We start from the raw sequence: 72089 nt of genomic DNA on the forward strand, positions 1-72089 counted from the left end.
CACCTTGATAAAATTTATATCCATATACACATGGGGCCCTATTTATAAAACAGGAAATCAGATATTCCCTCAAACATTCCTTTGTGGGAATCTTCCAGGTCCATTTCTTTCAATGGCAGTAAACAATTCCCACCAGTGAATGTTTGAGCGGATGTGAAATTCCCTTTTTTTTTTATAAATCTAGCCAATAGTTTACACTAAAGATTTGTAGAGGTGCCAGATTTTCCTTCCCAGAGCAAACAATCAGGATTGTCTCTAAAATCTAGTGTCTGTACAGCTGGCCCCCCTATCCATATATCCCCTATATAGTTTTTGATCCACCATAAGAGATCTTTAAATAACTTTCACAAACTACCATTGTTATTTTCTAATATGCATGCAGTGCAAGTTTTTGCAGGAGATGTAGTGATGAACGCCATAAGTGGCAGAGGAGAGCGGCAGAACCAAGGCCAAACAGGCAGCTTATGCAGCAGGCTATGTTTGCTCTTTTTTCACAACATGGTTTTCTATAAAGCAAAGTTCCTCCCCGTATACAATTTTTGACACTAGAAGTCCCCACTCATTCATCATTTAACCCGATTCCTCCAAGTCCAGATCATTTTGGACCTCCCCCAGCCTGTGACTGGACAGTGAAAGCAAAAGCTGCACAGTGATAAGCTCAACCCACTGTTAATATGCTTTCACATTCTAATTAGAATTATTTTGTACTGCTTCCTTTTTTACGCTCTTGGACTGCTGAAGGTCAGATTCATACGTAATTTGCATATTAAACAACGTCTAAATTCAGCATAAAAACACTCTCCTATTTACGGTATGTCTTTTACATCTACCTAGAGTTCAGCTTTAAGGGGCTGCTTTGGGTGTACTGCTGATAATAATACCTGATAAAGTATGCTCCCATATGAAACCATCAGCACTTATTTTAGCCTATATTACAGAATATTCCCAACAATTTACTTTTACAGTACGAACACTGTAGTCGGGCTTTTCAAGAACATTTCAACAAAAGGGGCAAGGGCCTGTCCTCCTCCTGTGTCACTGTCTGTATCTGTCTGTCATTTGGAACCCCTATTTAATGTACAGTTCTGTGTAATATGTTTGTGTAATATAAATCTTGTTTATTAATAGAAATAATAATAATAATAAATGGGACGACCATGTGTGAGGTGGCTTTGAGAATATTATGGAGGTATCATTAGTTTAAATCTCATTCAAGTGACCAGATTTACACACAACAGAATATTACACCACATTTGGTCAAGCAACACTATGAATGAAATACCAATATTGGGAAAAATGTTTTATATCCCATTTCCAAATCAAGCACAGTAATAGTGGACTTATAATGTGGCATTATGCTTTTCGACCTGAACATGAACATGCATTCATACATAGGACCATATACCAGCCATTATATTTTTAGCACTTTGACTTACTTGGTCTGCATGGGCGTCTGTGTTAACAGCTGATGCTATAGCATTGTGGAACTATTGCTCCAATATGCAGCAGCTGTCATCGAGGACAATATTAGTGAAATGCAGTACCAAAATGTGTTTATATTATGTATATACGCAAATAGAAACACATCCTATACTCTGTAAGTTATATATACCTGACCCCTACACCCAGTATGTTATGTAATAAGGATCCCTTCATTCAATAAGTTATAAATATACCTGAATCCTGCACTCAATCTATTTCATTCTTTTGACCCCCTGCACTACTCTTGACCCCTGCACCCAAAATATTATAAAATTCTGACCCTCTGAACTGCATGTTACATAAACCTGACCCATGCACTGTACGTTACACACTTGTGATCCTTTGACCCGATGCACATTAGGCTCAGGATTATAAACCTAACCAATGTGTAAATTGGTCATACCCATTACTTGCTGCAGTGCACAGCGTTATTAACCCCTTTGGGATGCCCCAGATCTTTTACAATCCACAGTGAGCCTGAGGAGGAATCCAAAGATTTGCTGGGAGGTCCATTGATTTGTGCTCTGTGTATAAAGCTGAACTTATGGTGAATCAACCGCTGGTTCGACTGCTTCATACCCAAATAATTCAATGACACAAAGGATGTAGCTTGTATGAAAGAGCATCATCACCTAAAAGTGCCTAAGACAGCATGATGTCCAAATACAGCCTTGATCACAATCATTTTCAAGTAAAGCTGTTTAAGCAAATTGAAAGTTATGTCAATTTGACCCATGTAGCTTGGTCCTTTTTTAAAAACTTAATTCTATATTTATTATTTTTGTCAAATACATATTTAAAATAATTAATTATGCAATTTGTACTAATGACATCTGTTTTGTTCCCAGACTTCTGAGTCACTTGTGGGTAAGAGATTGGGAGGAGTTCTGTGTACAGTCCATGTTTGCAAGACATTCTTGATTACTGTGCTATTCACTCCTACACTCAAAGTACAGAGAGAAAAATCCCAAAATAGCACAAAACACCATATGTGTTCAATATAAGTAAAATAGAAAATTCAATGACACTGAAAGTACATGCTGCTAATAATTATAAATCAGGTACTGCTGATTATACAGCTACACAACAAGGCCAAAAAGATCCCCACAGTTTATCCTTAATGCAAAAAGAAAAATATGCTCCAGGAAAGAATATGCCAAACAGCATTACAGAACTTTTGATGCCCATAAACAAGATAAAACCCCATTGAAAGCTATTTGTTTATCACTAGATTTGCTTATACAAGAGCTGTAGGAGATGGTAAACAGCACAGGACGTTCCAAGACATGCAGAAGAACTCTAGAGAACAAACAAGCTGCAGTGCATGCCATTGTCCACAGGATGGCATCTTCCTTCCTATTAAAGTTCACCCCCTCCCCTCCTCCTCCTTCCAATTTCTATACTCCACCTTGTCCTGCAAACAAGAGCCTGTTATAGCAGATAAAAAAATCTTTGTAGTGAAAGGAGAAGAAACAAGACATTGTGTTCTATGAGCGATGCCAAGGTCTATTACATAAAGCCCACATGGCGGGATAAGTCGGCTGCACACTTTTGTTTTCGGTTGATGTGGTTTGCCCTTCTTGCGACAGTTCATGCGTATCATGCCCCTTATATCCATTGAGGCTAAAAACAAAGACATTTTTTTTTAAAGTTAACCTTTTAATTATTTTTATAAGCAGACATGCACTGTTACAAGCAAGACTTATTTATCAAATCCCAATAGTGACCAGTTCTCTTGTAAGTAATTCCTAAAAATTTTATAAATTGGCCAATTTATGCCAAATCAGATAAATGATCAATACCTCCCTGTTTGGATTACTGATGTGCACCACATGGTATTGTTTAGATTTCTTCAGATTGGAACTTGCAAAGGACTAACGGTTCTGTGCATTTTCATGTATGGTGTGCATATACACAAGCTAGTCATTGTTTTCAAAGGTGTTAATTCACATCTGTGCAATGTGCTATCCATTTTTAATGTATTAACATGCAGCCTAATGAGAAAAGCAAAAAAAAAAAATACTACTTGTAGGGCCAATTCACTCTATAATATGCTTTGTTATGTTGCAGTGCCATTTATTGTATATTGCACCCCAACACACCTTAAAAAAGCATAAGCACCACAATACAATACAATACATGGGCTACTGTGGGTTGCATTTCATTTCATACATTTCAGCCTTTACATTTCTAATGGGTTGTTTAAAGCTCTGCAACATGCTTTACCACAAGACAACACGTATGTTGCAGAATTGTGATGTGTACAGGCAAGGGATGGATACAAACAAATACAAATAAACAGAAGAGGGGCACAGAGCCTTTTCCTCTTTTTAACTTTATTAGCTGCATTGTGATTAGATGAAGTTCCAAGTAAATCAAATTACTGAACATTCAAGAGGTGAAAATCTCCCGATGATTGTAATGTTATGTAAGTTTAATCTCTAATTTTAGATATTTTTTCCTCTCCATATACCGGTAAATTGCCATTTAAAGGGGCACACAAATTGGGAGTTCTAATACACCTACTCTGTAGTTTTGGCCATACAAATGAGCCAAAACCTGTCTCTTTATGTTTTACCTTCACCCTGCCCTTCCCCTTACCCTAAACACTATTCTTAATAAAACCTAAGGAGAATATATAGCACTTGTTCATACATTCCTTGCAATATGTAGCTATGTTATATTTATCAGACAGGTGGTAGTACATTTGGCTCTTTTTACAAGCTTTCTGTACATTCTTAGCTTCTATATTGAAAAACAAACCTGCTGTTTATAGAGCTCAGTAGCTCAGTTTGAAATATACAAATGCAAATGGATGTGTCAGTGAAGTGACCTTCCCCTATTCTTCCCTGCCTGTTCAGATGGTTCTGTGCACAATTTCAATTACAATCAGGCTGTATCTTTTACACTTACTGGTGTGTATTGGCATCCTTTTGCAATTCAAAGAGGACTATTGCAATGCATGGCGCAATTCACACCTTTTATATGTCATGTAAATGTCCTAAATAAGTTATTTACTGTTTTTGGGGCCTCTGCAGGTATTCCACCTTTCTGGGTGTAGTAGTGGTTATTCCTGCTGGCTCATACGCCCTCTATAAACCGCAGGAGGAATCATTGCGTGGAACAGGGGTAGCAGTATGCATATTTATGCATGCCAAATTGTGAAATACTGGTCAGGGAACAGAACAAAGTCATCATTTCAAAACAGTGGCTGCCGGAAAGGTAGGTATGATGACTTTGTGTACAATTTTGTTCTTACCATGTTTCTTTTTGGTCTCCAGTTTCCAATCAAAGAAATCCTGACACATTACAGTGAACTTCATAAAAGTTTGCATTTAGCTTGTGAAGCTGGCAACTCTTTATTCATTATGACTACCTATATCCTATTTTTTAATAGCCCCGAATCTAACCTTGTGATAGTGACGGACACGTGTTCCCTGTTTCATGCCTTCTGGAGTTCCTAGAAAGGTAAACAGTAAAGAACAGACTTATATGCAAGGTCAGATTTACCGGCACGTGCCTATAGGAAGCATAGAGGTGTCTTTCCTTGTATACTTGGCCACTAATCTGTATAATTAGTCCCAAGATACAAAAGATGCTACAGCCCTGTCCAGAAATTCCCTGAGAAGACTAGTTCATCTGACTGCATTTTATTTTTTCAAATTTGATTGGCCTTCCTCATCTAGATGCAATGTTCCCTATATAGCATTAGTGGGTTTCCACTTATCAGCACTTGTTCTTTAAATTACTTCGGCAAAAATTAAGTCTAGGATATCTCTGTGTTCCTCTACACTTTTAGTAGCACCTAGTTCGGCACTGGCTGAAATTCTGAAGTTGTAAAAATATTCAGCACCAAATGTAACCAGACAATGCATACTTTATCTTTCTTTAAAGAGATTTCTGGCACTTATGTCAGTCAACAAGAAAGGCCGTGGATGGGATTCACACTGTGTCATATATTAGCCCAGCCTCTTATAGAAACAAAGCTGTGAACAATATTTTTCATTCTCTAGAAGTCAGAAAGCACAGCTTGATTGCATAAAGTATAACTCCAGCCAAACTATTTTTTGCAGTTTTGGACATAACAGGAAGTTTTTTTATTTTTTTTTTTATCTGAGGTTTTAGTGGAGATTTCTGCTCACTTCCTTGAGAGAAGTGGCATCAAATAATATACAGTAGATGCGGGGCAAAAGCAACAAAAAGGTTCCTATACCCACCTCCTTCTTTCTGCCTGGCGGCTGTGTTCACCTGTGGACATTAAGAAAAGGAGCCATGTGTAATGTGGCTCTGGTCTGAGCTTATACAAGGCTACTTTCTTTTCCCCACATTGACAGTACAAGGCAGTGTTGGTAAATGGTAATTGCCCACAACTGCCCACAACACATTGCATTCAACATCACATCATGGGGGGAAATGGAGAAAGTTACATGCTCCCTATACCTTGAATGAATTACTCATTACTCCAGATGGCCAAAAGATGCATTAGGGGAGCAAAGCAAAGGCTGGGTCTTTAAAGGAACATGCTGTGTGCTACATAGAGGCAAACAGCAGGTTCACTTTAAGATGGACATAGATACAGAAGGAGATCCGACTCTTTTAGCATCTGAATCCCCCAGGACTTCCCTAAACACAAACTAATGCAATCTTGGATTAGGTAATAGCTAGAAATGGATGAAGGTATGTTGTAGATGACTATCATACCAACCTAGCATGGAGAGAAAGACAACTTGTGACTAAAAAATGTTTACAACTCTAGAGGCATCAGAGATAGATAAGAGGCAAGATTTATTGCCTAAGGTCATCTTATTAGGGTACCAACAAGATCATTATCAGGACTAAATCCACATGGTAAAATTACCAGCAATCGATCAAAAATATAAAAAGTTTTGTATGGATGTAAACTGTTCAGTAGATAATAAAGTAGACACCTCTGGATATTTTAATGTGTCCCTAGGTTTGCTGCATGGGAGCTTTAACAATTGGGTATGCAAACATCAAGCTGATTGCTCATTTCATGGGGCACCTCTTTTTACTTGTCTTCATAATAGCTAACAATGCCAATCATCACACTTATTAGACAGTAAGAAGGTGGGGGAAACAGGACACAATAGTGCCATTATGAGGGATATGGATGATGTTTCTGGTTATAGAGACTGGGACGTTCATTAAATTATCTAAGCATGACTGCAGTTGGTGATGGATGCCTATTTTATCATTTTTTAGCCCACTTACATTTGTGCCAAGGTCCACAGATTTGCTTTAGAGAAGTACAGTATGATACACCTAAGTAAGGGACTACTATATGTTTTCTAACTAAGGGAAGCTAGTAATATCCAAATGTGTTCGCTTTGCAATGCTGAAGACATTTTACAGCTTATCCAATAAACGTATTTTGTTTCTAATAAATGTGGATAAAATACGCTGTCATTTATGTCAACGCAGGTTACACAATCACTTCAATCCAGCCACGTGGAATATGTCAATGGAGATGGTGGTTGCCCAAAACTAAGACTTTCCCCAATACCCCTTTTAATTAAACCTATTCCAAAGAATATTTCTGTTTTGTCCATTCACCCCTCTAAATTCCACAGAAATTCCGCCATTAAAATGAAGGTGTAGCAGAATTGGGAAATTGTATTTATCCAGTGATCATTATGTTAATTGTTTCATAATGAACCTCAGGTTACATCATACAGATCCCAGGATATATCCTGAAGCACATTTCTGGTCATACAAGGTGAGAAAGATACGCTTCACAGACAAAAGAATGTGTGAAGATGCCAATACACCTCAAGCAATGCCTGTGTTTGGTGTTATTTTTATAAATCTCTGCTTACCAAAGACTAACCTATGATTTTAAACCAATTTGGCTTTGACCAAATTTTAAAATATTTTGTTAAAAGAGCTAAATAGGTTCCACATTTTAAATCTCTGTGTCTGATTCCATTGATTGCCACTGCCAAATTAAGCACTTTTCCTACAGATGAAGATAAATCTTCATACCGTCACATTCTTTGCCAAGGATGCAGGACTAGCCCTGGCCTGTCTGTCTGACAAAAGTTTAGTACATAATTAGTGTGAAGATGAGGTAATTGTTACAGTAGATGTTTAATTCCTAATGTAAATGTTTCACAGTCTTATGAAACCATGAACTAAACAGTTCAATGAATTAATTCCCAGATCTTCTGCAGAATTTGTTCAGCTGAAGGGAAAGCCAATCCAACAGTTATATTTCTAGGATATGGGGGGTCTGCTGGGTTCTGTTACCCTGTGGCCACCAACATCTCCTGAATTGTAGATGCAGCAAGTTCTGTTCACATCTACTTCTATAATAATAAAAGAATGTGGTCACATTGTAATAGCTACAACAGCTGTAAAAAAAAGCCAAAACACAGGAGCATGAATCCTAAATAGTAACTTATTGGGTGGACTAAAGTGTAAGGGTTAGAAACCATTGGCAGTTTATTTATTTCATAGCTGACTCGGAAACTTAGTTACGTTACAGAGGTTGAGGTTGATTTGAATCCTCTCACTATGGCAAGTGAAGGGAATGAACCTCTGACCACTGGCCTGCACTGTAAGATGCATTCTTCTTAATGACTGCCATGTAAATGTACAGTGAGCTTCGGCTTTCGTAATTGTAGCAGGGGTTCCCCAAGACCTCTCCTACCAAACTCTGGAGTTTTATATGTAGAATCATCGTGCAACTTCTTTAATGGAAGATTGAAAGTAAGACTTTTATCAAAGAAGTTGTTTGCACAATGTTGATCATTTTGGGAGACAATCTAGCTGTCCCACTGAGCGGATCAATAAATTAATGAGTGAGGATGATGCAGCAGGATGCACACACTGCATAAACTATCTATCACTTTGCTTTCTTCCACTTTTAGCAACCTTCATGTCAGCACATGAACTGATGTGATCCTGGTCTGGCTAGTCCTAGTCTCACTGGCCAGGTAAGCCCATTGCTCAAATATGGCTTTGTGATCCAAGAGAACTAATGGCCTATGTGCTTAAGGTGAAGCTCATTGCCAAAGGATTATTGGGACTTCAGCATGGTGGAGGGAGGTTAAAGTGCTCATAGGAAATTATAACATTTAAATTTAGTTCTGCTGCAATAAAATAAAATAAATGCATAAACGCATGCTTTTTATGCATCTGAAACTGCACCTGTAATGCTTGATGAGAGGTGTGCCCTTACCTGCAATAACACTGCTCACACTGCAGTATTTGTATTCTTTTTTGGTCCAGTTGGTCCACGTTGTGGTATTGCATAAATTACCACAACACATGAACACAAAGTAACTCTCCTCACTTGTATTGAGTTTCATTTGTGTTGCATTGTCATAGTGCATTTTGGTATCATTTGTTTGAAATGGTAACCCCAGCACATTGAGGAAATGCAATTGAAGCTTTAACATACTGCAGAAAAAATAGGCCCTAAGGAGTCATTCACACCATTCCAGTGCAGTGCATTGGGGGAACACGTGTGTTATGGGGTGTATTACTTCAATGTGTATTACATGAATCAGCCTTGTCACAGTAAACTACAATGCATGGTAACACATCGAAAAGGTTGCATCAAAAAATAAATCTCTTTAAAGTAATGGAAACTCCCCTCTTACACAATATTCACCAGAACAGGGGTTCCCATTAGACAATTCCCCCCATTTTTTCTGGTAAAAATGACATTTTGTACTTCTTTTCATGTTTTGTCCTAATGACAATGGAGGATGAATCTTCACAGTGGTGACACACTAAGCAAAAGAAAAGATCAAACCCACTTTATCCAAAAAGAAACAAAACTGGTTCTGGAAAGTTAATTTGGGCAGATATGGTCTTTAGTAAATAAAAATAAATGTGTTATATGGAGCAAAGATATATTATGGTGCAGCATCATCATGAACTGCCCTGAGGAGGCATCACAATACCACATCCTCAAGCTATCTTCAGGGGGCATTGCCACATTGTATTATGGACCTGTCACTAGCTAGGGGGGCATCACCACATCAATGACCCATTTGAAGGGGACATCACCACACCACGTCATGGACTCATCTTGAGGAGGCATAATGGGGCACATCATCATACGGTATCATGGTCTCATCCTGAGCTGAGGGGGCATCACCACATCATGGACCTGACCTGCAGGGGCTAACCCCATCACCCCTGCATATCATGGATCTGCCCTGAGGCAAGGAGACATTACCTTCCCTGGCGGTATGAATACTAAGTATTTTTAAATGTAAAGAGATAAACATTCATCCTATCTAGACTAGATAAAATATTAGATATATTAAACATGACTTGGTTCGAACAAATATGTGTAAAAAATCCACAAATGAAGGGGATAATTATTGCCTTGGTACAACACCGCACATTAACACTCCCATATATAACCAGGTGGGAAAAAGATCTCAATATATCTCAATCAAAAAGAGTGGGAACAGATATGGCACACAACTGCACACTGCAGCATTAATATGTCAGCAGTAGAAGCTAATTACACTGGGGAACAATTTTGAACAACTTTTTTGTTGACTTGAATTTTTAAGCTTAATTTTAATAAAATAGGTATGCTGATTCTGAAAGTGCAGTTAGTTTTCTTCTATCACGTCAGGATTTTTTCTCTACTGCCTGTAAAAATGCGTTTACTGTAGCGTGGATTTGTATAGGCTAATAATTTACACGCAAGACAGTGTGGTCAGAGGCTGTGCGCTGCTCTGCGCAGTGAATAAGCAAAATTTATTTTTCTACTTACACACATATTTCCTTTCTTTCAGATCATGTCTGGCTCTGCTGTTTCTTGTTGAAAGTGCCTAAACAACCCTGATTCATTTTGTTTTATCTGTGGCAGTTTCACCATTCCCAGTCAAAGGGCGAACATCAGCACATTAGTGGAGCAATCCTATTCGGCATATTTCAAAGTTAAACTTGGTGATCAAGATAAGTCTTGAGCCTCTCATAAAGTGTGCCAATAGTGTGTCGAGGGTTTACGGATGTGGACAAAGGGAACACGTGACAAGATGCCATTTGGTATACCTATGGTTTGGCGAGAGCCAGAAGATCTTTTCAGTGGCTATTACTTTTGTATAGTGAAAACTTCAGGATATAACAAGAAAAATGAATGTAACATAGTATCCTAGGCTACCATCCGCTATAAGCCCAGTGGCTCATTCAGATGAAATCCCAGTACTGGTTTTCATTACACTACCCTCTTTTGAAGAACACGATTATGATGATGAACTAGGTGACAACAGTGATGAGGAGTTTGAAATTGAGGAGGACTCTGTTTGTAAGGGATTTGATCAGCATGAGTTGAGTGATTTGGCACGTGATTTGGGAAGAAGGATTCAGAACTCCTAGCATCAAGACTGCGTGAGAAAAACTTACTTGAAAAAGGAACAAAGGTATTGTACTTTTCAACCAGAGAAATTGCATTTCTGCAGTAACTTAGAACTTACAGTGGCTTTGTGTATTGCCATAACATACCTGGTTTAAAGGAGGAATCGGGAATTCCATTCTATACCTCAACTGAATGGTGAAAATTCATTGATAGCTCAAAGCGAAGTTTAAAGTGTGTCCTCCTTCACAATGTATCCCTGTTATCTGTGCATGTGGGACAGCAGAGCTTGTGAGAGGCATTCGGTGGAAAGGAATTGGCCTCCAAGATCTTCCCTAAAACCAGGTGATCCAAACATTCTACATGAAAGTATATTATATTCTACATTAGCCACTTGTTGATAGAAAGAATATTATATTCCCGTCTTTGCACATGAAACTGGGTCTGATGAAGCCGTTCAATAAACCTTTGCCAACTAAAGGAGACTCTTTCAAGTACCTCATTTTGACATTTCCTAGCCTGTCATTTGAACAATCAAGACCGGTGTGTTTGATGGTCCACAGATTCAGCAGCTCATCAAAGAGGATCATTTCATCGTGACAATGTGAGAAGTCGAAAAGATTGCTTGGTTATCATTCAAAGCCATTGTCAAGGACTTTCTTGAAAACACACGAGCAAATAATTACGCAGAAATTGTCCAGAAACTTTTGGAGAGCTTCAAAATGCTTGGTTGCAATATGAGAATCAAGGTGCATTTTCTGCATAGCCATCTTTCTAAGTTCCCAGAAAACCTTGGTGCAGTCAGTGATGAGCAAGGTGAACGATTCCACCAAGATTTGAATTTGATTTGGCGGGCCTAACACTGAACAATCCAGGAAAAGCTATAAGTGTAAATTTTTACCTTAACCGCTTACCCGATTGATTTTCAAATGTTTTGCTGTAAAAAAAAATGTCATAGAGTAACAAAAAATCCTGTGTATGAACAAAAGAAATGTAAAAAACAATAAATGCGTTCCCCAGTGTTATAAGTTACTACTAAGATGGTACTTAGTAACTACACAATTGGTCAAAATAACATCCACTTTCTCAAGTGACTGTTTTAGAGGTTGCAAAACAGCAGGGCTCTCTATCATATTTGGTGGGAATGCCAAAACTTAAAAATATTGGACAAGTATTTACCAAATGGGTTATACATTGGTGGGTTGCTTCTTCCCCAAAAATCCTAGTTTTTTTAATCTAAAACCATCTATTTGTATTGACACTCAATCCAAACTATTCAAATATTTGTTTACCTCTGCAAAAATGGTACTAGCAAAAAATTGGTGGTCATCTAATCCAACAATAATACAAGTGAAACATAAAATTACCTGGTTTTTAACAAATGAAAAAAATTTTTATTGATCCGCGGCTCTGGCCAGTGCCCCTCCCGAGCAGGGTCAGGAGAAGGACCCCACAGGCAGGGTGCACCCGCCAGAGCCGTGGACCACATCCCATGTACAAAACCCTGGCTCAGGGAAGTGGGTGGCTTGTGTCTACTCAGATCTGCGATGGAAGAGTGGGCAGGGTTATGGCATCATGACGGACTATGGGGGAGAACCCCCGGGGAGAAACCCCGCACATGCGCAGTCCGGAGCCGGTAATTTTACTGTTGGAAAAGGGTTGGTGACCACTGCTCTAGTTTGACTATTTGACCTCATTAGGTCTGATGTGAAACTAAATGCATTATACAATTGGCTCACATGCAACCTAACACTACTCTCACCACATTTTCCTTTTTTGTATCCTTTTCTTAAATGTAAAATCTTTTTATTCAATGATAATTTAGATTGGCAATATCAGATGATATTTATGGAATTTATATGTCGAAAATAGGAAATGAAGGCCACCTAGTATTTTAATAATAATTTTTCGATGATTGCCCATTTTTTTTTTGGTAATGTATTATTTTATAATAATAATCTGGTTACTTTTAAATTTGAGTAACAATTAAGTATACTTTTTTTTTGTTATAATGTTAGGTTACAATATTATCCATTGCATTGTTATTGACAAAACAAATAAAAAAAATTGAAAATAAATTTCCTGTCTGGTCCTGCCGCTCAGCTGCACACTTGCAGGCAGAGTGGCATCTGCTTTCTTTGGCCTTGGGTCCCCAACGTTCACACGCCGGGTTACACAGATCCCTGGCCGGCATCACCAGGGGAAGAAGATGCCGGGCATTGCTGGAGGACGCCGCTGGAACATGGGAACCAGGTAGGACTTTTTAAACATCCTTGCAATTCCACCCCGAGTGTGGCTCAGGGTGACTGCTTTTGGTAAGGAAAATTCACCCTGAGCCGCACTCGGGAATACCACAGGGGGGATTAATATACTGGTTTATGCTCCGGTTTATGCCCCGGTCCTGTGCTGAGGGGGCATCGCCTGGTACTCCCGGTATGGTAACACAGACAGTGGCCCTTATGGTCACATAACCTAGGAATGAGCAAAATAGTCTCTGTACCCGAAACATATATTATTATTATACAGCCTGGGGTCCTTCAGGGGTCTGGAGTTGGGCATTAACCTCCTGGGCTGTACCCCGAGTGTGGCTCGGGGTAAAAAAAAACAGCTGATAGCAGTAACCCTGAGCCAAACTCGGGTTAGCTAAAAAACTAAAGACTTACCTGGTCCCATGGGCACCCTCTAGTGTCCTGCCCGTCTGATCCTGTCCTCGTCTTTCGATCTGTGCGCTGGCGGGTGTACCATTGTTCCCTGGGAGTTCCCAGTGACGTCGGTGCTTGTGGGAGCATGGCGGGAAATTCAAATTATTTTGCATTGGATTCAATACAAAATATCTGTATTCAGTCCAATACAAAATAATCATTATATATTTATATATGTATTATATATGCTACTGTACCCTTGTTTTAAGATTTTTGTGTTTTTTTATTTAAAGTTTATTATTAAATGTATTACATATTTGACATATTTCGGAATATTGGACATATTTCAGGACAATGTAAAATAACTTTTCATGAAAGACAATCTACCGCTTTCAGACATATAAATCCTGACAGAAATGAGGGGCCCAGGTAATGTATTATAAATACAGGGTCACCATGGCAGCCTGAATGTTCATTATTGGTCAGCATGTGCAGCTTCCACCCTTCCTGTGCACACAGGTCTCCTCTATACCACATAGGTGACACCAGCTGCCCCGGTTATGTAATATGTTCTCACACTGCCCATTACCATGACTGAACCCTATTGTTCTCAGACAAGTGTGCCCACATCACATGTGGCATTGTTCGCAGCCCCGTGCACCTGACACCCTGCCCTCCATAATGCGGGGCCCCCAGGGCCCCCTATCTTTGCCCTCTCCCCCGCCTTCTGTTGTTTTTCTCAGTCTGGCTCGGGGAGGTGCGCGGCTCTTTCCCTGGCCTGGGCTGCACCTTCCCGGTGCGCGGCCAATGGCATGGTGCCATGAGGGCGGGGCTAGCGTGGCATGTAGCGATCACGTTTGCCGACAGCCAATAAGTAGCCAGTGGGCGGGCACTGCACTTCTCAATATATGTACTGGGATCACAAACTGACCCCAAACCTGAGAATGGAAGCTTCTATCTAACACTTAGCAACCAGCCTGGCAACATCCGCAGAGCATTGGACTATCAGCAGTGTCATCCCTATCCTCCTCTGATACAGGTAAATAATCCCTGGACATCCTCCATGTGCAGCATCCCTATAGGGGAGAGGGGGCTGTGCACCCAGCGAATGGTCCTTGTGCTATGGACCCTTTTTACATCTCACCTGCTGGGCTATTCCTATAGAAACCTAGATTATTGTATATTTGTATTTATTATTATTATTAATATTATTATATACGCAATGGGCATCAGTGCCTATAGAGGGTTTATAGAACTACAAGTCTCAGCATGCCCAGGGGGTGTGTCACTAGCAGAGATACAGCCTCTGTACCATACACATCCCTCTAACAATAAAAGTGCAATAAAGATTTCCAATATTTAAATAATCAGGAGCAATCAAAGTGACAATACAACACCAATATCTTTTGGTTGTACACTGATCATTATTTATATCATAGCTGACAACATATTGCAATTACCAGGGGACACTGATCCAGGGGACACAGGCTTGACCCGCATCTATCAGATGCCACACAATAGCAGTTCTTTATTATTTCATTTTTCTGCCTTCTAAAGTCCACTGTTTATTAAATATCCAGAGATCCAAGTAAGATATGTTATTAAATACTGGATGCATTAGAAATTCCACAAAATGTGCTTGGAAATTAGAGCTAACCGGGAATGAAACTATAACAATAGATTTTCAATAGTAATCAGTAGTTATTGTATCATAATCAATAGATGTTGTATTGTAATCAGTAGATGTTCTTTCATAATCAGTCTATATTAGTCAATAGAAATTCTGTAACCAGCAGACATTCTTATACAATCAATAGATAGTCTATAACATATAATACATTTTAAATTATAGTCAATAGAGATTCTATTATATCCAGTAGAGATTCTATATAAATCAGTATTTGTTCCATATTAATCAATAGAGATCCTGTAATACCCAATAGCTGTTCTATAGAAAAATGTATTTGTTCTATATTATCCAATAGAGATTCTATATAAATCAGTATATTTTCTATAATAATCATTAGATATTCTGTAATAACCAATAGATATTCTAAAAAATATATTAAATATTCTATTATAAACAATAAATCTAAAATAGTCGATAGAGATTCTAAAGAAATCAGTATTTGTTCTATGATAATCAATAAGTAATCTATAATAATCAATAAATCTTCTGTCATACCTAGTAGATGTTCTATAGAAATGAGTATTTGTTCAGTAATAATCAATAGATATTCTGTATTACCCAATAAATGGTCTATAGAAATACGTATTTGTTCTTTAATAATCAATGTATATTCTAATATAAACAAGACTTCTAAAATAGTCAAAATAGAAATCAGTATTTATTCTATAATAATTAATAAATAATCTATATTAATAAATATCTGTCATACCCAATAGATGTTCTATAGAAATAGGTATTTGTTCGGTAATAATCAATAGATATTCTGTAATACCCAACAGATCTTGCGTACCAATCAATGAATATTCCCCCGGGTATTATGATGCCCAAATAGATGCCACGCTGTACATTCTGGGCAGCGGGGGTGACTGACACCTTCCATCTGTTTTTCTTATTATTGTCCGGCAGCTGCTCCGTTGTGTATCTTTAGTCTATGTCTGTCCCGATTAATCTGTTGTTCCTCATCTATCAGATGCCACACAATAGCAGTTCTTTATTATTTCATTTTTCTGCCTTCTAAAGTCCACTGTTTATTAAATATCCAGAGATCCAAGTAAGATATGTTATTAAATACTGGAAGCATTAGAAATTCCACAAAATGTGTTTGGAAATTAGAGCTAGCCGGGAATGAAACTATAAAAATAGATTTTCAATAGTAATCAGTAGTTATTGTATCATAATCAATAGATGTTGTATTGTAATCAGTAGATGTTCTTTCATAATCAGTCTATATTAGTCAATAGAAATTCTGTAACCAGCAGACATTCTTATACAATCAATAGATAGTCTATAACATATAATACATTTTAAATTATAGTCAATAGAGATTCTATTATATCCAGTAGAGATTCTATATAAATCAGTATTTGTTCCATATTAATCAATAGAGATCCTGTAATACCCAATAGCTGTTCTATAGAAAAATGTATTTGTTCTATATTATCCAATAGAGATTCTATATAAATCAGTATATTTTCTATAATAATCATTAGATATTCTGTAATAACCAATAGATGGTCTAGAAAAATACATATTTGTTCTATAATAATCAATAGATATTCTAAAAAATATATTAAATATTCTATTATAAACAATAAATCTAAAATAGTCGATAGAGATTCTAAAGAAATCAGTATTTGTTCTATGATAATCAATAAGTAATCTATAATAATCAATAAATCTTCTGTCATACCTAGTAGATGTTCTATAGAAATGAGTATTTGTTCAGTAATAATCAATAGATATTCTGTATTACCCAATAAATGGTCTATAGAAATACGTATTTGTTCTTTAATAATCAATGTATATTCTAATATAAACAAGACTTCTAAAATAGTCAAAATAGAAATCAGTATTTATTCTATAATAATTAATAAATAATCTATATTAATAAATATCTGTCATACCCAATAGATGTTCTATAGAAATAGGTATTTGTTCGGTAATAATCAATAGATATTCTGTAATACCCAACAGATCTTGCGTACCAATCAATGAATATTCCCCCGGGTATTATGATGCCCAAATAGATGCCACGCTGTACATTCTGGGCAGCGGGGGTGACTGACACCTTCCATCTGTTTTTCTTATTATTGTCCGGCAGCTGCTCCGTTGTGTATCTTTAGTCTATGTCTGTCCCGATTAATCTGTTGTTCCTGTTTTTGTTGTTGTTTTTTTTTATTATGCTGATACATTAAAAGAGATTTGTTATAATATTTGTGATGGTCACAATAGTGGTGTACAGTAGCTCACTGCAACCAATCAGAAATCAGCACTGATAGCCCAATCTTCTTGCTAGCAATGTACATGTTATCATTGTTCTTCTATCATTATGTCCTCCATACTGCTCTATGATATATATTGGTGACATTAGATCATTCCGGTGTGCCTTGTATATTGGTATTTTCCTGCTTCTCTCCCATGTTATGTAATTTGTTTCTGTGTTGTTTTTATTCTGTATCGTGCCATGATGTATGCTTCTGTTACTATGGAGTGAATCTCCCTATGGAAGGGTACAGCTGCCCGCACGTTATTTATTCTTATGTGCCTGGGGTGGGGGCAGCCATTTTGAGTAATTTTCTAGTAGTTTTTCTAACTTAATTGTAATTCATAGGAAAATTGATTTTTTTCATGTGACTTTTTATGCAATTTATTTACTTTCCCTTGAAGGAATCTTTGAATATCATGGGAATCTTCTTATGGAGATTCATAGTAAACATTCTTATTGGTGTTTCTGAATTGATAGCCCTAATATGTGCTTTAAAGAATGGATTTATTAGTCCCCAGCAGCATGCAGTCATTTTACAAAGATTTAGTATTAGTAGAATCCTGCTCTGTGTTTAAGTGACGGGTTCTCTTTAAAGGGGTGCAGATTTGTCCAAATATGCCTGTGGTATAGGTAGATTTAGTAGCCCCACCGTCTGGTCCCCATGTATTATGCTGGTTCAGGGCATTTAGCTTTGTATGTGACGGCCCTCCTAGTATCACCAATTGGAGGGGGCTGATAATGCTTGCTGCCATGGGGCAATTGTAGCTGCCCCCTAAGGAAGTCTAAAAGTCACATATCTGGCAGTCATTCATAGCGGTGGGCCATGGCAGGTTTGGAAGAGGAAATGTGTATGATACTCATACAGACGGTCGGTGCGTCCATCGCATGGAGGACCCTTGTTAGAGTGGCGTGATCATACAAATTCTTTACGTACGGACCTCCCCGCCCCGGGGATTCGACGTCGGAGTGACTAATCCTGGAGCGTTGAGATTCTGCCGGTCGAGAACCTGCCTCGTTGTATCATTGTTCCTTGCTATGTCTTCAGTAGAGTGTAGAAATATATTGGGAATCTATCCTTTTGGCAACACAGGGTGACATAGAAATGTTTTATGACAAATAGGCCAATGAAGTGCAATACTCTTGCCAGAAGCCAACCAAATTTCCTTTAGTGAACAGAAGGAACCTGTTCAGGTGCCATGCTTGACAGCAAGCCCCAAAACATTGTGTTTAGTTAAAATTTGTTGCAAAAATTTTGCCTTGGCAATGGTTGCTGAGGGTAGCAGCTTCCATACAACTCCTGCTTTTCAATCTGGATTTATCTCTGTAATAATAAAAAGAGCTGGCGCATTATCAGTGATCTCTATCAGATCGTGGCGCTTTAATGAATTCCTCATTGCTTGTTCTGCTCCTTCCCACCATGGAGCTCTCTGGAAAGGCCTGCATTGTTCTTACAGAATCAGAGCTACTCAGACTGGCAGGCAGCTGGAATACTAATACTTAGCTTTCACCAGTGTTAACTACTTGTTTGCTTCTGTTTTTTGTGCAGTATCCGATTAACCCGCAGCCATGGCACTGTCGGTTAGCTCGCACCTATGCAAGGAAGTCAAGAAGATGTACTTGGAGTTGCCGCAAGGAGATAAAGTCCAAGCTATGTACATATGGATAGATGGGACGGGGGAAGGGCTGCGCTGTAAGACCCGGACACTGGACAGCGAACCCAAGTCTGTTGAAGGTGTGTAAAGCTCATGAAATTAATCTTTGTGACCCATAATACTGCAGCATGGAAGTCAACATTTACATGTCATTGCCTGAAATCATTAGGGCATATTCCAGCCATTCCCTGTAAACTGATGGACTTTAATTTTACAAAACCAATAACACCAATGGTAGGATAGACAAAGAGTTGCTACGACCCTGAAATGAGCACCAATAGGAAACCCAGACAAACATGGGATCTACACACAGATCATACCTGTGTTATAAACAGGCACCCAGTGTTGCAGGGCAGTAATGTTAAACATTTAGAACCTATTAGGAGAAATGGTAAAACTACGCTACTGCCACATTGCAAGGAATAAATGCTTGTTTTTGTGTAGGGTACCAGTAAAAAGCACATTTACTGAATTTATCTCTCACCCTGTGCAGCCAATACCTCTTCTCTCTGATATTAAAGGTCGGGGCACTCCAGGTCCTTGCGTACAAAGCAGTATCACTAATTCTGCATTGTATGCAATGGTGTCAGGCCTGCAGTTGACAATACAGAAGAGAAGATGCTGGAAGCTTGAGGTTGCATGTGTAGAGGATTCCTGCAAGGCATAAGGTAAATAGGAGTGCCCTTTGTTGGAACCCTAGGCAAGAACAAGCCAGAGGGCCATGGCTTATACAAGGGAAGTTTTGTCATTTGCCTGAAAATCGTGTCCTTTCCCATGTCTTTAAAACATGGTTCAGCAAATTCTGGAACCCAGCAGGCCAGCTTACAATGTGTCTGCTCTGATGTACAGAAATGATAGCGGCATTTACAAAATCCAGTGGGCAGCTGATTATATCACCCACTGCCTTCTTATATATCACACTGATTCTGGTGGCAACCTACTCTTAGTGTTCCCATTTCTTTTTACTTCTTACAGTTGGTAGTTTTCAGCAAGAAAGAGATTTTATTGTTCTTCTGGGCAGGAGTGATATTAAGAACATTCATGTGTGACTCCCTGTTGCAGAGTTGTTCAGACCTTTACATAATCAGGGTTGAAATAAGAGTTCCACTAGTCATTCAGTAATAAACTGACAACTTGTTTCTCATATGCTCATTAGTTAACTATTAGTTAACTATTACCTATTAGTTAAACTAATATTGGGAAGTGTAGTTAGTTGAATGGGAATATGCAGTTTATCCTATTGTTGGGGTTCATTTACAAAACAAGTAGAACTTTGCAATGTGTTTTTACTTGGCTTACTGAATGGGATGAAGATATTGCAAAGTAAACATGCTCTGTGCCATTAGTGAATGGACCCCATTGTCCGAGAGAAATTGTGCCTATCTATTCAAACAGTAAAACATGCTTAGTAAAAATATGTCTGCTCTTGTTTGCAGAATTGCCAGAATGGAACTTTGATGGCTCTAGCACCTATCAGTCAGAGGGATCAAACAGTGACATGTATCTGATCCCGGTGGCCATGTTCAGAGATCCTTTCAGGAGAGATCCCAACAAACTGGTGTTCTGTGAAGTGCTGAAATACAACAGGAAAACAGCAGGTAAGCTCAAAATTTCTTCCTAAGAATAAACATTTTCACAAATTGTTTCAAACTCTTTAGTAATGGGGTATTTACCCTGATGCTATATAATATTCTTAATGTACAGCTATAGAGTTTTATTATAATGCAGCAGAATAAGTAGATTGAGTGGATGAACCACCAATACTTGACTCTTTTTTTGGTTCTTCTGCATTTGTTACATTCAATATTTTCTCCTCTTCTACATTTTTACCTAAGCCATTCTTTCTAAACCAGGGTGTTGTGGAACCCCTCAATTCCTCCAGAGGTTGCTACGTGTTCCATGAGCAGTGGTTGATTGGCTTCCAGTTTGATGGTTGTAGGGCCATCGCCATTCAGCGAACCTTGCATCTCCACACCCATTTTCTTTTGAACTGTAGTGGAACATTGTGAATACTTCTGTAAAGGTTGCACTTTTCTTACAGTCTACCAATGTGGGGGCATTTTTCAGATTTCCTGGGGGAAAGAATTTGGAGAAAGGTTGATCTAAGCTCTGTTTCAAGCATTTCATTTCTTTACAGTAGATTCTTATTATCCTGGCTTTATCAGTTTTTGGACAGCTGGCGGTCCAGATTGTGTTCTGTGCCACTAACCCATGCGTTGTGTGTTGTCTTCACTGTGCAACAGATGGGCTAAGTAACCACAGAGGTGGAAGAGCATTACAACTCAGAAAATGGATGAGAGCTTTTTTAATAGCCGAGTACAAAGAACATTATTGTGCTGTAATCGCAGACAGCCAATGGGGAATCAACTTTTTTTTATTCCCCAAATTATAAAATAAAATATTGGTTGTGATTGGTTTCTACAGATCCACACAACTGCTTTTGCACTCTTGTCAAATAATTCCATCGGAGCAAAATGTCTTAAAAGATACAAGCTGTCTTGACTAACCTTTCCGTTAATAGTCTGTATCTGGGTCATTCCTGATTTTCAGTCTTAACAGGTATTATCATATACTAAAAACACAAATTAGAGGGCCAAGTTCAAAGTACAGCTGAATTCTGCAACAAAGTTTGCCTGTATGTATGGTCACACTAAAGGCAGACGTTAGAGGATGGTCAGGTGTGATCTGACCATAGTTGGATCTTCATGCGTTTTCCAAAACATTGCATTGTGCATCGAATGAGGTAGGTGAGGTGTCCTGTAGTCATCTCCAATGCCATCTAATCATTGGGAAAGGATGGCAATTAGACAAGTTTTTTTTTTTTTTCTCATACCTTGGCTGGTAGGGTGTGCTGGTGGCCCATAGACAATATATCATGCAATGTGTTTGTTTTAGATAACATATCTTGCCGGTGATAGTCACTACTGCACAGGATAGTACAAATAATTCTTGCAAAGAGTATGTCAATACAGCTTCCTTCAGCAAATGGTTTTATGTTATCTACACAAAGGAACATAATTTATTAAAAGGCAGAGCTTTAATCATGTGACTTGTGATACAGATTTACCAAAGTGCAACGATTCATTGAATTAAATGTACATTGAAAAATTCTGGCAGAAGGATCAACAAGTTAAATTCATTCACATTTTGAATAATTCTTTCTTTATTCTTTGAAAAAAAAAGGTTTTGTCTTCTTCCAGCGATTGGGACAAATCTGCATACCCAGACATTGTCCTTCAGGCTAGCAGTGACATTAATGTTTAAGGGGTAAACTAAAAAGTCATTCATTAGTACACATAAATGTTAACTAAAACATGTGAATGATATTCATGCTGTGCACAGTACAGTCTCATGCATTGTGGAATGAACTGACCATATAACTGGCTGCCTTTTTTTTTTTTTTTTTGCCATATTGTTTGCACTGACCTAGATATTGGAGCCTTAGGTCAAATAGGTCCTATGTGTGCAGTGCTGAGTGGTTAGCATTTCTGCCCTACAGCACAGGGATCCTGGGCTCGACTCCCAACACACGACCTGCATGGTGGTTGGACAGATTCTCAGTTTCTACTTTGGTATCCTTAAGTGCTCCAGTTTTTCCAGCTGTAGGCATGGAGAAATGATTTTAAACTCCTACAGGATAAAGACTAGATAGAGCTGATAATAAATAACAAACATCATACTGCATATATAAATAAAAAAAACAAATTTTACCTCCACTTCATTTAACATTCTAACTTGGCATTTACTTTATCCTGCTGGACAAAAAATGCTGGATTTTGTTCTCCTGATCACAACACTTTTTAGGAACTGTGAAGTCTCTGAGCATGCCTCTCTCATATGATGGCTTTACCAAAGAACACTGTGATTTTGTTTGTTTTTTATTTTTAGCTAGCAAACCCTTAGTAATTTGTGACACCTCTCTCCTTAGAAACAAATCTGCGCAACACATGTAAGAAGATTATGGATATGGTGGCTGATGAACATCCTTGGTTTGGCATGGAACAAGAATACACTTTGCTTGGAGTAGATGGACACCCCTTTGGCTGGCCTTCTAATGGGTTTCCAGGACCTCAAGGTAAGGTGTTGTCTTTTTTTACTTTATGTCCTCTCCATGCTTTAAAGTCATTGGCAGCCAGTGGAATTTATCCTGTCCGTATTATGCCCAACACTGCCAGTGTTGCTGAGATGGAGTGGCCAATGGTTTTATCATGTATTCCTAACTGCTAGGAACACAAGAAACGCCATTAGATGGTTTCATTTTCCCATCAAATTTAATTTAGGTCATGCAGTTTGCCTTTTAGATATAAATGTAACAGCAATTTTGTTTGTGGTGTCGATTGGTGATTAAAAATAATATAATTGAAATAAGACTTATTACTGCTGTCAGATTTTAGAGCTAGTTTTGAGTGTTCAGTGGATTCCTCACTGGTTCCTGTCATTGGGATTTGAAATACTGGGCTTTGGTTTTTGAAGCTAAGAGCAATATTGAAATCCTAAGAAATCAATGATCTTTTATTGTCCTCATTGTTTTGGGTGGTATAGTTTACTGCATATTGATGCTTTTTGCATTGCCTTAATATAGAGGCATGAAAATAGCATTGAAAAGAACATTCTACATTCCAATTTGTGAAATGTGGAAAAACACTACTTATACAACCCACTGATTTCCTAGTATTTCGGATATGTGATAAATGCTTTTGGCAATCTCTGTCCTTGGGTTTTTCTTCTCACACACTGATCTCTATGTCTGACTATACAGTAATGACACTTTGAAACACAGACGTTGGCCCTTGCTAGGCACATTGAGGGTATTCAAACATGGTCATTCTAATGGTAACATATTCTATTGTACCCATGGCATTACAAATTCTGTCATAAAACAGAACCTTGCTCACAGATGGTCCTTTTTACATGACAATGTATATAATATGATCATACCAAAGAAATGGCTGAAGCTATCTTTGCATCAAATTGCATTGTCTGCAGGAAGACTCTTAGCTTGAAGATGACACTTGAGACCTTTTCAGATTTTGTACCATTTCAGTTAGATTGCTGTTGACATTTGCTCAAATAATAGCTTTGTTGCCAGTATATTTTTAAAAATGAACTGAACACAAAATAACTACATTTTGAGGCTAATTATTTTGTTCAGCTACAGTTTTAAAATTATACTGTCAGATACATTTTGTACATCCTGACTTATATCCCTTAATGAGGGTATATTTTCATAAAATTCTGCATTTAAAGTGTTTGTAAGCAAGTAGTTATGTAATCTTGTAATGCATAATTATCATTTGCAGCTGTCTGGAAAAAAAATTTCCACTACTCTGTCAGGATGATTCAGTTCAATGAGCTATTTGATGGGTTTCTTTGTATGCAGACTGACTTTGCTTTATTAAACAAGCCTGTGTAATTCCTGACCTCAATTCATTCCACTTTTCTCCAGGTCCATATTACTGTGGCGTTGGGGCAGACAAAGCCTATGGCCGGGATATTGTGGAGGCTCATTACCGGGCATGTCTGTATGCAGGCGTGAAGATTGCAGGAACAAATGCTGAAGTGATGCCAGCACAGGTGAGACCATTGAAAAGTTTGGACTCGAACATTGTGTTTCCTGTTTTGGCGGTTTAGAGTCTCAAATCTTTTCACAACGCCTTTACTGTTTAATACAGCACTGGCACATTTCTGGTTAAAGTTGATAGGATAGCTAAACATGTTACCATATGCATGTTTAAAAAAACATTAAGTTTAGGTTTTAATTGAAGATCCAGATTTGCATAGCAAGCCTATTTAATTTGAAAGCTACAACCCTATTTTCATTATTAAACAGGATATATATAGCACTAACATACTATACAGAGCTGTACAATAAATAGGGGTTGCAAATGACAGATAGATACATACAGTGACACAGGATGAGGAGAGGACCCTGCCCGGAAGAGCTTACAATCTAAGAGGTGGGGGAAGTATCATACAATAGGAGGGGCGATATGGAGTGGTGGAAAGTACTGAGGGTTTTAGGAGACCGAATAAGACTGGTAGGCAAGTTTAAAAAAAGTGGGTTTTGAGTGCTCTTTTAAATGAGCAGAAAGAAGGAGCAAGGCGAATAGGACGAGGAAGACCATTTCAGAAAGTCGGGCAGCTGTAGAAAAGTCTTGGAGCCGTGCTTGCGCTGAGGCTGAGTGAGGAAGTCACCTATCCAATGTCCTGTTTAATTCATTGGGGTTAAATAACTTTAGGAATATAGGTCCTTCACCTAGCAAAGTAAGTTGTTTCCTTGCTAGGGATAATTCACTTCGCTCAGTAAATGAGATGGAGCTCTAAACTCTAGCTAACTCTTTACCAAGCTGAGTGCAATTATTAAGCTCTAACATTGTTACTGTTTTTCAAAAAATTGGCCAGCTCAGATACCTTTTATTAATGTTATAGACTTTAACAGTGGAAGACAAATACTGGCATGCATAGATACTTGCTTAACAAGGCTTAGTTCCTTTCTCAAAGTGGAATGTTTAATATGCCTAGGTAGGTACGGAAAATATCCTAATTAAGACATAACAGATTAGATTCTTCGGCAAAGAAAAAAGCACTTATTTAATTATCCTATGATTTGTTCGTTCATTGAACTTGATGTACTATGAAAAAAATTGGATAAAGTGGAAGGACTTTTGGTATTAGAATTTTTAACCTTAAGAGCTACTAGTTATATAAGACTCTTTATCTTTTGTACATCATTGTCTACTGTTATCTGTGTCACCGCAGCTAAAAAACACAGTATTGGTAATAGAACTAAAGGAAATAGGGAACTAAACTTTATTTAAAGTCTCTATTAAGCAGAAAGAGACACTTGGTAAGGAAATGTCACAGAGCTTCTGAGAGATAAAAAAAACTAATTTTCCTAATTGCTGATACTCATGGCCTCATTCACCATATTTTAGACCGCAAACCCAAGGAAATAATATTAGTTCAACTTTTTTTGCAATGTGTGTAATCTCTAAAGCTTGATTTCCTTACATCATCCACAGAATCATAATATCATATCCTATAAAAGTAAAAATAAAAACTTTTATTTGTTTATAGTGGGAGTTCCAGGTCGGGCCATGTGAAGGAATCGATATGGGAGACCATCTGTGGATTTCCCGCTTTATTCTGCATCGAGTCTGTGAAGATTTTGGAATTGTGGTTTCTTTTGACCCTAAACCCATCACAGGAAACTGGAATGGAGCTGGCTGCCATACCAACTACAGTACAAAGAAAATGCGAGATGAAGGAGGCCTCAAGTAAGTGAAGCCATTGTAAATGGGCAAATATAAGTGAATAAGCTGATGAAGTGCTACTAACATGAAAATTGGAGGTGTTATTTTATAAAGAAGTTATCAGTAAAGCTTGTTTACAAGTAGACATGAAACTGCATCAAGCAAATTATATTGGTATTCCCACCTATAGTAGCCAGGTGGCTGTTAGATTTTATTGTTCTAGCCAGCACTATGATATTTTGATTGCCTTAAGAAGCACTGCTAAAGAATATAGGACATTGGCTTACCCAAGTGAACTATTCTCTTGCAAGGGATAATTTGCTTACCTTAATAAATGAGCTGTGCTGATTTGATCCACTTGGTCATGTGCAACAAAAGACGCTGTTGGGTTTTTTTTCCCTTGTATAGTGTTAGCATTTCTTTGCAAAGTGAATGTTTACCACATTCCTTGCAAGGAAATATTGCTAGAGGATAGCTAAACTTATCACTGTTAGGTGAACAGCCTGCAATTCCTTCATTAAATAGCTTAATGAAAATGCAGCTATATGCAAAGCATAGTTCACCGAGGCAGTCAGTTTAAATTATCTAAACACACCATCCCAGAGGAAGTTATTGCACTTAATCTTTGTTCTTTGAGCCATTTTTTTAAATGGGTCTATATATTTAATATAAAGCATTTATAATGATATCTCACCACCATTGCTGCTTCATTGTAGCCATGATGCAGATTTTTCATTGCGGCTCAAAGTGCACATCAACAGGCGTGATGATAGGTATATACAATTTTTTTTTTTAATAAATAGATATGCAAAACATGGTGATGAAAGGAAATCAGGCATAACTGTCATACAGCCTTTTTTCTTGTAAAACCATTTGTTGTAAACAAGCAACATGTCATGTATGAACTATTATCCTGTATTAGTGTTTGTGTTGACAGGCTTGGGCTTCAGTTAATGGCATCCGTTTGAGATGATTCTGAGTTGATTTAGAATGTATTTATACAGGTGCATCTGATCTGCAGTTGACCTACTTTAGATCCGCATTTCCCTTGCTTTAAGCAGGTTTTGCATTCCTGTAGATCTGTATAAGAATGCAAACTGTCCTGATGTAAACAAGTTACAGGCTTGCATGATGTCTGTGTAATACAAAGTTACCAGTAAGATTACATGTCATGTTTAGACATCAGGTTCATAGAACTGTTATCCTAGCCCATAAATCTTCAAAGCCCCAAAGCTATCTGGCCATTTGACTAAAATCACTTAGAGTTTAGGGGCAGTACATGAATGTAACTGAAATTTTAGACTCCCGCTGTTTAGTATGTTAGAAATAAAGGAAAAGTCCTAATTTGTTTTGCCTCTCTTATAGGTATATAGAAGAGGCGATTGAACGCCTTGGTAAGCGCCATGAATACCACATCCGAATCTATGACCCCAAAGGAGGATCAGACAATGCACGCCGCTTAACAGGCCACCACGAGACTTCCAATATCCACGAGTTCTCCGCTGGAGTGGCAAACCGTTCTGCAAGTATCCGTATTCCACGTATGGTCGGGCAAGAACAGAAGGGATACTTAGAGGATCGTCGTCCATCAGCCAACTGTGACCCCTACGCTGTGACAGAAGCCTTGATTCGGACCACCATTCTACAAGAAACTGGAGATGAGCCTGTGGACTATAAAAACTAAAAGAAGACATAGACAATGATCAAAGCTCTTTAATTAGCCAGTTCTGTTTCTGTTCTCTACACCTAGTCCTAAGTCATGTTTAACTCCACATCCTGTGATCATCTAGACCTATTTAGTAATGGGAGTGGAGTAGTATTTAGGATCAATTCTTTATAGTCTGATTCTTACATGAACAACTTTAGTTCATTCTTAAAATCCTAATCTTGTGAAAAATATTAAAAAAAAATGTGTATGTAGACTGGAAAACAGCCTACTAGGTACTTATGCCTAAAATACCTCCTGCCTTTTTGCTCCCTTCAAAGTTGAATGAATCAGACATAAGAAACAGGACTGGCATTATATTTCTTTTTCCTGCAAGTGGGGCCATGAATTTTCAGTACAAAACAGTGTGCAGACGCCACTAGCTGGAAAAGGATCAGCTATCAAGTTTGATCCCACTTACCTTTTGAAAAAATGACTGAAGACAAATTATAGATAAAAAAACAACTCTTGTCTTACAACTTCATTTAGTAAAGCAATCCTAAGTATTTTGTTCAAAGTTCAGTAACCTATAGGTACCAGTTGGATTTCAGTGTTCCGTTATCAGACCAGTAAAAATGAGTCTGATTGGTTGTTATGAGTCAATGCTCATTATTGCTTTACTGAATGCAAGACCTAGACATTATTAACAGCCAATAAGACTTCCAAATACTGTGTTCATATTAGTAAAAAGACAACTTCTGACTGGTTGTTATAAGTCACTGAACTTTGCACATCATGATAATACACTAAGATGTTTCCATAAAGAAAAAAGAGATAGAGGTGGGTGATCAGCTAGACTTTGCTTCACCACACCCCATGATAACCACTGATTATAAGAGGGGAATTTTTACCCTTAAACTGCAACCAGGTACTCAATCATTTGACATGTTTGGGTGTATCCTGTTAACCTGTGTAATAAATAGGATACAGCCTGATCCCTCAAATGACCCCAGGGTCATCATATCTGTCTAGTTGTCTTTTTCAGGCTGTTTTTACATGGATGTCTCTGATCTTAGTAATGTTTTCATTTGGGTCCATTGGTGTAGTATTTTTCTATTTACATGTAATTTTAATCTACAGAGATGGAGGGAGGATGATCAAGAGATAGTATCTATCGAGGTGTTTGAAATTATAATATAGTAATAATATAAAAAAACTGTCAAGGTTTATGTCGGTGCTAAATAAAATTGTGGTGAAGAGTGATACAAATATTAAAGCACTATAATTATAGAGCATGTCAGTGGGAAGTAGAGGGTGGTCTTCTGTAAACCTTGATAGAATAGTGTTCCGGAATTATCGCTGGACTAACTCATGAAGAGTCCCGCTGTAATTAACTTGAAGACTGCATTAACATGGGTCATGTCTAAAAGACTGCTTGAATCTTTTGTCTAGTGGCATTCAGAATAGAAACAGGACATCAGCGTCAACCTGTGATGTTTGCAACCCTGTTTTGTGTATCTTTGTCAACTGAACTTTTATTGTCCTGTTTCTTTCATATAAGGGATCTAACTTTTTTGGAATTTGTGATAAATTGTATGTCAGGTTCACATTGTACAATAATGGATCATGTTTCGATGTACTGAGAAACACATCCAAAGGTTTTAGAGTGGTAAGAGCTGGGCTAATATTTAATCTTTGCTCTTAAGTTATGTATAGTAGGTCGCTACCTAATGTGCACTGATAACCTCTGTACCAGCTAATAATTATACGCAGTGCTCAGTGAAGAAAAAGAGTTTTATTTTTCTCCCCATGAATCTCAGAATTTCTATAATTTTTACGCACACACAGAAGAAACCACTTTCTCATCATTTGTGAATGGGTCTCGGGTGTTAATGGCAGGGTAGGATTTACTGCTTCTGACTCGCATCTCATTCTGACATAGTCTGGTTTTTAAAATAGATTTTGTTTTTTCTTTTTGTAATAAAAAAACTAAATCTGAAAATGTATTTTGTGTATTTATTGGTTGATTTCTTTCATTCTTTTCCTAACAAGAAAGGTAAAGTGAAAATATGTTATAGAATAAATACTGTATATGGGCTCTATTTTTGCATGCTGAAGGAGATATATTTCTCTCTATTTAGTCTTGGAAATTACACAGCTTAGCTCACAGCACAGTCCTGTCTGTCAGGTTGAAAGACCTCATTTTACATTGCTCTAGTTAAGTAATATCCACTGGTATTTTCTCTCCAATATCTTGTGACTGGACAGAGAAAGAGAAAGTAGCAGACTAGTGATTTCATCTCTCTTCTGCTTTCTATTACTGTTACTTGGCACATGAGCAATGCAACATTCTGATTGTCTCCTAGTGCTGTCCTCTACCGCTCAGCATGATATCTGCTGTATAGGAGATTGCAAAAGGTTGATGCTGAGCCTAATTTAGGCACACCACTTACACTTAAAAATATATTGTATTGTAGGATACAGTTTCTTCCTATGTTACATTATCTATAGATACAAAAAATTGTTTTTTTTTTTTCCATCTTTAAGACCTCTATTCATTCCATCTATTATAATAATATGTACTAGTAAGTGTCATTGGAAGTAAAACATGCTGCACTAAAATAGACATGTTTAATTACAACCCCCATAGCAGCCCACATGTCTACTATAAGCAAGGGGATTGCTTGTGCTTAACCGGAGCGTCTATTTAGGACTGGGCCAGGAACACTTGCATGCTTTGATGGTTTACATAGTAAGCTTGAAAAAAGATACAAGTCCACTAGGAAAATAAACATATTCCTGAAAACAAAACCATGTAGTCGATCCAGAAGAAGGTAAAAAAAACCCTGGTGCAATTTGCTTCAACAGGGGAATACATTTTCCTCCAGATCCAGTGAGGCAATTGGATGTTCCTTGGATCAACAGTCTGTTATCTTTACTTTAAAACTTTAACCCAGTTATATTCTGTGCATCCAGAAAACAATTCAGCTATTTATTAAAGCAATCAATAGTACTTGCATTGGCCCCTTCCTCTCCATATTGTCCAAAATGCCTCTGGTCACCTGGACCATGGAGGAGATAGATTGAAGCAACCACTGCTTCCATATGTTTCTTATTAGCTTTAGATATTTTACATCCATTCCCTTACTCTGATATAAACATTCTTCTAACCCTTAAATGTGTGGTCACACCATACATCTTTTTTCATCCATGCAAGTGAGACATTTACAGAATGCAGCATTGTAATTGATACTTATAATGACAGGTGTAGTTCAGTACACTGAACATCAACACAAGCGCAACTTGGTTAAACACCTAAACAGATGAAATCCATATATGAGAGCAGTTTTACCTGCCAAAGGTTATAACTTTCTGTTCATTCACCCACCAGCCCACCAAGAAGTCTTATCCTTTGCCCAACCATTTAACTAGACACAAAAAGGAGATTCAGCAGATGGAAAACCTGTTACACCTCCAAACAACTTTTCAGCTCCCACAGTAACTAAAATATTACTTGCAAATGAGTTAAGCCTAAAAAGTACTAAACAAACCTGCACTGAGGCTTTGATAGCAGTTTTCAGCAGTTGTATAGGATTTTGACAAAAGAATTCCAGTCTATTGAAAATGTAGCATTCTGCTTTTTTTGCAATAGGAAAGCACCTATTATAACAGTGTGTGGCTGACATGAAATAATAAATACCACTTTCCTGGCTGCTGGTAACCCCACTTGTTTTTTCCTAATATACACTTGCTTTGACATAGGTGTGGACCACATTTACAACAATTGTATTGTTTTCATTCTGCTGTGGTGGTAAAGACTCAATGGGAACTCAGCGTCTTGGGACACCCACATCACTTTAGGCTGTTCCTTCTATGCAGGAGTGCAGAAGTTAGTTTAGGTGACACCAATGATTTTATTGGCTATCTGTAAGGGTGACATTCTTTCCACTGACCAGCACTGTAGGAGGCATTCTCCCCACTGACAGCATTAATGCACTGTGAGCTGCGGATATAGTAACTATAATGGGTTCCCTGAAGATCTGAAAGTTATTTCAAGGGTTCACCCATGTTAAAAAGGTTGAAAAAATCTAATTTAACATATTTGGAAACATTTTTGATTAAACATTTTCATTTTCTTGTGCTTTCCCACATTTTTTTAAGATGGTGGCAGGGTTTGATAAGGGAACAAATCTATTTTTTACATTAAAAAGTACATAGCATCATTAAAACTTCTGTCTTACATAAGACCAGTTTTCCTGATCAGTTTCTTCAAACTAGAGAGACACAGTGAAAGCTTTTAATGTTTGCTAATTGGGTCAATTTATAAAGCAATTGATCTGACATTCACCAAACATTCTTTGGTGGAGGAACTTCCAAGTTCATGTGTTTTTATTGGCAGTAATTGATTCTTCCCAAAAGAATGTTTGGTGAACATTGGTATCATTTATTATAAATGTAAGTCTGTAACAAATATTTTACCTTTAAAACAAAGCTTTCAAAACCCACTTAATTAATTTTTTAATTGCTTAAGATAGGTGAGAACCTTTGTCAATTTGTTATTGTTTCTTCATACTTTCATACTTGACCGGTATCAAACAGAACAGGAATTAACCCCCTAACTACTAACCCCGTAATTTTTCATCTTAAAAAAAAATGCTATTTGGGATAAGCCCGTATTTTTTCGACTTACCTTTAAATCCCACTTACCGGTGCTCATCCAGCGTCGGGTCCGTATTCCCCCGGCCAGCATCCCGCGTTCCGCCGGCCAAGGTCCCGCTGATCGTCCCACGTCGCTCTCCGTCCAGCGTGGGGTGCTTCTAACACAAGAAGCCGGTCAGCGGAGAAAAAAAAAGCCGACCGGCTTCTTGTGCGTGCGTGATGACGTCGGCGCGTGTGCGGGAAATTCAAATTCAAACTCATTCATTCATTTTGTATTGGATTGAATACAAACTCCTGTATCCAATCCAATACAAAATAATTTCAAATAATTACAAAGTATATACCTGGTAAATTCAAACTGTCATTTTGTATTGGATTGAATACAAACTCCTGTATCCAATCCAATACAAAATAATAAAAAAAAATAAAAGTAAATAACTTGGAAATTCAAATTTATATTTTGTATTTGATTGGATACAAACTTGCGTATCCAATCCAATACAAAGTAATATAAAATGAATACAAAGTACATAACTGGTAAATTCAAACGCTCTATCCAATCCAATACAAAAAAATAAAAAAAAAATAAAATAAAAGTAAATAACTTGGAAATTCAAATTCTTATTTTGTATTGGATTGGATACAAACTTGCGTATCCAATCAAATACAAAATAATTCAAAACAAACCCCAATAAATACACAGTCAAAGTTTTAAAAATTGCCACTTATTCCCTGGATGGCTAGTGTGTAACACTGTGTCTTATCTTACCTTTGCTGATCTTCGCCTAATTTCAGTATTTTCAGTATTTTTGATTTGTTTACATGTCATGTTTAGGCTGATTTTTGTGTTTTTCCTTTAATTTTATTAAAAGTAATTTTTTTTTTACATGATTGTGTGTTTCAAACATTTTTTATATTCATTATTTTTACTAGAACCCTGTTCGAACATATTTCTGTAAGTTACAGGTCTACAATTTAAAAAACAATTCATAAAAACCTGTGACGCTTTTGGTACAGAAATCTAGACATCAGTGTAACGCCCAGGTGGTTAAGGGGAAATCTTTATATAGGCACATATAACCTGCAATAGGTTTCCCAATCTCAGGTCTGTGCAAGACTAAAAAAAGGTTTTGGTTAGAGTTAAATCTTAATTAGCTGATTTTTTTCTCTAAATACATTTCTGGGAAATGATGTAAGGATGTTCCCTAATTCTAAGCCAGCTCAGTGTGTTTAGGCTCTTACACTCATCTGTAATCAGAAACGTCTTCTGAATCATAACTAACAGGCCAGACAGTGAAAACAACATCAGATACGTAGCAGAGATCTTGTGAAACAGTCTTTAGGAAAGATGTTTTCGATTCTAGAATTACATCCACATTGCTTAGTAACAGGACTTGTGTTAGTCAACGTCACTTCTAAGTGCACAAACAACTGCAGTAGGGAAGTACAGAGTTTCCAAATCCTCCTACACATCTGTGAATACAAATTAAAATGCAATAGTTTGCATATCAGTAAACTCTCCTAGTCTTCAAAAAAAAAAAAAAAACCTTCAGCACTTTCATTTTGTTCCTTAATTGAACACTTAAAGTGGAACTAAAGTCCCATTTTACAAAATAAAAAATCTGGTAGGTGCTATTTGCAGTAAGGGCCTTCCATTGCGTGTGTCGGGGATGAATGAACTCTTATGCACTTGCGGGGGAGTAATGTCATCTTGGCACCGCCAAACAAGATGGGCGAAGGGGAAGAAGAAGGAAGAAGAAAAAAGGAACATGGCGACTTATACAATGGAACGTGGATCCAAAATCGAACAAGGCAAATTCTTAAAGCTATTATGTTGATTACTGAAAATTATAAATACTACTTAGGCTTACCCCCTACTTCCTGTGGCTGCAGATCCTGCCTTCTCATGTAAGCGGGCGGTTTCCATTGTAATACAGGGATGCTGATAAATGTTGACAAGCATTTATTATTCTACCTACTTTGGGCACCACAAGGTCACTTTCAGTTGACCCTACCCTAAGAGAAGAGAGGAATTGTGGTCTTTAAACACATGTAACCCATAAAAAAGATTTTCTGTCCATCACTTTTCATCTACAAACTGTTTCTATTTATTTAACAATATTTAACAATGATTACCTACTGGTCCTGTTCATTTGCACTATGAGTAGTTCCTTGTTTTAGTCCAAGCAGTACTGATACAGAATGTTTGAGCCAATGTTTTGTTCTACCTGTGTATCATTACTGCTTTGATCTTATTCCTAGTCTTTTGGGCAGATGTGAACCTTTACATTTTGGTGGGTTCAATTACCCTTTAGCAGCATTCCCATATTTTTGTCCTAATAATTCAGCTTTTAAAGGCTTCATTTTTTCCATTTCTTTGGCTTTCTGTCAATTGTGCCACTGTTAATCCCTTCTGTCCAATGTCCAGTCTTCTCGACACACCTGTATAATTTGAGGAATGATCACATTTGCTGTTCTATCACATTTTTCCTGTTCTATGGCAGCCGTCAGCAAAGTAAGCACACAAGAATTGCATTTAAAAAAATTATATTGTGCACAGAGACATACATGCAGAAAAAAAGTTGTATAAGAGTACAAATATATACAAATAGCACTGAATAATACAATATTACAGGCAGGGCTTAAGGTGTATGATACAGACAATGGCTACCATCCTCATGCTCCTTGCTCCTGTGGCCAACACCCTTCTCCTGGCCCAAGGGTCCCTCCTGGGTTTTTCTCCTCTCTTGGTCTCCTCCTCCCATTTCTTTAGCACTTTTAGCACTTTTTAATCTCCCTTTTGCCAAACCAATAGTCCTTCTCGGTCCTACATATTTAGCAATGTAATAAAAGTATTCTGCTTTGAGGTTTGTTTTATTTGCATAGATTTCATAGTGTCATCAACAAGGAGTTCCTGTTCTGCGTGTTAATTTAATTATGAACAATTCTCATAAAAATAACTTACAAGAATCTGAATAAGATTCGGCATTCAGCTTTACAAGTTGCTGATTTTATCATATCATATGCAAATATTTTAAATATATGCACCAATATTCTCTTAATGATATGCACTAGCTTGACCTTAATCAAAATGACAGTCATCAAAGAGAGAGCGTGCAGGAATTTGGTGTGTCTACGACTTTGGTGAAAATGCTTGTTTTGATGCAAATTCTCAAACAGCTATACACTCCCTCCAACACAAAAGATAATTTAATTTCTAACCCAAGTATACAAATATAATGTGTATATACTGTATACTGTAACATTAAAAGATACAAATTTTAAATAATATTTTTTTTAACCAAAAATCTCACAGTGGGAGATGGATCAGTGTGTTATCCAATAACTCAAAGTGCCCAACAAAGACAAGCCACCAAGTCAGATTATCATGTTAAAGCTTTTGCAAGATTTTAGTAGTTGGATTTAAATCCACTGTAAATACTATACTGGAGTTCTTTTAATTGCAATGTTGGGATACATTCTCTTATGTGTCCTGTCTGTGCGCACATGGCTTCATATTATAGGCTATAATTTTTAGCTTTTTGAAGTGTAATAGGCAGTTGTTGCTGATAAGCTACTCAAGAGCTTCCTTATTTTGCCATACCTAATTGTATCCTTTAAAAAGAAATTGCAGAAACAATTTGTGCCAAAAACACCCAAAACCTAAGTGCACCATAAACCTGTGCCAGCTGCATTCCCATTTACCCCCCAGAAAATTATTCAATTTGTGATTAGGCAGATGTTTATAATAGAAAGGGTCAGGCAATGTCTCTTCTGCAATAAATGTTCTCACCTGCCTGATCACCACCCAGCTGTCAATTTTCAGTTTGTTGCTTCAGCTTCCCATACACGTGCCAGGAAATCAATGAACTTCCGTGTGCCTGCGCAGGAATTTAGTCATCCCGGCCAATCAAGATGGCCAAAGATCTGAATGCAAAAGAGAAGAAGATGGCGATGTCTGCGACCAGTGAGCAATGATGGGTTTAGATTTGCCTTAAAGTTTTTTTAAAAGTTAGATTCTCATTTACGTTTCTCCACCTACTGCACTGAAGGTGCTCTCAAGCAGCAAGGCATGCTGCATCTTCATGGTATTGGGTGACCTCCAGCCATTGGTACATCTTTGGCATCCAGTAGTCCTCTGGTATGTGATGCTTGAATATGGTTTTGCTGGTGCTGTCCACAAACTGTTCAGTAACACCCCAAGTGTTAGGGCAACCTGTAAGCATGTAATTTAGGTTGATGTTTTTTGGATGTCCTATTTAAAGTTGCATGAAAAGAATCTCTCTCTTCAGCCTTTTTTTTTACATTTTAGTGCCTAGGCACCCATTGTCAGTACTCAGTTGTCTATACAGTTTTTGATAACAGCTTGCCTATTATCCTTAAAAAACAGAATTTACAATCAAGATTCTTTCTTTTTCCCCCTGTAAGAGGTTTGGAGCTAAGTTCGAGTTTCACAGACTTTACACAGGATTCAACAAACCCCAACAAATCAAACTTCACATTCACTCTGTAACTAACAAGTTCCAGTTAATACCAGAAAGAAGTTACCAGCATAATTACATAAATAGTAACAATATAGTGAGACAAACAGCTCTGTCATTTGCAACATTTATATCATTTAAACACATGCCAGCCCATTTCCCTTACAGAAGCAAATCTCTTTTAAAATTTACTTCCTCAATCTTCCCAACCGACTAATCACACAGTGTACAAAAAAATCAAATTAAATGAGTTAACGGCAGGCCTAATTAATTATAACGCTTCCTGTATTCCAGGCTGAAGTCATGACAAATAGATATAGTATACCTCCTGTATCACTGTCTGTATTAGTCTGTCATTTGCAATCCCTATTTAATGTACAGCGCCGCGTAATATGTTGGAGCTATATAAATCCTGTTTAATATTAATAATAAAAAACCCAATGAACTTCTATGAGCTTCCCTTTGGTCAGTTTATTGTAACAGTATCATAAAAACACTATATAGTATAGTAACCAGTGTTAATATATTGAGTCAAAAAAAAGAAGAAACCAGAAGCAGAGATGAGAGCACTTGAGAGAGGAGAGGAGAGGAAAGGAGTGGAAAGTAGAGAAGAGAGTAGAGAAGAGGAGAGGAGAGAGAATGCAGAAAATGAGTGGAGGGGGAGGAGTGAAAAGAAGAGGGGAGGAAAGGAGTGAAGAGGAGAAAAAGGAGAAGGAAAACAAAAATGAGAGGAGAGAGTACAAGAAAGAGAAGAGAACAGAAGAGCATAGAAAAGAAGAGGGAAGGATAGGATAGGAGAACAGAGGAGAGGAGAAAAAAAAGAAAGAAAAGCTGAAATGAGAGGAGAGAAAAAACAAGAGATCCTGCTAACAACTCAATGCGCTATTCTCATTTTTTCTGTTTAAAGTTATCAATTAGAATTGTTTTCAGTTATGTCCATGGAGTAAAAAAACTGTCCCTTTTATGTTATATAGAGACAGAATGAGATGGGTGTTTTGTAGTCCTGTCCTAAGGTGACAACTGTTCTTCCATGGGCATAGTACATTGAGTGAGTGCTTTCACCCTATTTGGGAAATTGAGCCTCAAAGCAAAAAAAAAGAAAGCACAGTTTAGAACAGGAAAAACCTGTCATAGCAAATAAATTCTGTTTTTAGGAATGTCACCTAATTCTGACAACATACTACATGTTCTAGACAGCAGCTACTGAATGACTCAATAATTAGAAAATTAGCCTAGCTGTAATTAGAAAATAATGGAAAGTAATAAGTCACCTTCAGTGTTGTTTCAATATAAAAAATAAATCACATGTAAATGCCAAAAAGCCAAGTTGTATATTCATTTTAGTTACCATTAAAGGTATTATATATATTGTGTTTCAACTCTGTTTTTACTAGAAATTACAGTGAAGCACTTTTCATATGTAATCTATGTGCTCCAAAAGCCTTTCATATTCTCAGTAGTTGGATTGCAATACAGTTTTCTACAACATCTAATTATTGCATTTAACTGTCTCAGATCATGTGATATATGTGATATCTCACATATAATATTGGTCTGCATATATAGCAGTTATGTAATGAGGCAAGGGGATGTCACTTTAACTGTGGCAAAATACAACTACATGTACCAAAATAACAAGTTAATTGAGTAGGGCAGTACACTGGGGTTCCGGGTATTCGCATACTGCTGTTTTGATTCCTGTGGTAGTTTCACATTTGAAAGCATATTCCATAGCTTGTTTAATCATTACTATAAAGTAAATACATTTTGAACAATTCCATGAGTCAACTAGCCCACTGAAGACAAGGTATCAGTAATGATCCCCTGGCCTCCATGTAACAGAGGTACAGAAATGAAGCAGAGCTTAAAAAGTGGAGACAAGAAGAAGGATTTTTATGGTATCAATGATTTAAAACCAAACTCTACATAATATTTGCATGATAGCATATAGACAAAGATCACAAATTATATTTATTTGCAAATTCATCCTCCTGTTACTGACTATAATCATAAGATGTTTGCTTAACGCGCTCCGTGCATCAGGGGTACTTGTCCAACATCCTATTGATTCTACATATATATATAACACATTCATGTATGTTTTGTATGTTCAAATGTGTTAATTATTTTATAGAGCATTGTTTCCTCCATAGCGTAGTTTAATATATAATATATTATAGTTAAATATAAGTAATATATAATATATTATAAAGTTTAATATAAGTACTTCTGAGTATGCAGATCATTATTCTGCAAAAGGCATAGAACTTACACTTTATGAATATAGTCAAAAAAAGAGAATTTGTAGACCATGTAAATGTATTTGTAGACCAAAATCATTTGTGGTCTTGGATGTGTTGTCATGAAATATTTTTGTAGAGGTGTCCAAAATATTAATTTCCTTGGTCATTTGAATTTTATGTAAGTGGTAATAGACTGTTGGTATATCAATTATTTATAAAATGATGCAATAAAAATCCTACTTTCTTTTATCAACATTATTTAGGCCATTTGGACCCCTAAAACTCGAATCAGGTAACCAGCCTGGTCACATGTCTTAATTATTCGTGTGTAATTTTCAGAGGTCAAGTCTGCAGGGCCATGTAATTGCATTTGTAACATTGGCTGCTTATTGACCTATTGAAAAGAATTTTCCATCATTGGGTCCCCCCCAGAGTCCAGCAGACTTCAAGTGTAACCTCATGATGTGGAATGGACAAACGACAGTGGGCTGAGCAGTGCAGAACACAAAATCTTTGCTGCTACCAGAAGATTCACCATGTAGGATCACATGGAAGCAGATTCAGATACGTTTTTTCTGGCTTTCAGAGGCCTTTAAAAAACACACACACAGAGATTAGACTTGAGTTACCAGATTATACTTTAATAAAGCTCACCTTGAAATTGTGAATTCAGCAACCTATACTGTATAATTAACACACTGCATACCCTATCAACTTTTGTGCCATGATTTTTTTTTCCAACCAGCTATTATGTAAAAGCGGGTAATGTTTCTGGTCATGATCTTCAGTTTACAAATAGGTGCCAGACAGAAGTGTTTTATCATATGATTTAAAACTTGTTTTCGAATGCAAATACCTTTACAGCTACAATTATCCTGCCTTTTCTGAGAACTGCACCCTACATTATCCATAAATAAAAGGCTAGGGAGCCAAAAGCTGGGTGCAACAACAGTAAAATGCTGTGGGATTAAAGGAAGAGAGCTTTCTACAAATACAGTTCTCATCCGATAGCTCACTTTTCTAGTTGGAAAAACAAGATACCTTTTAATTAGTGAAAGTTATAAAACATAAAAAAAAATATATTTTATGCCAGATTGTAAACAAGCATATGCTTCAAGACAAACTGCAACCATATTTTATATTTTAGTTTTTGTCTGGCACTTGTGGGCTGAAACACAAGTTTCATACATTTTCCCTGTGCTCCATTGACTTGCAGCTGGGTTACATATTATTTGTTTATTCTATCAATTAAAAATACATCAGGGTACTATGACACAATGATTATATGATAGAGTTAGAGGGATGGGAGAATTTCGGAATGGATGACCCAACATTGTTGGTGCACTGCGCCTAATTTAACTTGGCTGCTATAATTTTTGATATATCAAAAACGAACAAAAACTAAATTAGTATTTAAAATATTATAAAACACCATGGTATGTATTTATAAAGCCCTAATCAAACTAATGCATTGTGGTAACATGCAATAAAGCACATTTTTTTAATATACATTACTAATGTGCAATTTATTGAATGGCTGGCAGTGCAGTGCCAATTCGCTTTTTCAGGGCATTTCAGAGCCCCTGTGTTTTAGTACATTTCAATGCACAATCTGTGAACTGTGGTGTTCCATCAGCCAATTTGAAAAAACACACCACTTCAATGCATATGCATTAATACAATGTACTGTATGAAAGGGTGTGCAATGTTTTTTTTTATATGTAGTTAATGTTTAAGAATTTGATTCTTTATTAGCCTCCTGCTATCCCCCACACAGTAGAACCCAAAGCGATGACTTCTTTAGTTTGTTGCTGCTCCCTGCTTGTCCATTCTGAGGTTGGAGAGAGGGGACTGCAGCACAGTACAGAAAATCAAGTCACTAATATTGATTTGCTGGATAGAAGGGCTGGGGAGATCTCAGAAATAGAAAAACAGAAATACAAATCCATTGGCAGGCAAAAAAGCTCCCATTGGTATATTGCATGCACTTAGTTGTTTGCCCAGCGTTCAGCTTTACAACACTATAAACCAGCAATTACACTAGTGGGACATTGCAGTGGAAGATGCATTTTCAGTTTAGAATTTTGGAATGTAACACTTATGTGTTTTACACTGGAAATTCCCAAAGTGTATAACATGCAGCATCATCAGAAGCTATGAAAAACTCATTTAAAGTTACGGTTTTCAAACATTATGTATCACTGGTAGTAAATCCAGACTGAATGTCCTTTAAGGCAGCGGTCCCCAACCTTTTTTGCCCCAGGGACCGGTTTCACGGAAGGAAATTTCTCTGAGGACCGGGGGGGGGGGTGCACAGAGAGAAAAGAGAAGACATACTCTGGCGTCTTCTCTTTTCTCTCTGTGCACCTCTGCTGCTTCAAAGCGATCACATGACATCTGACAGCCAATCGAGCTGCATGTCATGTGCTCGCATTGCTTGTACACAGTCTACTGTGTACATTTACCGGCATCTCATACAAACACCGCTGCGGACCACTTCCGGTCCGCGGATGGTGGTTGGGTGCCGCTTCGTTTTCAATAATGGATCATGTACTCGCGGCCCACTGAAAACACCGCCGCGGACCGGTAGTGGGCCGCGGCCCGGTGGTTGGGGACCGCTGCTTTAAGGGAATATGATATTTCTATTAAAATCTTCCTTCCCCCATTAAGTACATGAGAGAACATACAAATAACAACTCAAGTCCTAATGCTCCTTACAGTACTTTAATCTCTTCAACAATAAAAAAAGGTGACTACCTTGACATCTCTATTCAAGCTCTCCCTAAGTTCTTCATTGAGCCAAACTCCTCCCCTTGCTTTCCTGGCTATGCAAATATTACTAAGGGGTTTTCCTCATGTATTTACTTTTTAGTTCACATGATCCACTTCCTCTAATAGGTGTACGATTTAAAAAAAGAAACTGCTCCTATGTGCACAATAAAATAAATTTTAATATATTAAAAATCTACTCAAGAGTATTCTCATGGACCTGGCACTTTTAGATCTTTTTCTGTTCTATAAATGCAGATCCATAAAGAAGTGACTCATTGTGTAATGGTCTAAAGGTGTGATGGTCAGAACATTTGGCCAAATAGTATTTTTAATACATTACTTCTGTAAAATCACAATTTTCTAAACTCTGAATAAGGAATTACAGCGAAACTAAACTTAAGAACGAATTGTGAGCAGGCACTGGATATAAACTGAAAAAAAGTCACTTCCCTTTACCTTTGCAGATCCATCAATCCATTTGGTGGTTTCCTGGATCGAGTCCCATGTCATCCTGGTATCCTCCTTCGGCCCATCATCATCTTCATACGTCACCCCATCTTGCACAGTGCAGGCACGAGATTGAGTGATGTAGATGGACAAAAAAAAAAGAGTGTCAATCTCACTGTGGATGCATTGCATTGCACACGTGCATTGAATAAAAGGCTCCTTCTTCGCATCAGGCATGTGCAGAAGGAGCATGCAGAAGCCTTCCAGGATGTGTGATGTATGTATCCCAGGAAGCTATGCACTCCCATTCAGTTAGAAAGGGGAGGGGTGTTACCTTTTTTTTTTTTTTTTTTTTTTAGAACATTTGGCCAAATAGTATTTTTAATACATTACTTCTGTAAAATCACAATTTTCTAAACTCTGAATAAGGAATTACAGCGAAACTAAACTTAGGAACGAATTGTGAGCAGGCACTGGAAGTAAACTGAAAAAAAGTCACTTCCCTTTGCCTTTGCAGATCCATCAATCCATTTGGTGGTTTCCTGGATCGAGTCCCATGTCATCCTGGTATCCTCCTTCGGCCCATCATCTTCTTCATACGTCACCCGATCTTGCACAGTGCAGGCACGAGATTGAGTGATGTAGATGGACAAAAAAGAGTGTCAATCTCACTGTGGATGCATTGCATTGCACACGTGCATTGAATAAAAAGCTCCTTCTTCGCATCAGGCATGTGCAGAAGGAGCATGCAGAAGCCTCCCAGGATGTGTGATGTATGTATCCCAGGAAGCTATGCACTCCCATTCACTTAGAAAGGGGAGGGGTGTTCCCTTTTTAAAAAAAAAAAAAAAAAAAAAAAAAAAAGGTTTTAAAACCCCCTCCCAAAAAATAAGGTGATTTTTACCTTATATGAAAGGGTTTTCTTATAATGTAAGTTAAAAATTTGAGTTTAGGTCCGCTTTAAGGAAAGGCTAGGTGATGTCCCTTCAAAAAAATAAACTTACCTGCCTGTTCTCAACCTTATCTTCAATTCAAGCGCATGTGCAGCTCAGTGTACAATCTTGGTGTAACTGGCTGCCAGAAATAAACTCCTGTGAGCATGCGGATTTACATCATCCTGGCCAGGCCAATCAAGATGGCCAAAGTTCTGAAACCTGGAAAAGTGGCAAGGTGTAATTAAAAAATTGCATTCAGGCATGGTAAATTTATTTTAGTGAAAAAGGCACAGGTGATGATCCCACCTTCTTGCAATTTTTTTTACTATTTACATTTAGCTCCCCTCTAAACAGATTGAACTCCTAAAGGAAAAGAGGCTTTTCCTTATTTATTTTTTGAACTTTAAGTTAGCTTAGAAAGCATTGCAAAGCTGTATTCAATGACCTAAAACAGTGCAGTGTTTCTTTAAACTTTCTTATGATTTGGTAATCACCGGTAACACAGCTTTAATGTATGTTCAGACTGGCAGTGAGTTTAAGGTGCGGATAATGCTTCCTTGGGTGAGACACTACATCTCACCTATGGCAGTTCATAAAGAATGAATGGGATGGCTGTGAGCGGTCAGTGCTGTCTGTGGTCCACAGTAAAATGTGCAAACTTAGGATGCCTGACAACTTTTTTATTGCCCCACAACCCTCTAGCCCCATGTCCTAATAATGTATCACAGGGAGCATTGGAAAATCTTTTGTGTGGGTTCATAAACAAAAATAAAATCCTGACAGGTGATTTTCATCTTGTGTTCTAATTATTATTTGTTCTTCATCAAGGCTTATTGTGATTTTGTCTGTACCCTCTCTGGCTGTATCCCTGCCATCTTCTCTATGCAAATAGTTCCCATGAATTGCTCATTGTATTTCCCATCTGCAGGCTTCAGCTCATAGCAGCATGTGATCGGTGTGTCAGGCCTTCAGATTCCAGGCTGCCTATAACCTGAACTACATTTAGATAATCCATTCCTATTCCTGCATGTGCAGGGGAGCGCTCCTAATGTGAGCTGTCACCATGGTAACCATGCACCTTATGATTTCTAAAGAATGTTTACATAGCTTTAGGTCTCTTATCACTAATGTTTGCATCTATAAGTGAATATCATGATGTATCCTACTTGCTATTTGTAGAAATTGAGACACAGGAAAAATAAATAATGTCACTGTAGTATATTTAGTGGACAATATATTGTTCAAAATGCTACCTATGGACTAAGAGCAAGTAGTCGATATGATGGTCTTTTCTCTTGTTATGCACCTAAAACTTTCCTGTTCCCATAGCTTACAATGAGGGTATGATAATTATCAAAAATGACAGATATGATGTAGCAGTTTTTCCTTTTTTATCCCAACTCCAGGAAGAAGATTGGGTGAAGATGACAGCTCCCATGCCAAGGCAAGGACAGGTGAGTGCCAGTTAAAAATTGTAATAAGGCAGGTAAGGTAATTTTATTGCAGATGGGACATTATCTGTTCCTTTTGCAACAAAGGATCTGCTTGGTTCTTTTTTTTAATTTGAAGGTTTAATTATGATTTCAGGTAGCAACTCTGCTCCAAGCAATAGAGCCACTTTGGTGAGCTGGGCATCAAGGAAAATGATGTGTCTCTGGCTTCTTCTAGACTAGTTGGATATATCTTAGTAATCCTGACACTGGGTACAGTATTTGGATTTCAGAACTCAAAATACACTGGTGGACATGTGTCCAAGCATAAAGTATTAGAAACACAGTTAGTCTAACCCTGCATTGATTGTTGATTTCTATTTTTTTAATTTATTCAACATAAATGTTTAATGCTGATTGGAAATTCATGTATTATACTCTCACACAATATAAATTTTTTTGTAATTATACGAAATACAAAACAGTGAGTACGTTTTCACCCACTCAATGATGAATGAATGTACAAAAGCTACAAAATTTGGTAAAATGGAAAAGAAAATTAAATCTATAAAAAAGTTTCCATGATAACTTTGTATGTCTGTGAAAGTTTCATTTATCCAGGTCATTGTTTTGCTGCCTTACAAGTTTTTTTGCTTCATCATAAACATGAAGAGTACAGGATGATAATAAAGACATTATTCAAAAACTGCCTGGGGGAAAAAGTCACACATTCAGTTTTCACGGAAGAAAAAAGAACACATTTTATGCAGCATTATAAAAGGTCAAATGTTTCTTAGATATGTTGATTGTGACTAATATGGTCAGTTTATATAATAGTAGTTCATCATTTTCAAACATACTTGTTTTTGCAATCTTAAAGATGGTTCAGAGCTTTCTAAAAAACGTCATTAGGACTGATGATGAATTGATAAATGTCACACTTACCTCTTCCTCACTAAAGCGCAGATGCCTCTCTTCAGCGCATGCGGGCAGTTCTGAAGCTGGGCATGCCTCTGTTTCCAAGCTTTATCAGGCCCTGGCTATTTAGCTAGCTTACAGACTGCACTTAGTGTTTGTGAAACATGTCTTCCATGTGCTTTACCCCTAATTCTGTTGATCTACTTCCTGGTCACCTGGTGCTTAATTCAGTGTTTCCTCTGTCCAGCTCCTGCATTAACCCCTCGTTGCCCAATCTGTTTGTTCCCAGCCAACTTCCCTGTGCTGTTCTAGTGTTCCTGTCTGTCTGTGGATGTCCCTGGGCCACCCTTACCTCCAGTTGCTTCCAGTGTCTCCTGCGTTCCCTATGCCCGCAGTGGCCTCTGTGTCACTGGTGTCTGTCTCCTGGATCCCTGGCAACTGACCCCTGGAGTGTGACCTGACCTCTCTTGATTGTTGCCTGCCTCAACCCCTGCCTTCCTTGACTATCCTTCTGCTTTGTGATTTGGTACTGTGTTTTGCCCACCTTGGTGTGCGCAAGGACCACAACCTGGCAGTAACCAGCAACATCCCCACCATCAGAGGCTCTGGAGAAGACCTGGTTACTGCTTAGACATCTGTGCCTTCAACTTTTTCAACTTTAACAAGTCTAGTTGAATGCTAGTAATTACTACTTGTTATTTAAACTCTACATAAATTCAGAAACAGATTTGATTGATGGTTGATTCTATGTACTGTTCAAGTAGACTGCTCTCTGCTCCATGATCAGGAAAACTGACCCATTTATACCAGCCTTAGATGCAAAGCAGGCTTCCTCTCATTCAAACAAGTCTCTATAACAAGTAGTTATAAGTTTAAGTAGTTAAACACTGTAGTATTTTCTATTCATCATATTTAAAAAAATTGTGATCAGGTAGATAATGGTATTTTATTGCAGGAGGGACATCACCTGTCCATTCTGCAATAAAGGACCTGCCTGTTCACAGTTTCTAGGTGTAAAGGTTTAGTTCCACTTGTGACACTAGTGTGTTGTTCAATGTTCTACTTGACAGAGAGGAATCTGTAACTGAGAACCTGCAAACAAGCATCTCCCTGTTTCTGCATCTCTTCTATTGCTTTATAAATATGACTCCTCCTGGCATCAGATCACTAATTATAAGGGGGTCAAATCTGACATAGGAAAGCAAAGATGTACCTGTCCACCATGGCATGGTAAGACAATAATGGGAAAACATACTTGCAAGTAGTCCTCCATCACTTGCCCTCTGTCTTTACAGCTTCCACAGTTCAGTTCACTGTAACATAAAACAAAAATAATCTATGAGCTAGAAATAATTCATATTTTATATTTCTATATAATATATATATATATATATATATATATATATAATTATTTTTTATATTGTATTTCTACTACTGCCTAATTATTATTTTGCCATTGTCTTGTACACTTGTACATGGCACACTTTAAAAAAGGCAGTTGATACACAATAACAACATTTTCTTAATCTAAATAATTCCCAGAAAATCATTTTGTATTTAAGAACAATCATTCCATACATGGATCATAGTACATGCTTTCTGTCTACATTCTAAGCTCAAGGACAGCCTGTGCTGCTGTATTTATCTCAGCCAGACTGGTAACAAATTAGGAATAGGCACTTGAACAACAGATTAAATTAGAACAGTTCACGCATTTTCTAAATACTTTACAAAGAGTCCTAAGAGATAGCTTTTCATTAACTGAGCGATCAGCGAATATATGCGAAAAGTCAGAGTAAGCATTGTCCTCCTTGGACATGTGTCTATGATATATTTATTCACAGGACATTTAAACCAGAAGGATTATAATTTTGGATTTTAAAAGAAAATCTTGAGCAAAATAGTTGGTTTAAGTGTTTGGGTTTAGGCTTTCAAGTATTAATGTATTACAATATAGTATGTGTATCACAAGGTATAGATTAATATTATTTTGTATTTATATAGTGCCAACATAATATGCAGCTCTTTCCAAAGTCCATAGTCATGTCACAGTGTGTAAAAGAGAGATATGAGGTACTTTTTGTATTGAAGATACCTGGGGCATTATAAGAAAAAGGTATGAGAAGTTACATGGAATACAGGTGTATGTGGCAATGAGGTCTGACATTGCATGTACCAGAAAGGCATGAGACACTACATATAAAGGAGAGATATCAGGCACTAAATAAACCAGAGAAGCATGAGGCACTCTGTGTAATAAAAAATGCAGGACTCCTGAACTGCCAGAGACACAATGATGATGGTGCTAGAGAGAAAAATTAGTTGACAAACGTTTTTATGCTGCAAACCTATAAAAATATTGTGCCATAAAGTTACATAAAGTACCACAACCACAAAGTTTTTCTAGGATGTGGAATAAATGACATCAGGGTGACATCACTCCTCCATAATGTAGGACATAGTTTATTGTAGAATGAAGAGGATAGAATCTCAATGGTATCATGAAGAAAGAGCTGTGTGTGCCAAAGTACAGATATTATTTGTCTCTCTACCTGCATAATAACTTTGATGTGTGCTGGAAATCAGTGACTTCTGAAAATGTAACTCTAATGGATTATCTAGATAATATTTTACTGGTATAAAATTTACAATTTTACAATATTTACAATTTGTATATTTTTGTATATATTTGTCACATAAATGCTACTTCAGCTTTTATTTATCAATATGCCCAGAAAGGAAACTAGTGTCCTGAAATCTTGTGTTTTGCAGTTTCTCACTAAATGTTCTGGCTTTGGTTTTATCTTTAACACCTATGTATTTTTTTCCAGAGTGTCACAATACAATATTTTTGCCAGAGAAGATTATCAAACTAATATAATAATTGTGTGTTGTTGCACATAATGATACCACACATTCCACCCACCCTTGTGTGAATCAGCTGCTCAATGTGCTATGATAGTGGTGTTCCCTCTCAGCATTGGAACAAAGTAGACAGTCAGTATTCTCAGTGTGAAGTCCCCCTATCATTTTCAAAGCAGATTGCAGTGACCTCCACTTGGTGCCATTCCTGGCGGCACTGTGCTGGAGTCTCAGTTGGGTGTGATGAGGACACAGGCACAGGAGGAGCATGATTAAAGAACCAAGGGCACATCTTGTGCATGTCTGCAATTGTAAGGCGGAAACTAAACAATCCCAGCTTATTTCTGACCCAGTTTTGCAATCCATAAAATGAAGGAAAGCAGGGAAAGTACTTAGTTTAATAACAACATTTACCGTGACCTTTAATTGTAATGACTGCAGTTGTTTTCGTTTCTACCAAAATCTTTTTCATAAATATGTGTTATTTAAAGTGCATGTGCATGGTAGAGCAACAGGTTTATTGCAATTTCTGTTCCTCCTGCAGAACATGTTCACATAGAAATGACTTGTTACATGACCTGGTACACGTGACTCACTCCATGACAGTGCTGGTACCTAGTGAATGGCTCAGATTGGTCCAGTGGTGTCACAAAGGTTGCCTTAACACACAATTGGGTCCTGGTCAAATAGGTCTACTAGATTGTAAGCTCTTCGGGGCAGGGTCCTCTCCTCCTGTATCACTGTCTGTATTAGTCTGTCATTTGCAATCCTTATTTAATGTACAGCGCTGCATAATATGTTGGCGCTATATAAATCCTGTTTATTAATAATAATAATAATAATAATAATAATAGGACATGGGGCCAAACATGCACCGCATTCCAGCTCCCTGCATCCCCATCATTCTGTCAGCTGGAGCTCTGGAAAAGGAAGGGTTCCTATCGAGTGCTGTCACAAAGAACATCAAAAAGCAAAATGGAGCTCTGTTCCAACACTAAGTGGGGGGGGTGGGGGGCAAAATACAAACCAATCTAGCCCCCTGAATCCCTTGCCATTCTGTCAACTGGGGTCCTGGAGAAGGTGCATGCCCTAGACATACTCATAGAGAAATTATCAACTATTTCCAGGCATGTGAGTCACTCCAGTGCTGATGTCTGGTGATTGTCCCAAATTGCTGTCACAAGGAATGTTTTAACACCTGGTCAAATAGGAAGTGAGGTCCAACAACCACAAAATTTCTGCTCCCTGCACCCCCGTCAATCTGCCTCCTGAGAAGCAGGGCCCTTGCCATTTGCAGTTTCCCACCCCTAAAACTGGCCTTGGCTGTCACATAGGCTGTCACTTGTGCTTTAACCTAAAATATGAGTAAAGAATCTTTCTTGACCTCCATGCTGATATGGAACAATGAAAAGGGAATAGGTAAGTACATGGTGCTGTAGATAGGGTCAACATGGTAGGCCTACTGACAAAGTTGTCTACAAATGAATTCATGTTGTGCAAACTTGTTCTATTATTCTAACTAATGATGTAATAATTATTTGCATCTGACCAAATAAAATGAATTTTTAATGATAAGGGTGTGTTCACACACAGACATTTATTGGCTCCTTAGGCTGGTACCGAAGACAAATATTTTGGTTTCCTTGTTTGGTGCAAAAGGTAATTTGCATACTTACAATTTTTCTTAAACTGAAGACAAATTTGTAATTTTATGCTTATAATTTTAATGTGCATGAAAAGTAATATTTCACACTAGAGTTCTCAATAAATGTATTTTTGGTTATTACTTACAAAAAACATGAGGGCTGCCGTTCCTGTCTTTTTTTTATTTGCTAGTTATTTGGTATTGTCTGGTTTTAATTCTTTTGAGTTACTGAATTTCAATGGAGAATATACAGAGGGACATGTGGCCACATATAAGTTTTCTGAGATCAACTATGCAGCCACAACAAGGAAAAGGAACAATTCGACTGGAAGTCCCTAAAGATTGTTGAAGGTTCTTTGTTTCAGGCAAGTATACATTTGATGTGGGGAGGTTGGTTATTTTATTTTATTGTATTGTGGAAGGCAAAACACAATACCTGTACTTCTTGTAGTTATCTTTTAAAGAACATCATTGTGTAATATTTAAAATTATGTAACTAATAGGTAATTAATTTGAAATATATAGTAAATAATAAAAGTGGCAAGCTTGCTTTTGCAGCACTAGCCTCCCAGATTTGAATCTTGGCCAGGACATTTGCATGCAGGTTTATGTTCATCCCTTGTTTGTGTAAGATTTCTCCAGGTACCACATTTTTCCTCCACATCTCAAAAACATGCAGTTCAGTAAACTGACTTCCCCCCTAGAAATTGGCCCGGATTGGTTTCATGATATATGACCACGGTATGGATATTAGATTGTGACTATGGACTGTAAAGCATTGTATAATATGTTGACGCTCAAGATAATAATTTATATAAAATAACAATAATTTTATAAATAAATAACAATATTTTGTGTTTCATTACTACTAAAGCAATACTAATTAGACCTAAATGCAGTACTAGGCATGTCTCTAACCCAAAAACTTTTTTATTAGTCCTATTCAGAATTTTTCCCATTTACCCAGAAATAATTTTATGTATTGTGGCATATTTTCCACCCTCATATATCCTCTTTTCCCTATAGGCAAGGTGCAGGCTTTGATGACATCCTATACTACCTCTTTTGTCAGCGGTCTCTGCCCAATCTTCTGGCCAACTGAAGATGATGATATCACGATTGAGCCATAGGGAAAACTAATGTGATGGGCTGACAACACTGCAGATGCCAGGACAGGAAATTAAGATCCCATAGGAAGACTGGCAGGAAGGGGGGACATAAAATGATAGATAAAGCAACTGTATCACAATAGTTTCTACTTTGGGTAAATGTTGTACTTATCAGGAGTTCCACTTTAATATATTAGTTTTCTTTGCAGATGCACTGGTTTGATTGGTATAGGGGTTCTGATGTCACCATGTTATTCTCAGTTGACATGTTACAGGCAAGTAGTACCAGCTCAGAGTAGAGCTTATCTCAGAGTGGGTGGTGCAGAGGGTGAGCAGCTGGGTGAGAAACAAGATCTTCTTGTTCCCAACTGCGGATTTAAAGGGAAGAGCACAAAGAAAGCTTGGAATTAGAACAAATTCCAGTGAGTAGAAAAAAAATGTTTATTGTTCTGTAAGAACTCCCTGTACAGCTCATGTTTGTGACCTGATTGTTATATTATTCTTACTCGGCTTCCCTTTTATTTTGTTTTCATCTTTTTTCACCAACTTTTGTCAACCTTGATCTCCTCATATCACCTGATGTTCTTAGAAAATGTGCTGACCTTCTTTCTTGTTTTTTCATGTGATGGATATTTTACAAACATACTTTGTATCACTGAAAAAACACTTTGAGCTCCAATTAAACAACTTGTTAATGGTGAAATAATGTCATCTGTCTTCTACAGTCATTTCTTTTCTTCCTAATACCATTGGTATAGCTTTGTTTTAGGTCAGAAGGTAAAAATCTGCAGCAGGGGCTGATTTCTGTCGAGAACTATTTAGCCAACTGGGGAGCAGTTGACTAGCACGAGCACTTAAATCTTTTTAATGCAGACTATAAAAATTATGAGAAAGAAAGCTGACAAATTATCAAAGAGATAGGAAATAAAAGATGACACAAGATGAACAAGATTATAGGGAGTATTTAGTAAATCTGACATTCAGCAAAAATTGTTTGGTGGAGAATATTCATTAAAGAACATGAACCTGCAAGATTCTCTGTCCCAAAATATTTGGTGAAAGTCAGATATACTGCATTATAATTAGACAGTTAAAAGATAGGAAATAGAAAGAAGGAAAAACTGCAAAGCAATATGGAGAAGATATGGACGAGAAAAGTAGACTGAACAGCCAAAATAGTCTTACTAAACATTTGTTAATCACAAATGTAATTAAAGAGAGATCACATGACTGTTCTCAGTTTAACAAACCCTTGTTTGACTTTCAAGACAGAACAGAATTTGTTTACACAAGGTTTATACAATGAACTGAATTGTCTGCAGCTACTAATCTGGTTTAGACATTTACTTTTTAATAACTTGATTCTTAAAGTTACGGTTTATTTGGTGACAATGGACAGTAAAGATATCTCTTATATAAAGTGTACCTGTAATAGAGGAGCAAACAACATGATGCAATGGTAAGAGAAGAAAGCAGGGAGGGTAAGCAGGGAAGAGACAAGGTAGTAAATGTTTTCCCAGTTATGGAGTTTTGTAATATTTTTAAGAATACTAATGTTAGGCCCCACATCCTACAATTTTTAAACCTCTTATCATGTGTCATTAAGCTCTGAACTTGCTACTTTAAAGTATTGGTCTTATGTTGATTGGCAGACTGTAACACCAGGCTCTTCTATTATTTAATCCTGGGGTTGCCAGTGCTCCACGTTTGCAACTCCAGAGCAGCAAATGGAGAAAGGTCGGAGAAAATTGAGTCAGCAACAGAAAATCGAGAACCTAAATGAACCCTGGGAATCAGCAAACACTACACTGATCACTGATCACATCTGAAGGAAGCTTTATGCAAGTTCTGGCCAATTAGTGGTCAAGGTACAGGACCAAGTGGAGTTAAACAGCCCACTGAGCAGATAAAAAAAAGAGCTTTACTGAATGGTAGGTAAGTCACTGTAAGTGGCTGCTAACAGTGGCTGCAGCGTGCAGTAAAAAAAATGGTCATGGCATCAATGGCACAGTTATTTGCACAGTTACATACCAAGATAATAGGCTGTCATATGCCCCCACATTCATTTTTCTATTTCATGTGGAAGGGGGCAAGCCAGGAACTTCTCAGCACCCCCTCGTATAGCACAGCATACTGGGTGCAGTGGGCAAAAACTAAAAACATAATGCACCTTGAAATTGCTGGGCAACTGGAATTAAAAATGCCCTTGTGCTGGTGGCCAGTTAAAAAAAACATCAAAATGTGCTACAGTGAGTGGGTGCAGAAAATACCTGGATGTTGGGGATCAATGGGAAAAGAAAGTGTTCCACCTTTAGTGATCACCGTCAGTAGAAGGTAGAAGAGGTCAGAGGTCAGTGAGAGTAGAAATGCTCCTCCATTTGTGTTCAAAAAAAGAAAGAATGTGCCAGTACTGGTCATCAGTGTAAGGACTCTAATTGTCCTAGAGTCGGGGGGAAGTAAAAGTATCCTGGATTTGGTTGTCAGTATGAGGGATAAATTACTTAATGTCAGTGGTGAGAACATTCTAAACAATTTTAACTGCTACTAATACAGATCATGTACTTGGACAAATAAAATTCATATTTAATACAGGGACTGTAGAAAACAATCAAAAAAAGCTGAAACTCACAAGGAATTAAATCTAGTTTGCCACTGTATATTTATATGGTATCTATGGTTTTCTACATAAAGTGAACTGGGTGATAGCGAATAAAGCAAAAAGAAAGAGGTTTTAGGCCTAGGTTTTATTGCAAGTAGCTGATCGCTGGATCAGAAGATTGTAGCTGTGCAGCCAAAGAGGCTGTGTATGTTTGAGACCCGCCTGGATAACGTGGAGGAGTTATATTAGAAAATTAGTAAATATATTTTTAGGCAATAATACAATATCTAGGGATATAAGTGCAAGTTCTTACCCAGGAGGTATAAAAAACTTTGAGTCACGTACAGTTGTGCAAGGTGTAGCTGATTTCTGTGTTTGGCGAAATGCGTCGGGACATTCATAACCCACATAGGTCCTATTCTTTGTACCTATGATATACTGTATGGTGCTAGTACATCTATGTTTAGGATGAGTATCCCAACCTTGTGACAGTTAACAAGAGCTGGGATACATTTGAAACAATTGTATGTAATAATTATGTATGGATCAACAATGTACAAATACATAAATACTATTTTGCACTAAAACCTGGGCCTAAAACCTCTTTCTTTCTGCTTTATTCGCTATCACCCAGTTCACTACTAAATATACTAGAGATGGCTCAGCCTATTTGTTCAGGGAGGGGAGAACCAACCTCCATTTCAGTTATGTTTTCTACATAAACCCTAATTCAACAGGTAGAAAGATTTGAAGGAATTATTGTTCAGGTGAGAAGAGTGGGCATACACAGGGGACCTTAAACAGAATAACCAGAAGACTGGAACACTGGACTGACTTCTATTTTGTCCTAGAAGTCATTTGATTGCTTACTTGTTTAATAAAACAATACATTATTATTAGTGCTGAATCAAATTCTAAAAAATTAGACCAAGTGCTCACCCTCAACCTTTTAAAAAATTAATCAATGTCATGCCAAAATTAGACAGTTGAAATATATGTTTGTTTGTTTATTAGCATTATCAGGTAAATTATCTTTTATTTTACTATGTAATCACCTCTGTAGTACCTGTACTGGTTAAAAAGGGCCTCCAGGACAAGATTTCAGCTCTCTTCTACAGTGCCAAGAGAAGAGAGAGTGCTATGGCCATTACATACGTTAAGTTATACTCCCCGAGTGTTGTCATATTAGAAAGTAAAACCTAAAAGGTGTAAGAACAGAAAAAGGCGTAAGATCAGAAAAAACGGAAATGGCCTAGTTTCTCAGCATTTAAACACATATTTAAATACCCATTGAAATATTTGAGCATTTAAACACCCATTAGTTCCAGTCCACCCCCAACGTTTTCTTGATGGTATGTAAGGAAAACGCATCCTGCTGTGTTTGGAAAGTGTTAGAACACCCACGAACACTCCAAAACACCCCACAGACCCCTAAAAATACTTGTAAATGTCTATAAACGCTCATAAATGTTCAAAACGCCCCCAGTGAAATAAATATAGTATTTTTAGCCATTTTTTTTTTACCTCTTTTGAGTGTTTATGGGTGTTTCCTCCTATTCTAAGTTTTATCCTTGGTTTAAAACACCTTTATAAATGCTTAAAACTCATTCAAAAGCTTCATAGGCATGTATAGTGTTTAAACGTCAATGTAGATTTAGCCTAAAGAACACCTGAACGTTGTAAAAAAAAGTAAATAGAGCCACCTTCCAAATATTGCCAACCATTGAAGAAACAGCTGGGTCCACCAACTTCCTTTCTTCTTTATTGGTTGGTGGGCAAAGTTACTATAAATTATGGAAGCTTTCCACCATACCAGTTAAATACATCTGCAGTATTTTTAATTGAAACATATGGTCCATATGTTCCCCATCTGACCTACTGAAATTTTCCTGTTCTATTAGCAGATCTGCAGTTTCAGTCTGTTTTTAATGTTGCTAAACAATGATAACTATTTTTTGTATAAACCTTTTTTATACCCTATAATAAGCCTATACCGCTATTTCAGATGTTTTCATTCACACTAAAGAGAATCATGCCTTTGTATTAAGCGCTCCTTGTTTTTCTTTTTATTGTTTTTGTTATTTTAATATCTTACACACCATGTAACTTCAAGCGTCTTATGACGTACATTCAGGCCTGTGATCTGACCCCAGCATTTGAACACCCTGCTTGTTCTGAACACTTAACCCTTTTGGTTTTGGTAGCCTCTATAAAAACACTGGACAATGGATAGAAAATATTTGTTGTTGAATCTTTTGGTGGTGAGAACAACAACTGTGAGACGGATGACTTGAACGACACGAATGCACAAATATTAATCACTCAGCTGAAAGTGTTCAAGGGAGGTAAAACCCCCATTCAGGACAAGGCCATTCTGTACAACATATAAAAATATTTGTCAAGGACAGCTGGTGTAACTCATTCATCTCCACTTTCTGAAGTCTGCATTTCAATATTATATATTAGAACATCATAGGTTCAAAATGTATGATAGCTTTGTTTTTTTGCCTGAGCAATTAGTAGGATTCTTCTTTTTTGTTATACTGCCTTATAAAATGAATGCTGGGGTATGGTTGCATGCCATAAGCTACAGGATATACCATATGGTAAGGCTGATACATGAAGAATGTGCTTACAATAAATGTATTGGTGCCCATGGCTCTCTTAGATTGTAAGTTCTATTAAACAGGGTCCTCTTCTCTTCTGGTCTCGTTGTACTTTTCAAGTATGCAGGTTTGACCTCTGCAGCACTTTTTTTCTTTTTTTTTTAGAAATATTTTTTTATTGAGGGGTAATTAAAATGTACTAACAGAGTACAAGAGTACAAGGGATTCACAGGCGTACAAGACATAATATATGTGATGAAGGCAGTCAGCGGTACATCAGTGGCAAATAAACAGTGTAACATAAAAGAACATTAGTATTGCAAACAAACAACATATACCATTTGATATAAAGATATATATATATATATATATATATATATATATATATATACACATATATATAGTTTTTCTGTGTGTGAAAAGAGAAATGTTAAAAGGTATAAAGATTCTTGCATAAAATATGTAATAAACCTCTTGTACAACCACTAAGAAAACAAATAGCCTCATGTTTTTACATTTATAAAAGGGGAGAGGGTAGCATTAAGGTAAAGTTTACGGGTAGGGATGAGCGAGCGAGAATATTAAGTTTGATCTGGCAGCAGATCGGGCCTTTCTCGCTTACCGGCAATGTAACCGAGAACGGCCTTCTGATTCGCTGAGAGGTCGAGCTCTCCCCAAACAGAAGGATTTCCAGGGTCCTGGGGATCGCAAACAGGGGGATTTCCTCTTCTGATGGTTTCGCGAAACTGGTTCGCCGAAATTTCGCTAAATCATTGGAAGCTCGAGGCATTCTCGCTCATCCCTAGTTACAGTTGGGGGTGTAAGTAGACATGGATAGAGGGAATGAAATATAGGGAATGCAGTCCCTTTTTATTGTACAGCACTGTGTAATATGTTGCTAAATAAAGGTTAAACATAATAGCAATCTAACAGAATACTTGTATCATTATCTGGTCTTCAGAAATGGAAGCTTATTGGTGCTATGGACAACAGCACAGATATCACACATTTTCACCAGTATGAGTATAATGTCCCTCACTTAATAAATTCCAAAGTCTGATGTCATGCAGTCTTAAGATCCAAGGTACTACATCCTCTAATTTTACAAAAATTCCTACAATGTCATCTTAATGGCTGTACATTTTTCTAGAAGAACAGTTGGTCCCTCATTTTTGTTATTAGGCTGACAGGTAAAAAATTGTTCTTGTATTTTTTGTTGTATGACAGCTTTTTTCAGCCTCAATTCTCTGCGCTGATTTTAGTAAAATAAATAACACCTAAAAGGTAAACCTGCATTATCATAACAGTTCCTGAATATGGCCTGAGTTTCAGATTCTTAAATTAGTTATCAGTTCTCTTTACATTCCCACAATTCAGAACTATAAAACTGTGGTCTATATTCTAAAAAATAATATCACAGTCAACACATTAATTGTTTGTGTAAACCTCCCCAACTTTGTTCTTACCTCACCAGCACTCCCTGACCAATCCTTTTTTAGAGGCCACCAATTCAAAACCACCTCTGCAACCAGTAGACCCAAGTACTGTCATAGGACATAAGAGTGATATTTCTCCGTGACCTGCTTGTTCACAGCTTGCATTTTCTTTTTGAATTTTGGGTACATTAATTGTTTAAAAGGACAATACACCATTGTATCCCCAAATAGGTCGTGCCATTTTCTCTTTTGAAAGCAGTTAATAAAAACCTAACAGCTTGCTTTAAATACTTTGCACATATTGCTGGCACTTTGCAGTATAATATCAAAAAAACCTATTAGTCATAACTGATAAAACTTTTTGGCTCTTTCTAATCCTTTTCTGCGGAGGTCAGGTGGAAATGCTTGCCTTTCTTGACGTCTAATTCATTGAGGGAACAAGTCCAGAAAAACATGTGGTCTGTTCTCGGCAGGCTGAACATTTCTAACAAAGTTCCTCAGCTGGATCCTGGGCACCGCGCCATGCACACAGTTTATTCAGCAGCAGTCATTGCTTCATATTTTTAGCCCTTTCCCCAAAGTGGCAGTAATCAGTGCTATATTAAAAACTGCACATTGAAAAATCACTGGTACTGAAAAGACAAAGCTGTTCTGAAAGGTTCACTAATTAATCCTGCTATTGGCACAAGAACAAATATAAGCAAGATTTTGTTTTTAGGTTCAACATACAGATTTATATATATACAGAAACATAGCATGTATTATTTGGGATTAGGCTACTCTGACCTGGAACATCAAATGCACAGTTTATATTTTAATAGATAACTTATGGAGTTTGTTTGAAGTGACCAAAATTAATATGAATATGACTTGTATGTAAAGACAATTCTGCTTTCTTGGAAACAAGCTATAAACCTCATTATCTGTGGAGACAGATGCAGTGCCTCAAACATCAAAGGATTGCTTAACAGAGATAATGATTGATCTTCCATGTGTGGAGGCCTGAGGATCATTACCACCTTGGCCAGTTTGACCACCTGGTTGTAGTACCTGCCCAAACCAGTTCACTATAACTTCAGTCTTCCTGGAGGGGGCAGGGGTATATGACAACAATCCCAAGCCTGGGACAAGGACAATCTGTGTGACCTCTTAATCAAGACTTCACCAAGGATGAATGAACAATGTGATTCGCTCTGGACCTGCACCAGGGTGTGGTTCAAGGAGAGAAAACCCTGGTGGGTATGGTTGTGTGAGAGATTGACCATGTGCTAGAGATAGAGCTAGACCCCTTTCCTTCCCCTTTCCTATATACCCTTTACCTTCTTCCCTTTTGTCTTGAAAATCATATGTAAATATTATCCTAAGCTGTAAATAAACCTTTCCCTTTTGTAAGATTGTAAGCTCTTCTGGGCAGTGTTCTCTCCTCCTGTATCACTGTCTTTATTAGTCTGTCATCTGCAATCCCTATTTAATGTACAGCACTGCGTAATATGTTGGCGCTATATAAATCCTGTTTAATAATAATAATAATAATAATATCTTTTGGTCCTCCTTTAAAAACAAGGCACCCCAAACAGAGCAGATTCTACATACTCATAACAGATATCCCAACAGATTTTCAGTCCTTACATCCTTTAACGAATATATTGCATAAAGCCAAAGGTTATAACAATCTGTAAGAACTCTATGTCCAGAACAAAAATCACCAACCCACTTATTACTTTGCTATGTATATAACCCAAGCAGTCTCTATCTTTATCAGCACTAGGTCCCATTTTCGAACCTTAGTCAGGGCACTATCTGCATGGCGTTTGCAGGTTCTTCCTGTGTTTGTGTAGGCTTCTCCCCAAAATTGACCCTAGACTGTTAATGAATTATGACCATGGACCGGACATTAGATTATTAGCCTCTTTGAGGGACAGCTAGGAACATGACTATGAACTTTGTAAAGCCCTGCTCAATATGTCAGCGCTATATAAATACTGTGTAATAATAATAATCAGCATTATTATTATTACACAGTCCCATCTGCACCTCATCCATCAAAGTCTTTTATAGTGCCTATTGGCAGTAGGGAGGTTCATGCTAATGGCTGGTATGTAGCTACCCTTATTATAACAATATTAACCTTAGTATATGTTCTAAGATCAGTTCTCTGTGTGACGGTTGGCTACCTTCTGTCACAGGGAAGGACAGGAAGGTGTTAGTAAAGTTGCAGCCAGTCCCTGCCCTGGTGCATTATCTATTAAGCCCATTCTTTGGTGCCTTTTTGGGAGAGATCTGAAACAGGGTATATGTGTGGGGAACTGAGCCTAGGGGGACCACACTGATCACGGAAAGAAGCTAGGGAAGTCATGACCCCCTGGTTAGAGGACATGTCTGGCCTACAGACTATTAGCAGGTAATACTACATACAAGTATTTCTCTCCATGGAACCCTAGGGTTCCTCCAGAAGTTGCTAGGGGTTCCTTGAGCAATGATCAACTTGCTCAGGTCAGTTTAACTGATACTAGTGATATTTTTGGCTATCTGTAGGGTGACATTCTTCCCACTGACCACCACACTAATATACTGTGTGCTGTGGATATAATAATTATAGTAGAAGTTCCCTGAAGACATGAACGTTATTTTAAGGGTTCCCTCATAGTAAAAAGTTTGAGAAACACTGCTCCCTACCATATATATTGTATTACAGACCTCAAATTATTTTTGCACAAATGTACAAAGAGTTCACAAACAAGGTGTTAATTATATCCCCTGGCAGAAATCCTTCTTATGCCAGGTGTGAAATAAAATGGCACGCCCCATAGAAACAGGATTCTGCAGCATCTCATCACATACTGTCCTATTTTACCTGGTGAGGTGCGTAAACAATTATTGTGTGCTAATAAGTGTTCAGCCCACATTTGCAGATAAATTCGTTAAGGTACAGGATACAAAAATGTTGACAGCCAGGGGACATTGACAACAATTGTTTCATCGATAAAATAGATGTTTGATACACTAGGATAATTCACTAAAGGAATTTTGACTGTTTACTTAGCAAAGCAAATCATCTCCTTGCAAGGACACTTCACTTAAGTAAAAGTGGTGTAGAAGTTCTGCTACCTTCAATTATTCAGTCATCTGCAAGCATTTTTTTAATACACATGATTGGGTATTCTATGCAAACAGAATTTTCTCCACATTCATTAAGCTGAGTGAAATATCCCTTGCAAGAATATTATACAAGCAGCGGTGTAGTGGGGCGGGCACGGGAGGGAACACCGTGCCCTCACTTTTTTCAGGCATGCCCACTCTTATTTTGCAAAGTATTCTTTGGTGGTCCGTGGCTCTGGCCGGTACACCCCCCTCCCCTTGCAGGGTCAGGAGAAGGACCCCGCTAGGGGGGGCACACAACCACATCTCCCGGAATTGCAGGCTCAGGGCGGTGGGCAGGTTGGCTCTCTGAACACAACCCGCCCACTTTCCCATCGCAGGCTCAGACCTGCATTGAGAGAGTTGGGCAGGTTCTGGTGTCATAAAGTCACTCTGGGGGAAGTTTCTTCCCCTTTGAGTGACACATATACGCAGGGGTGTAGTGAGGCAGCCATGTTTACCATGCCCCCTCTTCTTTTTTTTTTATGACTACACCCCTGTATACAAGACTTTTAACTATTTCTTGACTGCTGAAGAGACAGACAGGACCGTGCTGTGTGAAAGAGCTGTGTAAATGTCAGAAAGGGATAAACAGAAATAGAGTTTTGTTTTTTAAGCTGCCCTATACTCTACGTATTTCATTTGTGTAATAATGGTTTGCATACGGCTAATAAGTGTTTCATGCTTCTAGTGTCCTATATGGGAAGAAAAAAACAACTTTTTTGTTTTTCCTAGTAACTGGGACCGAAAATGAAGGTAAATGCAAGATATACTGAAGAACAGGTATAGAGGCCATATTTTTTAACTGGGGACAACTGTCTAGCCAAAAGAATTTCTCTCACTTCCTCTTAATTTTTTGTATTGTCTGCAGAACAGGAAGTAAAAGCAAAAAACTCTGCCAAAAGAAACAGAATGCAAAAAAAGAACCGACAGGGGTTTCCTATGCTGTTCAAAACAGTTTCACATTTGTAAAGGTTTTTTAAATGTTTTAGGCTTTATAGCTCCTGTTGGGGAATACTTGTGTTTTAAGCTACACATGAATATACACATTAGGAACCCAGACAATTGTATATGATTGTATAGAGCATATGATAAAACAAAATAAATAAATGATAAGTCTTGGTAAAACTGCATGTCCAGATAATCAGCAGTATCAGAGATATAGGCAGCATTAGATATATGCAAAGCTCAACTTTTTCTGCAAAAATTCACACTTGGCCCTCCCCCTTTTCACCTTCCAAGCCTCCCCAGTGGCCAATGAAGTCATCTATTGCTTGAAAGTGGAACTAAATTTATAGGAAAAAAATGTGAGCAGGTGGCTTTATTATTGTAGAAGGGGACCAGTGATGTCCAATCTGCTATAAAATAAATTTGCCTGCCTCTTCACAATCTTTTGTTCAATGTTCACTGAGCTGTGCAGCTCAGTTTACAATGCCCGGGATGCTGGCTTACCAGGAAGGAATAAACCCCAATGCGCATGCACAGTAGTTACATCATTCTGTCCTGGCCAATCATTATGGCCAAAGATCCAAAACCCAGAACTGAATCGGGCCAAGATAATATCTAGACATAGGCTATCTCCGGTCTCTTCTCCAATAAACATCCTACCTACTCAATCTTTTACTAGTTAAATTATTTAGTTATTTAGTTCTTGGGTCAGTGGTCAGGGGTCTCAGGAATTGAGGTGGGGGAAGATTAGCTTCACAATAATAACTGGCCTTTGCATATAATTTCATCTGGCCATATCTCTGGAATGGCAATTTTGTTTATGTATTTGTACATCATATTCTCTGTTTGAATAGTCCAAATTTGTAATGGGCCTTCCTTCAGATAAGGAATCCCCATCTAATCCATTCTGTGCTGTAGTACTCGTGTAATGCATGTCTGTAATTTTAGACTTCTACACATTAGAAAGTTTTATAAAAACATCTCCACTACACAGTATACAAACATTTAATATTTGTATGTCACTTTGCATGCATCACCAGAATCATCTTTCCATTTTAGTAAACATTTTCTTCTCAATCTGACACTTTTATAACCCTATCACAGAAACAAAGTTTTGTTTAAACTGCTCAGTAAGAACAGCTACTTGTCAGAACCTGAACAAAGTTGTTCATTTAACCTTATTTTTACAGTCAAAAAGACACCTGTGATTGGAAGTGATGCACAAAACAGACTGACAGCAATATTTTCAAGGCCAATAGTAAGAAAAAATAAATAGAAAAAATACATTTCTTCTAGAATTCATACTGCAGTCTGACATTGATGCTTACGGGTAGGGTTGAGCGAGAAAGCCTCTGACATTCTTGTGAAAATTTCCTCGAACTTCTGATGGGTCTGCAAAATTTAGGCGAACCCATTTCGCTGACCCATCAGAAGATCAAGGAAATCATTACAGGAATATTCCCCCTCATTTAACCTCTAGTGCCCGGGGATCGCACACAGGAGGATTCCCACGGCTGGATTCATGAATGCAGCCGCAGTACTCCTCCTGTCAGTGCTCATCAATGAATGCCGCCGTGGGAATCATCACAGGATAATTCCCATGGCTGCATTCATTTATGATGAGCACAGCCACAGTACTCCTGTGTTCTTGGATATAGAATCCCTATCCAGGAACACATACTACAGGACTGCAAGAGAAATCAGGGGAGCAGAGCTATCAGCTCTGCTCTCCTGATTGCTCTTGCAGGTTCCAAAAAATTTGATGTGGACGGCCGAATTTACACAGGCCATTCCCGCTTACATTTTTGGTAAGCGAGAACAGCCTGATTCGCAGCGAGATCGAATTTTAAAATTATCCCTACTTGCGGGTTCTATGACCCTCCATTGATTTAGGCTGGTCCCCACGGTCATATAACTCACTGAGAATGATGGGGAACTGGACATCCGACTACCTTCACACCAGCTGGGATCTGCCACTCTGTAGCTTACAATTTAGTAGTTCAATAAATCAAGCTATTAAGTCACCCAGAACCTGACTGAGTGTGGGCATCCTTATTGTAAATACTATAATTACCTGTAAATAACTTCTTCTGTCTTCTGTTCTTCTTCTTTCTTCTCTTGCCCTTCACTCTGTCCGTTGTTTTTGTCCCCTGTTTATTACTGTGTGGAGGTCAGCAATTAAAAGGGTGTCCTACTGCTCCACTTGAAGCTAAAATCCATATGACATTGTGGTGGTGCCCAGATCAAATAACCTGCCAAATGCTAACAGATAATATAGAACGACAATGGGTAATCCTGTCCAAATTTGTCAAAACAAATGTAGTATAGTAAGTGTACGTATTCTTTAAAGCTGCCAATCCACGAACTTCATGGAAAGCTAAGTGTGGCATTCATAAATGATCTATATGAATAGGTCATACACTGTTACCAAAATAAGACTACTGATCCTCCATGGTTTTATGTTATTAGAATGCTAAAGTTACCTGATCCACTTTTGTTTTTTTTAAGACAACTTTCTTTCAAGTTATACCATGGATCGGTAGATACTATTGATGTTGATGGGTCATGAGATATATGTCCATTGATTGCAGCAGAGGGACCTTCGGTTATTTCTCATACTACTCATCCTACAACAAGAAGTAGAAAGAAGAAAGTACAATTATATGCCAATGCTTTAATTTAGGACCCATTCACACCACATGCAGTGTGCTGAAGCAGACACGTTTGTCACTAAAAGTATATAGAGCGCTACACTCCTCAACACAAAGCAGCAGTAACTAATATTCATACATAAATCAACTAAGATATTTGTATGGGCCAACTACCTATCTACCTCTCGGCCCCAAAATTACCTTTGGTAGAATGGAGGATAAAGAATCATACTAGTGGATGTGATTAGATTTAGAAAACATTTCCTATTATCAGCTGCATAAAAAGTGTTGGATAACCACCCCATCACCTCTATACTCACATATGTTAGAATTCTGCATCACCTAGATGGTCAAAATCTTTTGCATCACATACCCGCTGCCAAGAAGGAGAACCTATATAGGAAGATCTGTATCTTTATGGGCACCTAATTAATGTTCATCCAGACAGATTTACCTTGAGGGAATTTCAAGTTTCTGTTTGCTACATATTACTGCAGTCAGTTTACACAACCATCTGGTTAGTACTGGATTGGATGAGCTTTCACATCACTAAATTCACGTGTCACTACTATTAAAACACTAATAATAGGTCACTAGAAGGATATAACAAAAATTAGATAAATCATGTTCAAAAACACATACAAATCAAGTATTTTAAATACCCGCTTTCAGTATTTTCTGTTTCATAAATATTATTTCATTCACTCAAGATGTGACTTTGAAATTTCTAGAAGATTTGATTAGTTAATTCCCTTGCATACCCCCCTCATTTCTTGTATACTATATTCCTTTCCTCTTCTGGAAGCGCTATTTGCTGTCTGTGCTGACCCCGGTCCTCTAGCATTCCTTTTACCTCCCTACTTATCCCACAAATGCATTGAAATGAAATGGCATTCGAAAGGGTCTTTTTAGGAGATGTTTTTGTTACGATAAAGGTGTTCTAGGAGAATGTATCTCTAAAATACATGTATTATACTTATCAGTAATGTCTCCAGTGAATCTAGTCCTCATCTTCTTGCAAGCTTCTCTTGCTGCCTCTGTATTAGTACTGTGTCCTTCTTTAGCATAACCTTTGGGAAGGTATTATTCATAAACAGAAAATTGACGGTACTCTGGGCAAGCCAGAATTTAAATGCTCAAGATACAGCAATTTCCTGTTTGTAGACTTTGGTATGGGAAGAATGGGCTCCTTCTGTACTCACAATGGCACCCAACAACCGGGAACAAAAGCCAATTGTAGAGGTTTGGAAATGGTGATAGTGCTGGGCTCTTTTTAATCAAAAAAGTCATGATTGTTTAGAGATCTAAACAAGTAACACACACTGTAACATGGGAGGGAGAGAAGCATTCAGAACCCTTTGCAATTAAAAACTTTTAGAAAGTCACTGTCTGCAAATTACATTTTTCAGGCCTCAGTGTTTCTGTTACAAGGTTATTGATCAGTGGTCTCCAACCTTTTCCACATCGCGGACCACTAAATGCATAGACTCTCGACCATGCATGCGCGTTGAGCCGTGAGTCACTCAAAGGGAAAGAAACTTTCCCCAGAGTGACGTCATGATGCCAGAACCCACCCACTCTCCCATCGCGGGTGGACACAACCCGCCCACTGCTCTGAGCCTGCGATATCTCAGGGAGACGTGGTCTGCGGCTCTGGCCGGTGTGCCCCTCCCCCCCAAGCGGGGTCCTTCTCTTGACCCAGCTAGTGGATAAACCTGCCAGAGCCGCGGCCCACCTGTCAGACGGCTGCAGCCCACTAGTTGTTTTCTACACAAGTACAGGTATATCCATATTTGTTACAACATTACAACTTTCAACACTTATTACAATTATCTCATTAAAAAAGTTATCTCAATAAAAAAAACCTGAATATTTTATTCACCTAACATTTTTTATGAATGGTAATGAACCCAGTCAGGTAACAATAATATTACTGTTGACCAGAGATGTCACATGCTATCACAATTGAACAGTTACCTGTACATAAAACCTAAAAACAAGACAAACCTGTTGCAATATAAGTTTATCTAAGGATAAGAAAGTCTTGTCTTTCCAGAATCTAAATGTCAGGTCAAAGTTTTGGATTAATTGTAAGGTGACATTGGGCATTGCTGTGCATTTTGTCTCTTTTCATTTAGAGTTGTGAGCAATACCCAATAGACACACCAGTATCTGTTGAGATTTCATTGTGACTTAGGTTCATAATTTTTACTAGGAATGAAAAAAAATCTTTGAGGATGTTTGCCAGATATACTGTAGTTAGATGTTAAATATAGTTTGATTAGAAAACTGTGTTTATTAATCCTGGTAAACCAAGGAATTCCTAATTATGTTAGGAACTATGGAAAGGCCTATGCCCTTTTTAAGACCTGTGATCTCCTATAGCCACATGCAAAAACAATTTGTTCATGTTTTTGCATGTGGCTATAGGAGATCACTTTGTGGTTCCTTGAAGAACAACATCACAACTTCAACTGCACTCAACCACACAACAAAACATTTGTAAAATCATGCAGCTGATAACAGTATGGTTTTTGACAAGTCTGAAAGTTAGGCCTGGAGCTTAGGGGAAGGCCGAAATGACTGGGCAGACAGTTTGGAAGTGAGCGAGGTGGACTTTAAGGTCAAAGGTGAGGGAGGGGCTAAGGAGGTAAAAGGTCAGGAAGAGGAAGTGGAGGGGTCATTTTGAGCAGGCAGGGTGCAGAAGAAAGTTTCCCGCCCTCCCCTCCCTTTTTTATAGTTGTTGGGTATTTTATGGGTTTGTGGTACAAGTTGTGGGGATAAAGCAGTTGGGTTGAGCGGTTGAGGTCCTGGAAGGGGGGTGTGTTGATTGAATCAAAAATGTCTATGGAATTGGGGACCCATCTATGGTGTGCAGTCTCTGTGGTTTGAAAATTTATGTTATTTATGTATGTGTGAAATATGTTGGTGGTCTGCACAAAATGGATGGGATGTATCGTATCTGAGCTGGGAGATTTGGCAGCTGGGAGCAAATATTATTGTGTTGGTGCAGACTAAAAAGTATAATCAGGTGGCTTTCAGGGAGCAGCAACCAGTAAAACTTTAGGTTGGGGACTGTGTAGTTAAAGTTTAATTGTTATTTATGGTTTATTTATTGGTTATATTATTTGATAATATTTTGATTGGTATGGTATTTATATGTATATTTTATATATAGGGAAAGTAAAGTATTTTGATAGTAGTTATAATAAAAGGCCCACAGGCCATTTAACCAACAAAATTCTGGCATGTTTTTGGGATTCGGTTAAAGATGGATAAAGGTTTTGGCTAGTGAGGGGGGTGTTGCTGAGTAGAGATCTGTGAAACTCTGTTTTGTCAGTCAAGTTTCCTAATGGACTGAGATTTTAGTGTGATTTTCAGATGGTAATTTTCCAAGAAGACAATGAAAGGTTTTTAGAATATGCAACCACTCTGTTCCAGTTAAAGTGGAACTAAATTAAAAAAAAAATTCACTTCTCTTCTTTCTTCGTCTTCCAGCTTCTGCGGGTGACATAACCTGCTTTAAATGGGAAAAAACGAGTGCCAATCTCACTGGGCATATGTAAGATCTGCATATTTGAATATTACCGGACACCATCAAATGGAATTATGTTACTAGGACAAGGATTCCACACTTTCCCACCTTCCATGTAGTTATTGGACAACCAAAATCTGCCTTGAAATTTCATGGCTATTTGATTAAAGTGACTATGACACCTAACTATGGACTATGGATATAAATGCTGCAGAATGTTCCTGACACCCATTAGAATTAAAGAAGTGAGCTTTAAAAAATCTTCAACATTACTGAACAAATCTAGTCGAATGTGACTAGCTACTTCCAGCTAGTTTTTTTATTTGCCTTGTTCACCTTTAAATGCCATCTACACTACTAATATTGTTTCTGCAATAGTTTGAGTCTGTGTTTGCTCCCAGGGCTGTATTAGCAGTCAGTCTTATGACTCCTCTCCAACATGCTTGCAGGGCCACACACCTTTACCATGGCTGCTTGCCTGACATTAAGCCTAGAGCATTTTAAAAATGAAAAAGGAAGAGGTGTGCAGTCTTACTTTATCAAGTCATGGGTTATAACAGAATTATACTTCCAGTTTCCATGGTACAGCTGCCTTGTGCTCCCATTCTCTTATGCCTATATCAACTAGTCAGTGTTAGTATCATTCTGCGGAAATTAAACATTATAGGCACATTAGTCATCCCAATGCTGTAGATTGAAAAACTGCATCAGAGCTTCCTCCAGGGCTGTACTTTACTCTAATTATCCTATGCAACACACAGGGAGCTATTATAAAACGCATATAAAGGTCACAATAAAAAATTACCGGTATTGTTTAAAGCAGAAGTAAATAAAAAAAAAACTCACCTTTACTTCTGCAGATCCGTTAAACCCTTTGGAGGTTTCCTGGATTGGGTCTCGAACCATCCAGTTATCCGCCTTTGTCCCAGCCTGGAGGAAGTGTCGGACGCCACCATTTTCTTTCTTGTCTTCTGGCTTCTGCCTACGTCACCCGATATCACACTGCGCGGGCATGAGTGACAGCCTGCTGTAAAAGGGCAAAAAAGAGTGCTGATCCCCCCCACAAAAAAAGAAAATAATTTTTATTTTGCATAAAGGGTTTTCTACCCTTTTATGTAAAGAAAAAATCTGGGTGATAGGTCGGCTTAACATATCTTCTCTGATTTGTGTGAAACCTAAAAATGGTCTTTTCCTCCACAACCAACGACTACAAGATTGGTTAGGAGCAACTGACCTATGTTTAACTACTGTTCACAGGAAACCATTTCAATCTTTAAAATTCTTGTTGAATTATTTGCTACTATCTCTAAGATTTACACCCACAAATTACAGTCCTGCTTGGTTAGCAAAACAATTCTTGGTGTAAGCATTGAGCGTACAGTGCACTATTGCACCAAATATTGTAGGTAACTGCATGCCACTTCTGGCAGGCTCTAGCACACAAGGCCCCTGTCTATGATTACTGTGCAAAAATATATCAGGAACCCTTCATGGCTTTGCAATGGCTGAGTCATTTGTAAAGAATTGGTAGTATGTGGTGTTGTTGTTCATTCTAATACATTTCTAAAGTCAGAAATTATTGTAGCACAGTTTCAGTGTTTATGGGAAATGTAAATTGAGATTTATCTTAACATTTAGGTCTTTTCCTGTTCTCTAATTTTTAGAAATTTTCTCTTTTTCTTAGTAGAAGGCAAAGACAACGACATAAAGTACTAGGAGTGTTCTCATCTATTGACTTTAGAAGCTGAAATGTTTGTGCTGTGTGTTTGTAATAAGTTCTGTCCTCTGCAGCAGGCAGTGCCAAAAGACATGCTGTGCCTTATCATATTTCGATTACGTACACACCATCCACTGGGCCATCTACGAGCTACATACGTATGGAACAAGAACATTGAAAAACAATGTTCTAAAGCAACATTGCCAGAGCAATTAAAATAACTTCATATGACGTTTCAGGGATATTGACTATTGAATTGTATGCTATTTTTACTTGACATCAGAACCAAATATGGGTTTCATTCATGGCATATGTTTATTCAGATGAATATATTCAGAAGGTTTGGGACTGAGCAAAAGCTGCAGGCTAATATGGGATCCTGAAGTTACCAAGCCAATAAGTCATTTTTTGTGCAAGGCTAAAAAATCTGAATGAACCCTGAATGTACATTGCTTTACACATCTCAATATTTTTAATATTGGGGAACCCCTTAGAATAACTTTCAAGTCTTCAGGCGCTGTACACACGCCAGATTCTCGTCTGATATCGGCCCTGAGCCGATTATCGGGCAAGAACAATTGGACGTGTGTACACAGCTTATTGCGATAACTGCTGTGATTTTTACCTGCATGCGCTTTGGGTATGCCAAATACACACTAATGACACTTGCCTAAAAAAAACCCTGTCTCTTTGTTTCAATTTCTATTTTGCACCAATTGGGGGTGGCAGCTCTATATCTGTTAAATTCGTTAGGGCCACATACCCATTCCTTTACCCTCAATGAGAAACTGAAGAAGCATTCTGCCTTGACCAGGGTACAGCATAAGACCCTTGCTGCAGCCACCAATACAAAACCTCTTCACTTCAAACCTTATAAATAAAGAAAAAACATACACAATATTTTGGAATAACTTGGCCACAGCAGCCCCTTTTATTAATTACAAAATAACAGCATTATTATGATGGTATTAACTTAACAATCTCTATAGGTCCATGAAAGTTACCACCCCCCTTTTTTCACTGTACCCGATCTACCACCAGGCCCCCAGGCGCCCTACCCCGCCTCGGGGACAGTTAGCAGATCTTTTTATGAACTGAATTTTACCAATAAATCTCTCAAACCACGCAACAAATCACCCCCCCTTACTCCAATCCCTAGACCTTGCTCCAAACAATGACTAGCCACACCCCTTTGTGACCCCATGCTTTTGTCCACCCCCTTTTCCAACACAACATCAGCAATTAAATCTTGCAATCCCCCCCCCCTCCCCCCGAGTATCCCAAACCCCAAGGTACTCACTGGGCCGCCGGGCGGTGTCCCAGCCCGCAGCCGCTGTACCGTCACTGCCCCTCGCTGCCGATTCTTCCTCCAGATCCGGAATCTCCCCCTCCGATAAGGCCCCTTCGGTTGGACTCCGTCCTCCATCTTCGCCCTCTTCCGGGCGCGGTCTTATGCTGTCATTTCCGGTCGCCTCTGCTGACCCGGAAGCTCCGCCCCGGGTTGTTCGAAGTACATCCGGTCTGGGACGCCGCCCACCAGCACACAGGCCGGCGTCCATCGCGAGGGATCCACGCCTCGACCTCCGCCCAGATGCCACCACCGCACGAACCTCTTCCCGGGCAGGGGCCCCGACAGCATCCATCACGTGGCCGGACCCCGCGCTCGGACTTCCACCGACGTCCCTCCGATCCTCCATGCTTGGGGTAAGTAGCTCCGCCTCCGGGCCCGGTGCCAATACCCGATTGCTGCGCCACAGCAACCGGCCGCGCTGATCTTCTCCCCGCCGATGTTCTGAGGAGGGGTCCTGCCTGAGACGAGGATTCCTCCCGGCTTCACTCCTGGGCTCCGTGGATCGCTTCTTGACCGGAGGAGCCGGAGGGTCCCGTGCGGGGCTCCTACGGCGGCGTTGGACCCCCGGGGTCTTGCTAGGACTTAACCGCTCCGGCGGCCTAGACCGCCAAGCGGGTCTGGAAAGAGGGGGGTT

The 72089-nt window shown here is 38.1% G+C and overlaps 1 protein-coding gene and 1 long non-coding RNA gene across 2 annotated transcripts; one reads left to right on the plus strand and one right to left on the minus strand.

Annotated features, from left to right (window-relative positions):
• The first annotated feature begins 14368 nt into the window (after positions 1-14368).
• Positions 14369-29975, plus strand: GLUL (glutamate-ammonia ligase). Its single transcript, XM_072419794.1, has 7 exons — positions 14369-14506; positions 18970-19155; positions 20512-20673; positions 23004-23150; positions 24522-24649; positions 26153-26352; positions 27694-29975. Exons 2-7 carry the CDS (start codon positions 18990-18992, stop codon positions 28010-28012), a joined length of 1122 nt encoding a protein of 373 aa, XP_072275895.1. The 5' UTR covers positions 14369-14506; positions 18970-18989; the 3' UTR covers positions 28013-29975.
• Positions 29976-43434: 13459 nt separating this feature from the next.
• Positions 43435-47150, minus strand: LOC140336205 (uncharacterized). The gene is made up of 2 exons (XR_011921832.1): positions 47114-47150; positions 43435-43729 (listed from the first exon to the last, which is right to left on the minus strand). It is a non-coding gene; the product is annotated as an uncharacterized lncRNA (long non-coding RNA).
• Positions 47151-72089: the final 24939 nt, after the last annotated feature.

This window comes from Pyxicephalus adspersus, chromosome 8 (assembly GCF_032062135.1).
Source record: "Pyxicephalus adspersus chromosome 8, UCB_Pads_2.0, whole genome shotgun sequence".
Lineage (NCBI taxonomy): Eukaryota > Metazoa > Chordata > Amphibia > Anura > Pyxicephalidae > Pyxicephalus > Pyxicephalus adspersus.

Coding starts and splice junctions, on each gene's coding strand:
- GLUL (XM_072419794.1), top strand. CDS start 18,990: ATGGCACTGTCGGTTAGCTCGCACCTATGCAAGGAAGTCAAGAAGATG. Junction 23,151..24,521: donor TGGGTTTCCAGGACCTCAAG/GTAAGGTGTTGT, acceptor ACTTTTCTCCAG/GTCCATATTACTGTGGCGTT. Junction 26,353..27,693: donor CGAGATGAAGGAGGCCTCAA/GTAAGTGAAGCC, acceptor CCTCTCTTATAG/GTATATAGAAGAGGCGATTG.